We start from the raw sequence: 72089 nt of genomic DNA, 5'->3' as shown, positions 1-72089 counted from the left end.
TTTCAGGACATGTAAGGCAGTGAATGTATAAGGCAGGGTCAATTCTTCTTCACCACATGTAAAGTGGCTGAGTTAGGCTACTGAATGTTAACAATGTGCAGATTGAAAAACTGGGGAAAAGGACTGGAAGTACTAATCAGGAAGGAATGTTGTATCTTTTCTCACCCATTTGACTCCTAAAATAGTTGAAGAGTGTGAAACATATTGATCTGAGAAATTTGTTCTGGTTAACTGACCACTGATATGATTTCAGTAGAAACCTCTTTATTTTATAGTTGCTTTTACTAAGTTAAGTATTGATCATGCAGCTTCCATAGTTCCTAATACAGAGCAAGACCTCAGGAAATATTAAGTATTTTATTTTAAGTAATAGTAATAGGTTAGTACTATCATCGGATTTGTCAGCATAAAATTGATCCTAATTATTGAGAAAAATATTGCTATCATCTTTTAACTAATTTCCTATTTATTAAACCTGATAAAATAAAACTCTTGGTTGGAAAATACAGTGCATTTTCAACAGATAATATTATAATACATGAAGATATTATTCCTATATTGTAACATTTGAGATTTCTCTAATGTATTTGAGTATAATATAATATTTATGCTTTCCAGAAAAATGAAAAGGTAAAATAAAACCTAGTTTTTTGTTGACAGATATGAGTCACTAAATTGTATCAGAACAACTCTCCCAGTGGAGACTACTGGAAAAAATTTCTTTGAAGCAGAAATTATGAGCCACTAAGAACTTGAAAGGGGATAAGATGGTGGTAGGGAAAAGAAAAGGACGGAGAGGTGATATTCACATTTAACTTGGCTTTTAGTTTTGAGGTATTTGCTTATTAGAAAACAAATAGGCTGAAAAGCTGAACTGAACTTTGACCATTTTCAGTGTGGTGGGGGGAAAAAAGAATCCCTGAAGTTGAAAACCCACCAAGGTTTTTAGTTAAGACCCCTAAAGGGCCATACATGAGGTGTGAGAAAAAACCTGAAATAGACAAGTCCTCACTTTGAAATGAATTCAAAGCCAAGCTCAACTCCAGTTGGAATTAAAGTGATCTTCCTGTTAGAAGCAAAAGTTGGAAATCACATCTCTAGACACCTAAGTAATCTCTATAATTTTTGATACAAAATATCCTGTAGTCCAAAAAAAAAAAAAATTTAAAGCATACCAAAAGACCAGATTTAATGACCAGGGACTAAGAGAAAGAATAGACAAAAAAACAAAAACAAAACAAAACAAAAAAACCACAAAACCAAAACCAAAACAAAACAAAAAAAACAATTACTAGAAATCTATTTGGATTGGAGTTGCTAAATATAAATATTAAAATAATCATAATTAAAATATTAAAAGCTAATATCAAGATAAGAAGTTTACCCAATAACTTTTACCATAAGAAAGGAAACAAACAGATATTCTAGGACCAAATCATTAAGTAACTAAAAGTAGAAGTCCCACAGATGTTCTTAATAGTAGATCAGATAAGCTGAAGGAAAGAGTAAAGCAGGAGAAGATAGGTCAGTAAGAAACACAGATACTAAAGCCCAGGGAGAAAAGTATGCTCATTTCCAGGAAAGAATGGAAGACACCATTTTTAAAAAAGACTTTATTTATTCGAGAGAGGGGGAGAGTGAATGAATAAGCAAGAAAGCAAGAGCATGAGTGGGGAAAGGGGCAGAGAGAGAGAGAGAGAGGAGAGGCATATTCCTTACTGAGCAGGGAGCCCAGTGATGTGGGGATCCCAGAACCCTGAGATCATGACTTGAGCCAAAGGCAGACACTTAACCAACTGAGCCACCAGATGCCCCCCCCACCGTTTATTATATATGTATATATACATATAAAAATATACTTTTATATATTACATTATGACTATAATTCAATCTTATGCATATATAGATGTCACTTTTTTATCCATTCATCTATCGATGGACCCTTGAGCTCTTTCCACAATTTGGCTGTTGTAAATGATGCTGCAATAAACATAGGGGTCCATATATCCTTTTGAGTTAGTGTTTTGGTATTCTTTGGTAAATACCCAGTAGTGCAATTAGTAGACCATATAGTAGTTGTATTTTTCACTTTGTTAATAAGATTTATTTTTTCTTAGCATGGGCACATGAGTGGGGAGAGGAGCAGAGGGAAGGGGAGAGAATCTCAAGCAGACTCCCCACTGAGTGTGGAGCCCAACATGGGGCTCGATCTCACCATCCTGAGATCACGACCCAAGCTGAAACCAAGGGTCAAACAGTCAACTGAGACACTCAAGCATCCCTCTATTTTTAATGTTTTGAGGAATCTTTATCCCATTTTCCACATTTTCCATAGTGGCTGCACCAACTTGCATTCCCACCAACAGGGCAGGAGGGTTCCTTTTTCTCCTCATCCTTGCCAAGACTTGTTTCTTGTGTTTTTGATTTTAGCCTTTTTGACAGATGTGAGGTGTTATCTTTTTTTTTTTTTTTTTTTTAATTTTTTAATTTATTTATGATAGTCACAGAGAGAGAGAGAGAGAGGCAGAGACACAGGCAGAGGGAGAAGCAGGCTCCATGCACCGGGAGCCTGATGTGGGATTCGATCCCGGGTCTCCAGGATCACGCCCTGGGCCAAAGGCAGGCGCCAAACCGCTGCGCCACCCAGGGATCCCAGATGTGAGGTGTTATCTTACTGTGGTTTTGATTTGCATTTTCCTGATGATGATGATGACATAAAGTATCTTTTTCATGTGTCTGTTGACCATCTGTATGTCTTCTTTGGAAGAATGTCTGTTCATGTGTTCTCCCCATTTTTAATTGGATTATTTGCGGGCTTTTTGGTGTTGAGTTGTAGAAGTTCTTCATATATCGTGGATACTAATCCCTTATCACATATATCATTTGCAAGTATCTTCTCCCATTCAGTAGTTATCCTTTAGTTTTGTTGGTCATTTCCTTTGCTGTGCAGAATCTTTTTTATTTCGATATAGTCCCAGTTGTTTATTTTTGCTTTTGTTTCCCTTGCCTCAGGAGACATATCTAGAAAACTATTGTAACTGCTGATGTCGGAGAGATTACGGCCTGTGCTCTCTTCTAGGATTTTTATGGTTTCAGATGTGGCCATTAAAAATTTATTGATCCCAGGGTATGTGTGAGATGTTTTATTAGATTTTGGAATCAAAGCTTTAAAAACCATGGTTTTGATGTTGAAGAGCTTCCAATCTAGAGGTAGCAAAGAATACATACAGCTAACTGTAACGTAGTGGGTGAATACAGTAGTAGAGGTGAGGAAATTTTGCTCTGGACACACCAAAAGCAGAAGGAAGTACCACTAAGTCTACTTTTAGAGACTTCAGTATTGAAATGTTTTCTCCAGCTGTTTTCCCACCTCACAACAGTATTTGAAAAACCTCCAAACATACTCTTCATTCCTCTTATACTATACCCTCCTCCCTCATTGTGACTACACTGCCTTACTTGCAATAAAAAATGGAAAAAGAATTACATTCTTAAATCTGTAAAATAAAGAATAGTAGAAAGTTCCACAGAGACAATTGTGTCACTAAAGTCTGAGAATTGTTCTTGATATGATGCAGACGAAAAAGGAAGAGAGACATGATATATATTACAATTCCACTAAAGCATTTGACACAACATTTATCAAAACTGGAATGAATTAAGATAAATTTTTGGTTGATCAGCCAACTTTAGATATTTTAAGCCTCATCTTTTCTAAAAATAATAGTAATAATAAAAACATGACAGTGGCAGATGAAGAAGAAATTTGCAAAATTCCACTGGGCTTGGCATTTAAGTTCTATTTTGTTTTGCATCGATTTTGGAAATTAAAGTTGCTAGATAAAATCCAATAGGCTCTATTGACAAATTGCTAGAATTAACAAGAGAGTTCAGTAATACTATTACAAATGCTTTTAATGTATAAAGTTAATTGCATTCTTCTACACCAGAAGCTAAAGTTAATGTAATTTAAATATATAACATTTAATGTATATGTTTTGTTATATATTAATATAATATGTAATTTTTTATTCTTACATATCTTATGACTTGGTGCAATTATAAATGGGAACGATTCCTCAATTTCTCTTTCTGCTGCTTCATCATTGGTATATAGAAATGCAACAGATTTCTGTATGCTGATTTTGTATCCTGTGACTCTACTGAATTTGTGCATCAGTTCTAGCAAATACCATATGATTTCACTCATATATGGAATTTAAGAAACAAAACAGATGCACATAGGAGAGAAGGAGAAAAAAGGGAGGAAAACCATTAAAGAGTCTCTTAGCTATAGAGAATAAGCTGAGGGTTGATGGAGGGGAGGTGGACAGGGGATGGGCTTAATGGGTGATGAGTATTAAGGAGGGCACTTTTGATGAGCACTGAGTGTTATATATAAGTGATGAATCACTAAATTCTACTCCTGAAGCTAATATTACACTGTATGTCAACTAATTAGAATTTAAATAAAAATCTGAAACTTCTCTGGGTGTGTATATATGTAATTTTTTAAACTGTAGGATCCTAGAAATCTGAAGTTTTTTCAGGCAAAAATATAAAATTTAATGAAAAGACTAAATTTAGTAAGCAAAAAATTTAGTTATACCATAAGCAGAAATTTAATTCTCTCTCAAGTTAATCTGTAAATTCAATGCAGTTTAAATTGTAATTCTAAGCTGAATATGGGGACAGTCCCGGTGGCTCAGTGGTTTAGCACTACCTTCAGCCTGGGGTGTGATCCTGGAGACTGGGGATCGAGTCCCACGTCGGGCTCCCTGCATGGAGCCTGTTTCTCCCTCTGCCTGTGTCTCTGCCCCTCTCTCTCTCTCTCTCTCTCTCTCTCTCTCTCTGTGCCTCTCATGAATAAATAAATAAAATCTTTTAAAAATAATAAAATAAACTGTATATGGAAGAGCAAGCAAGAAATATAAAAAATATTACTAGAAAAAAGAGGAAGGTAATAACATTGGATAGCAATATTTATTATAAAGCTATAGTAATTCAGACAGTAAGATATTTGCACAAGGATTGACAAATAGACTAGAGAAACCAGAAGTACATACATACCTGGAAACTCACTGTAAGGCAAAGATGGCATTGCAGGTCAGTGGGAAAAAATGAACTATTTGCCAAGGTTCTGGAACAATTAGTTATATATGGGAAAAAATAAAATTACCTCTCTGTCACACCATATGCAAATATAAATTCCAGCTGCGTTAAAGACCTAAAATGTGAAAAGGAAACACCAAATTATGAAAAAAATATATATTTGTATCCACAGGGTACAATTTCTTAAACTCAAAAAACCCAAACCATAAATTAACAGATTAATAAATTTGAATCCATTAATATTTAAACACTTTTGTGCACTTAAAAATTACATTAAAAAATGAAAAAATGAACCACAGACTGAAGGAAGATACTTTACATATCACAGATAGAAGTCTCCTAGAAATAATAGGAAAGAAGGAAAGAAAATAAAGCCAATAAAAAATTATCACAAGATATAAACTTGCACAAGAGGAAATAATAACCAAAGAAAATATGAAAATATTCTTGCTTTCATTAGAATCAAAGAAATATAATTAATTGCACAGTAAGAAACTCTTCCCCATTTATCAGATTCATCCATATTAAAATGCATGACAATACGAGATATGGATAAAGATGAGGAGCAACAGAATCTTATATTCTGCTTGTGGGAATTGAAAAATTCACTTTGAAGAGAAATTGGGCAGTAGCTTGTAAAGATGGAAACACCCTCAACTAAGCAACTCCACTCTTAGCGTATACCCTGGAGAAACTCTCCCCATGCAAAAGAAGAAATGCACGGTCATGTACAAAGCAGTGTTTTTAATAGCAGATCATGGAAATAAATGTCAGTTAACAAAAGAATAGGTAAGTGAATTTTGATAATATCATACAAAAGCTTATAGAGCAGTAAAAAATGAAGGAGCTAACTCTATTTCTACCAATATGGATGGTAGAAATGAATGCATTTCAGGAATCGTGACCCTCAATCTCAGCAAATAATATCGAAGAGGAAGAAAAAGCAAGCTATCGAGTACATCATGATGTCAACTATTCAGATCCAAAAACATACAAAACAAAAGTGTATATTGCTTAAGGATACACAGAAATGTATATATAAGCATGGACTAATAAACAACAAATAATGTGTGAAGAGTTGAGCTTTAAGATGGAATTGGCTTGTAACAATACTGTTTTATTTAAGGCTGGACAGCTAGTAGATGGGTATGGGCAAGATTACGATATAAAAGACCATTATTTGCAGATGCATTTAGGCAACTGTGTGTGTATGAAAAGAGAAACTAAAATGTAAATTTGGAAGAAGTCGGTAACATCTAGAGGGTAAATAAATGGAAGAATTTTGAATTTAATAGAACGCTTTTCAGTTACTAAACACCGTGACTTGGGTTTCCAGAGAGGACATATGGCAAAGAGTTAGACCTTTCTCTCCTGTAGAATGATTGTGTGATGTTCACTGATGTTCTTGGGGGAAGATGATGTGTTATCTCAATCATAAGGTCTTTGAGTAGCTAAAGTGACTCACTTGTTTAGCTGTTTCCTTAGTGTTTGGCAGTTAGTAGGTTTTCAATGAAAATGTGCTAAATTAATAAGCTCGTCTTTTTTCATACAGTATATTCTTGAATTCATTCTCAGTTCTACTCACTATAACAAGTCATATTTCATACCCAGTCGGAGAGGAATGGGGATGGGATTTTGACTTTTCTTCTCAAGGATTCATTTGAGAAGTCTTTTCAGGATCTGCCTTTAGCATCTCAATCTGACTTACTGCCAACTAATACTCCAAATGTTCTAAATTAGTGTTGTCAAGTGTTATGGAGCATCAGAATCATCTGGAGGATTTGTTAAAACACACACTGCTGGGCCCACCCTCAGAGTTCACCATTCAGTCAGATTGAAAATTGAGAAATTTGCCTTTCTAGCAAATTTCTGGGTGATGCTGATACTGCCGGTCCTAGAACCATTCCTTGAGATCCATTGTTGTAGATAATCTAGTGCTTATATAAACTTTTCATAACAGTCTGAAAGGTTTAAAAAAAAAAAACCCTATGCATTTTTCTAATCCTGAAAGTAATTCTAATTATCTTTCATACCAAAGATGCTTTCATGAGTATTTCTCCTTAGATCATGAGATGGAGAGTGTCAGAGGTCTTAACAATGATTGGTTCAGAGAGTAAAGAGGAGAGAAACTCTCTGATGTATTCAGGTATGGCTGCAATCCTTGCCCACGGAGGAGGGACAGGTAAGGAGCAGGGCTGTCCAGTTATGCATTAATCCTCAGCACTGTATATGACACTGTTGACTTAACCATGTCATCTTGAAACTCTTTCAGTCTTCAGACCCTCTGGTTTCTGAACATCCTACTTCCCAGGCTTCACATCTGTTTCTGTGTCTTTCATGAACTTCTCTGTCTGACTGTCCCTTCAAAAATGAGATCTTCCTTGCTTCCACTCCAGTTTCTTACAATGTCCCGGCAAGGTGATTTTCTTTACTACTCTCAAGTCGGGAATGAAGGGGAAAGGAGAAAAAATGAGTGGGAAATATCAGAAAGGGAGACAGAACATGAAAGACTCCCATTTCCTCTTTATGCGGAAATAACTTTAATTCTCTCCCTTTGAGCTTGCCCCTCCTGTATGCCCATATTTCCAAACACCTGCAGATTTCATATAGTATTTCAAATTAAACAGAATGAAAATTAAATACATTACTTTTCCATTCTCCCTATCACATTAATCTATTCCCTCTCCCTCTCACCCAAAATCCATTTGGTTTTTCTTACATCTCTTATCTCTCTTACATTGGGAGACAGTATCTATGGGATTTATATGTCAGCTGGGCATTGGATTGAAACTTACTTGATGTCTGGCAAATTGTCTGGAGTTGTGTTTTTTTTTTTTGTTGTTTTTTGTTTTTTTTTTTTTTTTGTTTTGTTTTGTTTTGTTTTAGCCTTACCATTTATTTCCTTTGTAAAAAATTCTTGCCTGCTCTCCTGTCCAATATTGGACAGAGCCCAGACTCCTCAGCATAAAGTGAGCAGTCCTTCATGACTAGCTGGAGGATAAAATTGACCCCTCCCTCCATTCCTGACAAGTTCCCTCTCGGCTGTTCACTCTTCTCTCCAGACTTCCCTCCTTAGAAAGTTGATGTCTCCCAGCCTTGGCATAAAGTAGCAATTCCTACAGGGCGGAGCCATGACTGCCATACAGGCTTGGTGTATTAGTATGGAGTGTGGGCTGTTGAGTTAAGTACTGAATTATCTGAGTTATCTGAGATATCTGAATTCAGCCTCACTTTTTCCTTTCAATATCTCTGTGGCCCTTGGGTAAATCATTTAATTTACCCATGTTTCCGCTTCCTTGTATCTAAAGTGAGCAAGTTCATGGAACCCATGGAATTGGGTAACCATGAACATCAAGTGGGTAAATGCGTATACTGCATCTACCATAATGTGTTCTCTAGAGCAAGCAATCAGTGCATGGCCTTTCTTTTCTCTCCCATCTTTCTCATTCTAGGTTCTCTTGGTCTGTAGAGGCTGTGTAAGCGCTGCCAGGGACATCCATTTCTTTCATATGTAGGGTACATCATGTTGGATTATAAATACTTTATTTGGTTTTGACTCTGTTTAGTATTTCCTTAATGGCATCCATTGCCTTTCCTCCTGGCACTGTAGCTGCTCAGAAAGTTATCTGTCTCCATGTAGTTTTGGTGAGAGAGGAATTCTAGATTCTGGCATCCTACCAAGGGAGCCGGATCCTTTGTCTTCCCACCCTCTGACAATATCAGAACCAGAGGATAACCCAAACTCAGGTGCTCTGAGTTCTCTGTGGGGACTTTTATGGGAGAGATGCGAGAACTGGGAGCCCTTGGTCATTTATTCCAGCAGCCATGTGCTGATTGGCTACTTCCAGCTCCTGAACAGTGGTGTTTCCCTTTCTGGACGTGCAGAATCCCCTTGCTTGCTGACTTTTTCAACGGGGCCCTCCTTATTTCCATCAGTGCTATGACTCCCTAGAGAGTCTTCCAATAAAACCACAGTCAGTTTCTGCTGATTACACCCCAGAGGACTAGTATGTTCTACTTTTCTTTGATTTGTTCTTTTTTTTTTTTTTTTTTTTTTTTTACATTGGTGTTAAACATGAGGCCCCAAATCCTTTTTGTGATTAGAGGAAAGGCCATCATTTAGGAAAGGCTCATGTAAGCCCTCGTGAAAATGCCAGTGTTTTCAGGTTTAGAATTGTGTACACAATTTGTAGGCAGTGCATGACCTCGATTCTCTCTCTCTAGCTCATGTTGATTAAAAATTGTTTTTTTTAAAGCAGATTTTCATTGCAAATGAAGACGGAAGCATCGTTAACTATATTTATCACTAACAGCCCTTACTTGCCAGCGATTATCAATTAGTGAAAACAGATTTTAAGGATTAAAACAATAACATACAGTATTTATCCTCCAAACCATACTTCTCATTAAAAAGTCTTTCCAATTGGCCTATAAAGGGCAATGTTGTCTTTTCTCTATGTGGAAAGAGAAGGCTTTCAATTTTGCACCATATTTGTGTCTCTCTTCATAATTACCCATGTGTAAAATGTTTCATTTCATGCTCATGCTTTTTTGTAGTACTCAACAACTGAAAAGATCATTTATACTCCTGATCTACAGATCTAATACTTGGTTATCAAGTCTTGCTATCTCATTCCTATGATAGGTACCAATATAGACATCACCTTCCTGAGACTTGGTTTTTAAAAGGCGCCTTAGCATGGGCTTTGGAAAAATATTTCTCTTGTAATGTTATCTTGTGTGTTAAATCAAACTCTATTCTCTCTAGTAAGAGTCTGCATTACCACTTGAAAAAACAAGGAAGATACAACCACTTTGATAACAGTCTATGGCTGATTTTACTTATTCAAAGGAATGCCAATACGAAGACATTTTAATTATAATTACGTTGCTCAAACTTAAGCTGTCCAGTTGCACTCAGAGCCCTGGTCTCCAAAAATGCCAACATGAATTTATGTCTATTAATTTATTCTGTTAATATACATTGTTCTTCTTATGTGTACCAAGCTCTTTATTCCTGAGACAGTGGTTAAGACCAATAGTCTCTGGGATATGCCCTACTTTAGGGTACAGAATGGGGAAAAGACTTAACTCATTCAGGAGCTTTTTTTTGTTTCTTGCTGCAGACAACAGGGGTGTGGATAAACAGTAAGCCCAGTCCTCAGCCTCCTGCTTTCAATGTGTGCCTGGGATCTGATCTCAGGTGTGTCTCCTCCTCCTCACCCCCAATATGTATATGCAACAAGTTTAATGCTGTTAACATTGACCAGAAATTCAAAATGACAGAACCGGAGGTACTGCAATCTGGAACTCTTAACTTTTGTAAACTGGTGAGAATAGTGGAATGCACAGAGTCTCTACTTAACGACTTCTCCATCTTCTCTTGTAGACTCCTCTGCTCAGCCATTCAGGAATAGGATATGTATTAGACAACTAACATCTGGTCTGAATATCTATTAGGACCATATGCTTTCTTCTGCTATATTATCATACTAGAATAGATTAGGGGAAATCCAAACCAAATGGGGATTTGGGGGAAATTTTCAAGGGTCACTTAATAAAGTAATTTTGGTTTTCTCTTAGCAAGGAACACGGCATACTGTAGAGACCATGTAGAGACCTAAGCGCAGTCTCATGGCAGAAATAACCTGAATAAATAATCATCCTAATCATAAACCTTTTCCTCACAATTTTCAAGTGGGAAATAGAAACTGTTAATTGTCACAGTTACAAATGGATGTATCCTGCTGGGATTTTACTGGAAAGATTATGTTCAATGGAATAGCCTTGTCTTCTAAATGAAAACCAGTAGCTTTGGATCTGGCTTTGTTTTCCCCCCAAACTCCTTGCTGATAATATTCATGGTGCTTTTGGGACTGCCTTTGTTCCTGTGCAGTAAGGATTTCTTGATTTATGGTTGTGAGATCTTCATGGCCACATGACAAAGAGCTAAGGTTTGACTGCATAAAAGAAATACTAACTGATGTTCTCCAAGAATGTGTTCTGAGAGTAAAGTTCAGTTCATTTGGTTTTGATTTTACAATTAGAACATAAGATATTCGGCTTTGGGAATGTGTTTCACTTCAAAATTCTATCAATGAAATAGATTTTATCTTTGATTTTAAGACTTGTTGTCTCTTTTAAGAAATTAGATCCACACAAAATTAACAATTAATGTGGGGAACGTGGGTTATGGTAACTAGAAGCATAAAGTTAAATTGATACTTTGTTCTTGACATTTATAACAAGTTAGGGATCATTTGAAATTTTATCATTGAGAGGATTTAAAGTGGATTAGTAATATATTTTATTAAAATAACTATAAATAAGGTCTAAATAGACTGTATATGCTAGGTAGGGGTAGTGTCTAAGGACATGGTTTATATTTTATCTTTTTTGTTTTTTTGGAGTTCTCACATAAATATTAAAACTCTTGACATAGTGCAAACATTAGCACAGAGGCAGGTGGGAGACTGATTCCATTTTTACCTTAAGCTTACTGGTTAAAACGGGGTTATCTATAGCCACAAGTGCTGTTCTCAGCTACCCATCTATTTGACTTTGCATCATCAGTGCACAACTACCTTTGAACACATTTCATTTTGAGAGGCTTACACTTATTTAACAAAAGCTCTCTCCTTTTCTCGGTATGAGCTGGACCTTGATGATCAATAGTCGGTAATTAATTCCTTTAACCAGTCCTCTAGCCATTCTGTACAATTTTAAATTAAATCCAAGGTACTGGCAATGTTCTCCTCTTTTCTTATTCTCTTTTCTTCCTCATGCCTCCTCGTCCTACCTTCTCATTTCCACTGAATAATATTATTCTCCTTGATATGCATTTTTTAAATTTGGGTTTAGGGATTACTAGATGGCAACTTACCTAGGGGTACGTTGCTGTTAATGTCTAGTATGCCATTACAATTGATAGTAGCATTGTAGTCCTAAGTAAGGAATGAGTAATTTCCAACTGAGAGAATTAAGTGTATTTCATCAACAGAAACAAATCTCTAATGAAAGCATCTTGATGGATAGATGTTTGTTTTAAATCAGAGGAGGTCTCAATAAAGATACAGGGATAAGAGAATAGGGAAACTGAGTCATCTAGAGGAACAGATCTCCAACTCAGGATCTGATATCTAGAACAACTTTTTAATGTATGTAAAAAATTTAAAACATGGATACTTTGTCACTCACAATGAAGATAATGATGTTAAATTTTCAAAGTCCATTTTTTCCTTTTTGTCTGAATGAATGTGTGAAATACATCAATATGCTAATTAATATATCTATAAATTTTCATTGATAATATATTTTTCTTATCAGGTAGCAAAAAAAATACACAATGGCTGTCTCAATCAGTGGTAGCAAGACAAAGATGAAAAGTAAAGTTTGAGTCAATCATGAAAGTGTGTTTGATCAATACGGATTCAAATGTTCCAAGAAGTTTTATAGCTAACAAAACTTATCTCTGATGATTGTAAAACTGGTTATTTTAAAGAAATATGTTTGTTATTTTTAAAATTATGGAGGCAACCCATTATGGGCCTTAAAATCAATTAAATTGGTCATAACCAACTTTTTTATTTTTAATGAAACATAACACAACAATACATAACAATGTAGAGATGAAATAGAGTTGCAGTCTCTATGGGTAATTGGTGTTTTTACAAAAATTGTTTCAAGATATGTTTTCCTCACATACACACAAATATATGTTTATGTTGAGTCACAAAGTGAAATAACATCTTATTGTGAGCCATAGTGAACATGTCTAAATGCCACTGACTGAAACAGTTAATGAACCTGGCCTTTTTCCCTCAAAACTAAAAGCTATAGAAGTGTTGAAAGGGACTTTAGACATCGATTGTGGGTTAAAAACTTTCACTGAGTGACAAAACAGCTTCAAGTAGTTTTATGAGAAGCTAAACAGCAATCAAGAAGAATATGCTTCAGTCATAATGGTACAATGAATGTCATTTATCTAAATATGGAAAATGACAACAGACGTTCTTGTCCATTAATATAATCTACTCTAAGCCAAGAGTTGAATCTGTTTTCTATTTGTCAGCTAAAATCAAACAAGCCATAGTAGATAATATATTCTGCACTTGAAAATTAACAGAGCTAACCTTTTCATCATACTGAGAATATTAAAAACCTACATAACCTTTCACTTCCCGCATGTTCTGAATTCTATTTGTTTTTGTGAAATCTATCAAGAGGCGTATCATGTCAGAAAAAGGAATAAGAAAAAGTATCTATCAGATGTTTTGTTTCAAAGTAGATACAAATGTCAAAATTGTAAACAATTTTAGTTTTTAGTTTTTTTATTTCTGAAAATTTACATACATATGTGTATGTGCATATGTATATATTGATTTTAGATCTGCTTGATGTCAAACTATATCTTGCAGTCAGAATCATATGTACAGAAATTCAAAAATCATTCTTTGTGGTTAAGGATTAGAGATATAGAGTCTGTCCTATAATCTTAAATTACATTTAATTTTAACCTCAGTGAGGTTGATTAAATGGTCTAGTGGATGGCACACGATCCTCAAAATTTTTGTTATACCCTTGTGATTGGTAATAAATAAATCGAATAGGAACTATAACATGTGTTGCTTCTGTATCTACTACACTGAACACAGTCTTTCTTGCACCATAGTGTTTTAATTGTTTAAATAAAGACTGCACAGAAATCTTACTACATGTAAAATATGAGTCAGATTTCACTTTGGGAAAACACTGGAAGTGAAATAGAAAACATTCAGGTTATTTTTATAAAATAAAAAATAGTGTACTTTTGCTTAAAATATGATGTCTGCAAGTAAATATATAGCTTTAGCTTTATTATTAGTTTTGAGTTAGTTACATGCTAAATTCTGTTCCTGAAATTCATAAAAGTGAGTTTTAGACTAATATATAACTGATATCTTCAGGAGCATGTAGTCACTACATAGAAGAGTCTTTCTTAACCTTGTCTTTGAATCAAAGAAACAGAGACTCTTTAAAAACACATATTGGTTTGACTGTTAGAGAGGGACAGCATTTTGTAAACTCTGCCTAGGGGTTAGCTGTCTCAAGAATGGGGGGAGAGCCACGTACAGAAAAGATGAAACCATATACCCCTAGATGAAATCCCCATTGGATTTAATGAAAATAAAATTAAGCATAAATACAGAGAAATGGGGAGAACATTAGAATTTTTAGAGGAATTTATAAATTCTTGTGAGGTTTTGTATATTCTCAAATTTCCATCCTTTTATTTTTATTAAGGAAATCAATGCATTCTGTGGTTGAAAGTGCAGGCTCTTGAGTTACAATGGTGGAGATTCAGCTTTAGCTTTTCCAGTTAAAAGCAGCAGGACCTGGGTGTTTTTTACCTTTCTTATTCCGTTTTTCTCGTCTGCACTATGAGGATAATGTAAGATTTACCACACAGGGATGTTTTGAGAATTTAAAGAGATAAGCTGTGTAAAGTACTTAGCATAGTGCCTGGCTCATACAATGTGTTTAATAAATGTCAATTAATACTGTTACATGTTTTTTTTTTTTTTGGTATATGCTTTCTGATTAAATAATAAATGTTGCTGAAAAATGCAGATATATACAAAGAATGAAAATAACCATATGCCCATCACTCATAATTCATATATTCTGAAATAACAATGCTTCGTTTCCTTCTAGTAATATATTTAGTGTGTGTATGTATATTAAACCAGAATATATATGTGTATGTGTAATTTATTTTCATGTATGAGTGGGAATGAGTGGTATATGTAATTTGTATGTGCAATTTTTTTGCATTGTCTTGTTTTGATCCAGGATTTGAAGAGAATTCAGCATGCTACTAGGCAATTAAAGATGTCTTATAATTTAGATTAAAAAATGAGACCAGTTCAGGTGTGTGTGTGTGTGTGTGTGTGTGTGTGTGTAAATTGCTCCTCACTGTTGAATTTTTGGTAGGATTCTGAAACCCAAGCAGTGTTCCTGCTAACTATGCGAAAGAGAATAACAGCATATCCTGAAATTATCTCATTCAGATAAAAACAGTATCTTATGTGACCACACACACACACACACACACACACACACACACACACACACAAATCCTAGTCTCATCCCATGATGCGTGAACACTGGTTGCTGTTTTGGACCTATGTACTTATAATGCTTTCAGTATCACTCTTCTATTATTTTGTATTTGTCTCTAGTCTGCATTTAAAACTTTGTTTAACGTAACTGTTCCCTTCCCATTTTAATAGGATCTATATATGTTTAGTATTTTCAAAGATTACTCTAAAACACTGATTTGCCCAAGTTCTGTCCCTCCCTCCCTCCCTCCCTACACCCCTCTCTTCTCTTTAACATTATCCACCCTGCAGCTGCCATTTGCATGTCCTCTTCATCTCGCTATACTTGTATTAGATTTAATTTTTCTGCAAAAACCAGAATTAATTCCCATATCTTCTGTGAAGTTACCCTGCTCCTTGATGATGGTCTCCTTCACTAAATGCTAGTATAAACTACTGAATATACCATTCACTTGGCAATCAGACTTACTTGTTAATGAGATCTTCATTTAGAATTGGGAAATATTTGGGACTCCTTACTTAACTCTAGGAGGCCAGATAGAAACTGGAAAGGCATATATGTTTTCTATTCTTAAAATTTTTGAAATACTTCTTTCTTTATTAAATCCATTTGCTCTGTAGCAGATTATTTTGACTATTTTCCTAGTTGATACAAGATTAATAAAATGTCAACAATTGTCATATTGATTGACTTGTGCTGACAAAAAGATGTGAAGACCCAACTAATGCCACGCACGACGGCCCAATTTTCCAGCTAAGCCATTGTTTTTAACTACTTATTGGTAGACTAATGCAAAATATCAAGAGTTCACAAGATAGATGATCTCTAAGTTAAAGATAAAATTATAGCAATGGACTAATTTCTTGAACCTTTTTTATAATGTTATTTGTACCCTCATGACAGGACACGATCATAAAAGACTGAAGTGACATGAAAGAGAGGAAAGAGAATAGAAACAATAGAATCTCCTGTGAATCTGCCAAGTTTAGTCTTTGTGTGTAGATAACTCCAGGATACCAAGGGCCAAAGCTTTTGAAAAGGAGGTCCCTCACACTTTTCTTACATTTCCTGTCTCTGATACTACATTATGTATAACAATGATAAGAGCAGAGACTCCTTCATGTTAGATGTTTAAAAGTTGATAATAATATTGATATAAAACTATATGGCCCAATTTGACAACATTTTGCCACAGTTTTTTTTTTATTTTTAAAGACTGATCGATTGATTGATTATAGACAGCATGTGGGACGGTGAGCGACAGGGGAAGAGGCAGAGGGAGGGAATCTCAAGCTGACTCACCATTGAGCACAGAGCCCAACCTGGGACTCAATCTCTTGACTCTAAGATCATGACCTGAGCCAAAATCAAAAGTCTGACACTCAACCAACTGAGCCACCTAGGCTCCTCAATTTTGGACAGTTTTAGGAACACATTTCTAGTAGAAAAATGAGTGTAACAACAATGTGGGCACACAGCAATGCTCTAGTGATAATAAACCTGATAAAATATTTCCATTTTGATTTAAAGTTGCATTTATACGCTTAAGGCAGTGTTTTACAAGTTGGGGCAGTTTTGACCCTCCATGGGTATTTAGCAATGTCTGGAGACATTTTTGTTTTCACAACTGGAAAGTACTACTGGTATCTAGTGGGTAGGGGCTAGGGATGCTGTAAACATTCTACATGCATACAATGACCTCCGCAACAAGGAATCATCTAGCCGAGGTGTATGTAACGCTGACACTGAGATACTCTGGCTTTGAGTGTCTAATGGATGTGTAATTTTCTTGGTGGGTCCTTTGGCATCAGAGAATCGGTCTCTTATTACTTTTGGGAACAAAGCTTACTGAATGTCCTTCAGGATAAGACACCAGGATAAAAATTGCTCCAGGAGCTAGATATATATTGTATTCCTACAGAAGGTTATGAAACACTCTCACCAACCTGTTGGATGCGCGATAGGAGAGCTGCCACTCTCTCCATAAATATTCATCACTATGGAAACCTCCCCACATCCGTGCACTCCTCTAACCTTAAATGGCAAGTACGTATTTTATAAGGATGGTGAGGAAAAGAAGCAGATAAAGTCTTCTATTGGCATACTATTGAATGTTTGATTAAAAATTCTAGACCAGTGTTTTTCAATCCAGGCTATTAAGATTTCCTGAGGAAACATAAATTCTGATGCTCAAGCCCTCCCACTGCCAAACAACTAAGTGAGAAATTGTGATGCTGGAACCCAGGAGTGACTGTTTTTTTTAAAAAGCTCTCCAGCTAACCCTAAGTTAGAATGAAGGCTGAGAACCATTGTTCCAGCCTTGATCGGTAATGTTTGGCTTGCAAAGAGAGAAAAGGGTGACCCTGAATCTTTACCAATTAATGAGTTACATTCTCCAAATGCGAGAGAGATGTTCTAGCTGTCACTTCATTAGCATCTAGGTGAACATGAAGTTTTAGGATTATTATTTGAAGAATGGTTTAACAGCTGGCAAAGCGCTGGGGGTGGGGAACTGCTCCAATTCCTGTGCATCTTCTTATGTGAAAAGGAGCAAAAGCAGAATGGTTTCTTACTGTACTTCAAGGGCAATACCAGGTTTTGACTAGAATGGAGTTATAAGACACATAATGCAATGAGAAGTAAAATTTGAATTCATCCCTAAAAATTTCTACAAGAAGGGGAAATGGTGTAAACAAGCCATCTGTGTTGTGATGTGAAACACATTCCCTAGCCGTGGCCCTCGCAGGGTGTCTTTATTATCTTCAAAAAAAGGAGGGGAACTTGCTGTGGGATCAAAGGCAGCAGGAATTCTGATCAACTTGTTTTCTAAATACACACACAATCATTCCTGCAAGGAGATGAAATATTCGAAAGTCAGGCAATGGATGAATTAGTATAAATCTAAGAATTAAATAAAATACAGTATTGGCAAAGCAGAGCTTTGATGCTGCTCTACATAAACACAAAAATGAACCGTTAAATTTAGAAATGAACAGATTCAAATGCAGTTTGTCCTTTTTCTATCTATAGTATGAATCCTTCTGATCATGTACTGTACATTTGATGGAAGCATGTGGCTGTGGCAAATGTCCCCCAGGAACAGATCCAAATCAGAAGTTCAATTTGCTTCAAGCTCTTTAAAATGTTCCAGGGGTGCAAAGTGGACTGAGTTCCCCAAATTCCTGTATTATCTTTTAAAACATTGAGATATATGAAAGGTGGGGTGGGGGATATGTGAAACTTTAAAAAGAACAAGTTTGTTTTATCAAAAACATTTTATCTTGATTTTCAATGAGACACATTGCTAATAGAAATGTAACAATTATTGACTCCATCTCCTAGACCTGCAATCATTCCTCCTCCTTATTTTTTTCTTTTTTGGTATCTAAGGTATAGGGTATCCTTGTGCTTTGGAGGTAGATTAGCCAGGGTATGGATCCCAGATCCAGCTCCCATGAGACCTAGATTTCAGGAAGCTAATTAACCCCTTAGATCCTCTGTTCTTCTTCACTGAAATGGAGATATTGACATCTGCCTCAATAGTTGTGAGGATTGCCTTGATGGCAATGAAATTGTATCATACTCAGAATACTACTCAGCAATAAGAAAGGTACATGTAAAACATGGATGAATCTCAAAAGTCTTATCCCAAATAAAAGAAGCCAGATTCAAAAGGCTGTATATTATATGCTTTCATTTATATTATACTCTGGAAAAAGCAAAGCTGTTGGGACAGAAAACAGATCAGTGGATCCAAAGTTTCAGGGTAGGGATGGAGACTTCCTGTAAAAAGAAAAGAGAGAGCTTTTTGGAGTGATGAAAATGTCCTGTAATCTTAATTGTGGTGGTGGTCACATGGCTGTATACATTTGCCAATTCAGAACAGTATAACTAAAATTGGTGAATTTTACTAGGTAAATTAAATATCAATAAACTTAACGGCCCCCTGAAAATAATGCATAGAAAGGTTAAAAACAAAATGAAGGTTAAAACATTGGAGATGCCTATAAGGATATTTTGTCACTCCTCTTTGTTTCACAGCCAGATATTTTACAGAGTCTAACTCTGAATGCAATTCTTTATTTCCTCTTTTACTTCCTGTCAACTGATGTTTGCTCTTTTGTAAAACACTGATGACCTATCTATTCTCAAATCCAGTGTTTTCTTCCATCTCTTCGGTATTTTTGAAATTGTTTTTATGGTGCCTCTTTCTCCATACCTTTTGGTTTGTAGACTTTGAGGATACAGTGTCTTCAACAGACTCTTTTTTCTTTTTCTGCCCATAAATATGTTAATCCCCCAAAGTTGTGCATCCAGTCCATTTCCTTATCTTTGTTTCCTTTCACACCTGCTTTCCTACAATTTCAACCATAAATGACTTCCAAAATTGTCCTTCTAGGTATTTCAGTCTCCAAAGAGCAGAATTGGATTCAAATTTATTTACTCGTTGGGTAGCTCTGATTCTAAAAATAATAGTTTGCTCACCCCAAACATCCCAGAGTTATTTATTGTTAACTCAGTACTTCCTCAGTGATTTTTTTCTGTTACGTTTTTCATTTACATGGTATCTCATACTATGAGTGTGTGTAAACATCTTGTTTCTAGAATTTCCATTCTATTCCCATGACTCATCATTTCCTGAGGATTTAAATAAATACCTCCGCATTTCTTACTATGGTGATGTTATATTTTTATTTCTGATCACTCAAGTTCTCCTCATTACTTGCCTTTTTCATTTCTTCTTCTTGGTTAATTTTGTCTGTGTATTTTTCCAGGTGAAAATCAGAATTATTTTGTGAGGTTTCCCATAAAGGGATTATGATTGATTGCGTTACTTATATAAATTAATTTGAGGAAAAGTAGCATCTTCACAATATCTCATTTTTTCCTCTCCAGTAACTTTTTATTTCTGTACTTATTTAAGTCTATTTCTTTCAATCAAAGATGTAGTTATCTTCACATAAACTCTGTTGGTTATTCAGCTAAATACTCTAATACTTTATATTTTCCTGCTAGTCCAGATAGAGTAACTCCTCAGTATTTTTGGACCTGAGTTTTGCTGCTATACAGGAGAGAAATTTCCTTTATTTTCTCAATAACATTTTAGTTTATTCTTTTAGCTGTTCTAATTGTACAGTTATATCATTTTTAAATACCAATGATTTCATCTATTTTCAAGGAATTTGCCTCACTCTCTTTTCTACTTTTTTATTTAATCAGAAATTCTAAAACTAGGTTAAATAAAGTGGTGCCAAAACTCAACTTTGTCTTAGATTGATTTTTTAAAATTATAATGCCTCTAGTACTTGCCCATTAACCAGTTAAGTGTTAGTTGGAGGTCTTAAAAACTCTTGTTTGTGAATTATCTATCAGTTTTTAGTTTGCATGATTTTTTTTTTTCTAATGAGGTTTGGCTTGTTTTCTGAATACATATTTCTGTAACTTTAGAAATACTTGTTCCCATTTACCCCCTTTCACACAGTGAAATAAAGATTTATGATGTGTGTGAGGGAGGAGGGGAGAGGAAATATGTAGTCTCATTGATATACTATTTATTACTTAAGCCCCAGAGCTCATATGATTACATAAGGATGTAAATGTCATCAGAATCTAAAAATAGTCACTAACAACCTGAACACTTTTAAATCTAGTCCCTTTCTCATGAACATCTCTCATTATATCTATTATAATGATTTTAGACAGTAAGCATCAGACAATGCAAATCAATTGTACAGTGAAATAGCAAATGTTGTAACATATATATGATTTCATAAAATTAAGAAAAAATGTTGAACAATTGCTAGAATCATACACAAATGCTTTGATACAATTATGCAATCCATTAAATCTCAGAGATTTAAACCAGTACAGTGTGTGAAGAAGGAAACATCAAAAAGGTTGATGGCATTAAGTGCATTTAAGAGAGAATGCTTTGACTCTCAGTGGATGAAAAGACCCTTGGAAAATGCATGGAGCCCTCTAAAATTTTTTTTTTTGCCAGAGGACCTATTATAATAATTATGAAAATGTGACCATATAATTTTATTGGAGAAATACTAAAGCAAAAATCTTACTTTTTGAATAATTTTTATTTTATTGTAGAAATTAGCTCATAGTTTCAATTAGCTATATTTTGTTAGATACAAGCAAAGACATTTCACAAATTTATTTTTGTTTTTAGATAAATTCCTGATAAGCTTTTGATTTTTAAAAACTACTTACTATGAAAGTATGGTTTCTGTTTTAACTGAATTGACTTCTAAAGATCAGTGTCTATTATCCTGGGATAATGAAGAACTCCTGGAAACTAATTAATTTTCTAGTATTGAAACACCTGTACATTACTGGAATGAATCTTTCTTGCTTTTTGTATATTATTCTCTTAACAAGCTTTGGGATACTAGTGCCTAGAAATTCATTTTTTAAATTATTTTAATTCTTCTGTATTACTTTTGGAATTGGAAAAAAAACATTAAGACAAAATGTTTAAAAGGTTTGCTAGTATAGGATAATTAGTATAGAATATACCAGTATTATGTTCTAATGTATATTATATATTGTAGTATAGTATATATAGAATAATTTGTTTCTTTAGTTACAAATAAAATTGATCTGTATTTTCTGCATGTGTGCTTTCCTTGTCTGGTTTCAGAATCAGGATCATACTGGCTTTGTCAATTGAGACACTTGCAACTTCTTGCAATTTTTAAACAGTACAGAAATTATCCTTTGTATAAAAAATTTAAATAATTTCCCTATAAAAATCCCTAGAATTGTTACATTGTATTTAATAGTAATTTTTGATAATGGTAAATTTCTATAATTATTATTTAGATGTCTGCTTTCTTTAAATCAGTTTTGAAAATTTCTATTACTAAAAATTTTTAAGTTTTATAGATACACATCTATACTGAATTTCCAAATATATATATCAATGGTAAACTCTCTTATGACAAATTTTATGTAATTGTGCCTTCTCTAATTTTTTAATGATTAGATATACCAACATTTTATTTCTTTGTGCTCAGATTAGTGAATGTATTAGGTGTACAATTTATATTTGTGCTACTTTATTCAAAAATATTACATAGTATTCTTTATGAATGTATTTTTTAATATTTGCCTTTAGAAAGTATTGGAGAGGATTTTTTAAAGTAAACATTTCAAAAATACTTAACTATTGAGAACAAATAAACAATATATAAAGTACAAGGGAAATTGAGATTGAAAAGGAGAAAAACAAAAAGCCAATAGAAGTAGAGACAAGTATTTGAGGGAGAAAATGAGAGACAAGCTAACTAAGGGCAATCCAACACAACTGTAAAAATAATCCACAAAGAAGAAAAGCAAAGCCATGGCATAGAACAAATACTAAAAACTATCAATGAAGAAAATTTCCTGAGGTAAAACAAACCTACTTATTAAAAGGACAACTTGAAAAAAAATTGACCCAATATCATCAACAAGAAGGAATATTCGAATATAACTATTGTATCTTAATAACAAAGGAGTGTGGTGGCTGTGGATATCTGGATAATAAGACAAGGGAAAGAAAAAAATATAAGGGGAAGAAAGTTAGATTGACCTCAGATTTTGTGACAAAACATTCTATGCTGCTAAAAAAAAAAAAAAAAAAAAAAAAAAAAAGGCAAACCAAAGCTGTAATATCCCAAATCACCTTCAATAAAATTCAGAGTTATGAACACATAAGAATTCAGAGGATGTTGTTCCCAATGGCTTCTCCTGAAGACTACAGACACAAATATTTTATATCTACTAAGAAATGATTTGAGATGCTTCTGCATAAGAACTGCTGGTAGCGTATTAAAGTAGGAGAATTAAGGGATCCTCCCCAGCATGGCCGATAGCTGGGGGAAGGTACTTGGTAGTTTGGAGGAAGCTAAAGAGCAGTTCAATTTAGAAAATTATTCCATCAGTCAGCACTAGAACAAGTCATCCTGACCTTTGCTAACCTACAGAACATAAAAGATGTTTATAAAGAAAAGATTGTGTCCCCAAAAAAGCAACCTGGCAAATCTCATCACCTCTCCAGATTCATGGGCAGAAGAACAGACATGTAGAATGATTCTTGTCAAATTGCAAGATGGAGAGAGCACAGGAAGCTGCTCTATTTGGGGATGGTTTGTTCAAGGTTTTTATATCCTCAGCTGGATATTGTGAGCAATTAAGTGTTTTTGTTTTTTAAATAAATAAATACACATGTTTAATATAACTCCCTTGGTCACTTTCCCCCCCTCAAAATTCTGTTTTCTTCCATTTAGTGTTACAGAGGACTCTGAAACTAACCTTACTTTATTTATGTTGTAGATAAACATTTTTGTTTGTTTGTTTTGCTTTGCTTTTGTTTTCTTCCTGGATGCTTGTATCTTTTTAAATTCAGGTTTTTAAAACAATAAAAATAACAATAACAAAATGCAACATCGTCATGATCTATCTTGCCATCTAAGTAAGTGGTCTGTCTTGTGAGGAAGTCTTCCAAGGAGAATGGAGAGGACTGGATACCTTTTATTTATTAAAACATATATTCTTGCTTCCATTTGTTCTTTCCTCTGTAAATTGGCTTGTACCAATTATCATTTCTGTCATCCCATTTCATCACTCAGTCCTTGCCTTTATATTCCCTGGAGTCTACACCAGGGCTGCTGAGAATTCTGGCTGGGAGAGAAAAGGAAGACTTCCTTTGCTCTGTCATCCGGAATGGTTATAAATTCCTGGGGTTCCAAACACAACTGCCTCGCAGGTCTCTGCTCATTTCTCTCCTGCATTCCCCTTGATGTGCATTCCCGTTGATGACCTGGCCTCCCAATACCCACAGACAATACCAGCCAATCAAATTTCTAACTTACAAAGGGCAACTTGACTTACATCTGCTCCCATCTTTGCTTCTTCCCATGTTTGCAACCGAGGAGATCTCCATCTTCCTTTCATCCCTTCTTGCTCTACACACTTTCTGCCTCCTGTCAGCACAGTGCCTTCACTTACTGTCCGTGTGTTGGCAATCATGGCAATCAAAGATACCTGGCTTCTGCCCAGGTATCTTTTTAGAGCTTCGGCGTCATATCTCCAGCTACCTGTTGGACATTTTCACTCAAATATTTCACAGAAAATTCAAATTCAGCACATCACAAATTCAACTCGGCATCTCTCCCCACTCATCAGATCTATGTATGTTTCCTCTCAGAGTAGACGCATCATCACTGTCAAGTTACCCAAGCCAGGAAAACCCAGGTTGTCCATGACTCATCCATCTTCCTCATCAAGTTTGTTATATAATCCCCAAATATTCTTGCTTGCACCTCCTAATTGTCAGTAAATTCCATCCACTTCTATTTTAGTGTTTTCTTTAAGCACCATTTCAGGCTATTATTTTTTTTAATTATGACAATTTCCTCTTCTTTGGTCTCTTTGTTTCCATCTTATCTGCTTCTAAATAGTTCTTCACACTGTATAGCAAATGATTTCAAAGCCATGAAATGTCATGCTACTCTCCTAAACAAGTATTAATGGTTTTATATTGACCTCAAGATAAAGTCTTCCCTCCTTAATGTGCCTCATGAGGCTCCTTGTGTTCTGGTCCCTATTTCCCTCTACCATGCTGCCCCTTGCCATGCCTGGTCACTTTGACCAGCTTCTGTCCCTGTCTGCTCACACTCCACGTAGCCTGTGGTACAGCCAGACTGAACTACTGGGGTTCCTTGTTCTCCTCCATCCAATCATTATCCTCTGGGATATCTATAGTCTTTTGTATTTACCAAATCACCCCCTGCTAACACATTAGGTTTCAGTTTACAGGCCATGTTACCTAGGACCTCATCCCTGACCAAGTCATCAGATCTCCCCCTTTTGGATTTCCTGTTCTCTGGGTTTCTGAGGCAGCCTATAATTCCACCTTTATAAAGTTTACTATATGATATTATAAATGCCTGTTTATTGGGCCATATCTCCCCTTAAACTAAACCTTTATGGATGCAGGTATTATGTGTGTCTTTTATTTTTTATTGAATCTCCCAGAGACCACCAATGCCTGGATATACTAGGCACATAGTAAATATTTGTTGAATCAATGAGCCTCACTATGAACTATTTTCCTATTTTCCAAACATCTACTCATCCTCTGAGTTTTTAGAATGATGTGTTCTTTGTTCTATTCTCAATACTTCTTTGTACAACAAATTGTTTTCTCTTTGTGAATCTACAAATAGGGTGTGTCCCTGCCAGATGTGCCTTAATGTGTAACTTGCCCTTCTCGCTGTCCACTTAGATGACCAGCTCTGTATCTAGGGAGAAGGCTGCTGTACATTGACCCTAGTGTATCTTTGGGGTTTCTGTAGGGATTTCTTTAATGATTCTGAATAATTGAGGTGAGACTCTCTCCTACTCTCCCAGTCTGGTTCTCCTGAGTCCTTGAACCAGGAGAGTACATAAAAAAAATCACAATTCTAAAAGTGTGTGATCTCCAAGACTCCTCCCCCTGATATAAAGAAATGTCCTGTGGCTACAACTCTCATCAGATGGCCTGCCTCTATGCTGTCCCCACTCTGATTTCCCATCACACCAGAAGTTCTGGTCTCTTAAAGAATATAGGAAAAAATAGTGGAAAGCTGTGAGAATGATATCCTGGACTAATAGCCCAATTTTCACATGTTTGAGAGCAAAACATCTGTGGAATTAAAAAAAAAAAAATTAGTAAGAGCATAGCTCTCTGAATAACAGCCAAAGTATGCTGGTGATGGTATTCATTGGGAATAGGAGGTTCCTTGCCCTTTTTCCAGGTAAACTGTTGATGAAGCAAAACTGAGTATGTTATAAAACAAAATACGGATCCTTTCCCCTCCTTAATCCAGCTGCTTTAATGTCATATTTAGTTGAAATCTGTGACTGATTCTGGCACTCAGTTGCCTACCAATCTTGATTTTGGTACTAAAGGAATTCCTTTTTTTCATTCCCTTCTTAATTATTTAATTTTGAAGTTGGTGGCTTCCAGACAGAAACTCTTTAAAAGACTATTTTTTTTCTCTGCGATGTTAAAACAGTCAATCTCCTTAGAACACTGGAAGGCAATAGATGTATTTGATAACCCGAATAAAATAATCAAGAATACTAACTGGCTGAAGTATGAGGAATATGGGATGGCTAATAGAGGAGGAAAGTCATAAATACTACAGCTATTGCTATGAGAAGCTGTTGAAGAACTACTATAGCTTTCACCTGCCTGTCCATCCTTGCTCTGTTGTATGTATGTTTTAACCATTTTCTCTTCTCATCACTCTTCCTATCTCTCACTATTGAGTTTCAAGAGTGTTACCGATAGATAACTCTACAATTTACCCCACAGGTACCAGAACATCCATTCAGAATTGTGACCAAACTAGGGAAAAAAATGGACATTGTCCAAAGTCTTGTGTTTGAGCTTTAGGCACCATCTGATGGAATTTTGATTTGTCTTCCCTCGAAGAGGAGGTAGTATGTTTTTCAATTGTAAGAAGGGGTAAGTTGCATGATGTTTTTAAGGAGGATTTTAAGGAGGATGTATGTGAATATTGGAGAGCCAAAGGGGTGGAGCTTAGTGGAATTTAAACAAATTTGGCAACCCAGGAATTAAATACATTTCCTTTTTGAGAAAATTCCCAGAATCAGTAGGAGGAAGAGGTCCACATTCCATTTTGGAAACCAAAGTAAAGCAATTGTTTTTCTTGCTTTTTGTAAGCAAGGGCATGAATTTGACCTAAACTTGTCTAATCCACTAGCTACTGTGTGGCAGGGAGATTAAGGGACCTGTAGTGTGACAGAGGGGTCTACTTCTAGGGCCCTTGACTAGTGAGTCATTCTGTGGCTGCACTTCTACTGTGTCATCTGAACCTGTTAGCTCCTGTGGTATACATTGTGAATGATCTCTCACAGGTGTGGATTCTCACTGCACAGTCTCCCTTGGCTCTCCAGTTTCCTGAGCCCAGTTCTCCAACTCTCTTATTCATTCAGAAAGCTCCCTGACATCCTGCTAGTGAACTTTTTTCTTCTTCATGAGTAAGCCAGAGTTAATGTCTCCTCTTTGCAGATAAGCCTCCAGATCGGTACAAATACAAAGCACAGAGCTTAGAGAGGAACCGAAAGGGCTCAGGTTCCAGCAGGCCAGCTGATAAAACTATGGACATCAGCTCTGTGTTCATAGCCAGAATACCTGACAAGAAGGTGTGCTACCTCAGGACCTATCCATCCATTTAGATTATTGAAAAAGTTTCTCAGGATGCCTGGGTGCCTCAGTGGTTGGGCATCTGCCTTTGGCTCAGGTCATGATCCGGGGGTCCTGGGATTAAGTCCCTCATCGGGCTCCCTGTGGGGAGCCTGCTTCTCCCTCTGCCTGTGTCTCTGCCTCTTTCTGTGTGTCTCTCACGAATAAATAAATTAAAACAAACAAAAAAGAAAGAAAGAAAAAGTTCTCTCCTCATGATTTTTTCCCAAAGACTTCCCTTTCTTTAACTCTTTGTGAAAATTAACACTAGTTTTACCTTTGTGAGGAAGTTGTGTATATAAACTTGAACTGTGTGAGAAGACCCACTTTGATAAAAGAACTTATGAGCTGGTTATAATTGTGACCCTCACAAAGAGTGGGCTTGACTTATTGGTTCTGTAAAAGCAAAAACTGGTTAAAAAAAAATACTATACAACCAAGAAATTCATCCTCCATAAATATAAGACCTGAAACAATGCAGGAATGTAGTGTTTTATTTTAGATAATCTGAATTTTCATCAAAAGCAAAGCATACTCTGTTGTAGAACTATGGAACAAACTTCCAAAAGAAAGGGAGAGTGAGGTAAATTTCCTATTCATAGTTTTATTTGCTCTAGAGATAAAAATTGGGGAAAATCTACAAGCTGAATTTTTATAGGCAATACAGAAAGCTCCTCATGCATTTTTAATAGACATAATTAGCCACTTTGAAAACTTTCTTTCATTTCCCAAATCATTAAAAGGACAGATTTTCAAAACAACATCTAAGTATTTTTTTAATCTCTTGTCCTAGAGTATTTGGTTCAACATTCCCTAATTTCTAGTGAAATTTTATCTGGTTCCTCTCTTTACAAACACCATCTAGTCATATTTTTGTATTCAGGGAAGTTAAAAAAAATTGATATTTTGTAAACAAAAGTCATCCTGAATATTTTATAGTTTTATCTTCATCTTAATTATTTATAATGCAATATGCAGAATAAGATGTATATGAATGAAGTTTGACTAAATATTCACCATTTGGGAATATCTGGGTTCATTTGCTAGCGCTTTTCAAAAAATGTAAGCACAAAAAAAACTGTCCATTACAATTAAATGATCGCAGTACTGAAAGGCTCTCACCAAAGCCTGCACTGTGATGAATAACCTTGAGGGCTTCTCCATACATAATATTAATACATATTAAGTATCAGGGCATGCCTAGTTAGGGAAACGGGTGCTATAGAAACTTGGTGGCAGGTAACCATGTTATCAATCATTTGTAAAAGTGAATAGCCCAAGATCTGGTCAAAATAGTAACTTATGCTTCAGAAATGCACTGCACACCACCAAAGGCAGACGTAGCTGAGGTCTCAGAGGTAGGAACTGAAGCAGGGTTATAAACCTGTGACCCACAGACTGGGTTTGGCTTGTAGGTATGTTTTACAAGGACTGCCTCAGGATTAAAAATAAGTTAGATGGTGAAACGACTCTGTATCATATGTATGATACCATAAGGATGGATACATGTCATTATACATATGTCCAAACTCAGAATGTACAACAATAAGAGTGAACCCTAACATAAAGTGTGGGCTTGGGTGGTTATGGTGTATTAATGTAGGGTCAGCACTTGTGACAGTATCACCTCTGGTCGGAGATGTACATAATAGGAGAGGTTGTGCACCTATGAGGGCAAGAGGTATATGGAAAATCTCTGTACTTTCCTCTTAATGTTTCTGCGAACCTAAAACGGCTCTAAAAAAACCCCCCAATATCTTCGAAAATTGCAAAAAAATATGAAATGATTGCTAACATCTTAAAATCAGTTATTTGGCATTAGAAGTTGAATTGCGGGGTTGCCTGGGTGGCTCGGTGGTTGAGCTGCTGCCTTCGGCTCAGGCTGTGGTCCCAGAGTCCCAGGATGGAGTCCCACATCGGGCTCCCTGCATGGAGCCTGCTTCTCCCTCTGCCTGTGTCTCTCATGAATAAATAAATCAAATCTTAAAAAAAAAAAAAAAAAAAAGTAGTTGAATTGTGTCTTCCCAAAATGCAGAGGTTGAGGTCCTGATCCTCGTACCTAAGAATGTGATGTTATTATGGAAATAAGTGCAGATGTTGTTGCAAATATAAGTAGTTAAGTTGAGATCATCCTGGAATAGAGTGGACCCCTAATCCAGTAGGACTGGGGTCATTAAAACAGAGAAATTTGGGCACAGGCCTGCAGACATGGAGAATACCACATGAAGATGAAGGCAGAGATTGGGTCAATACTTTCTACAAGTCATGAGATGCCACATTTGCCAGGAAAGTGCTAGAAGCTAGGAGAGAGGCATCGTTCAGATTCTTTCTCGTGGTCCTAGGAAGGAACCATTACTGTTGACACCTTGATCTCAAACTTGCAGCATCTAGAACTTTGAGATGGTAAATAGTTCTGGTTTAAGTCACTTAGCCATGCAGCCCTGGGAAACTCACACAACTTGCACATAAAAACTCTGGGTTTTCAGCATCTCTGAAAAATAGCCATGTGTGACAACAGTCAGCTGATCAGCTGGAACAGAGGAGCAGCTGTACCCTTTCCATGAGAAGTTCTGCAGTTCACCAAAGCCCCCGTGTGTCCATTTTAATAATTTAAGTCGCCAGCTTGATGCCTGATATCCTATCAAAGGCAAATGGGCCAGGACGTTTGGAAGAACCTAAATAAGCATATTGTGACAATACAATGTCTTGTGATCTTTGAGAGCAAAGTAGAAGGTATCTGAGTGTAAAGAAAAGAAGAAAACAAAAAAGGAAAAAGGCTACCCAGGAAGTTTTCTACTAACCTCAAAATCTAAGTAATTCTTATGAGGATAAAAGGAAAAGCATAAAATCAGAAAGAAACATGGAAGAGTTACATGCAACTGTTCTAATAATGCCATGCAGGATCCTCAGCCCTCCTAAACTGAGATTTTTTTCAGAACAAGAGGAAGACAGACAGGGTATCTTAACTGCCCAAGGGAGTTGTTCGTGCTGAGAGAAATCTCTGGAAAGAGCACCACAGATAAGATAGAAAGACAGGCCCCAAGAGAGATGTACATCTGGTGAGGGGGAATGCTTCCCCACTTACGCTTCACTTTGAACAAGTTCAAGCCATGACGTCAAGACAAATTATATCCCCAGACTCTTACAAATGTTCATCACAGAAGCACTGCTGATAACCCTTGAGTAACAGGAATGAGATGGATCCAAAGACGGTAATATTGCTGTGTTCAAAGGAAGAACTGTGGGAAATCTTTAGAAAATGTAGGCTATGTGCCTGATAGCAGTCCCTAAAAAATTAAATAATTATGACTCAAATGTGTTTTGGAATTTAAGTCAGGTAACAACAGAGGCACCAGGGGGTCAGCCCCCTCCTACGGCCCTGTGCTTCTCTCGCTTTTGCAAACCACACTGGGCTCTTGTTTGTTGCTGACTATACCGAGCATGCTTCTGTTTGATAAGCCTTGGCACCGCCTGCTTGTTCATTCTGGAACACTCCTCCTAGAGGTGTCTGCAAGCCTTGTCCCCTGTTCTTTCAGGGTCTTCCCTGGTGACCGTGTGTGATGCTGCAGCTCCCCACTCACCCTCTCTGTGTCCTACCCTGGCTTTATTTGTCTTCATAGTGCTTATCACTATTTTTTTTTATTTCATTAATACTACATCGTGCCAGTCACTGTTATAGAGGCTTTTAAAATATTGACTCATCTAATCATTTAATAACACTAAGAAGGAAATACTAGCATTATCCCCATTTTACCCTTGCCCTTGGAATAAAATGTGGCACCTCGTAGATGCTGAATAAATCATTTTGTTAGAGGACTACGATGTAAACGGAAGAGGTTGGAAATGCAAGAGTAGTTCTTGTAGGATAAGACCCTCCTCATGTTGAGGATAGAGATTAAAGGCTATTAATCTTTGAATCCGCGGCCTCCCACAGAATGCCTGGCATGTGGAGGGAGGGAACGGAGGGAAGAGAAGAGCTGGAAGGGAAGCTGGAAATGTGAGGTAGTTGGCAGAACATGAGATGGACCGGCCCAGCATTTCCAAATCCTGAGGGAAAGGTTCAGCAGGAATAGGAGAGCTGTTCATTGTCAAAGGAAGACAAAGATGCTGTTATTAAATTTTGCAGTCAACGACTTCGTTTCTGAGCCACACATAAAATCCTCTCGTCAAAATAGGAAAGAAAGGAATTGTATTGTGTCCAGTATTGCTCATGTTAGGGCCATTTGGGTAAGTGTTTTAAAGGCCCACCAAAGAGCTTTAAGAACCTTCTAGCTCAGAACTGTCTTTCAAGGCAGAGTCCTGATAGTCAAAGCGGAATCAAGTAGAAGAACCAACATCCGCAACAGAGGACAAGAGTCTCAGCCCTGGTATCTAGTCCCACGTGACTGGTGTCAAAAGGTAAACTGCTTTCAGAAGAGGGTGGGGTCCCAGTAGGCTGGCAAATACGTTTCCAGAGAGCTTTGTTTTTCATTAGCATAAACGCACGTCTTCATGAGTAAATCAACTTCAGTCAATCAACAAAAGACGGGATTACTAGAATAAATGAGTGTAGGGAAAATATTAATAACCAAATAGCATTAGATGCCACCATAATCCTACCTAATGCTGTTAGAGTTTGAAAGAAAAACATTCAGATTCCTAATCTATTGGGGAATATTAACATAATGTGGCTTTGAAAATTTTAAAAAGACCTCATAATTAATTTAATCACCATTTTGCATAGCATTCCCACTTGTAATCTGCATTTTTGCTTTAAAACTCTTCCTATATAGCTGTCATTGTGATCTAATGAAATGCCTCTTACTTAGGAAGAGAGGAGATTTTCAAACGTTGAGGCTCCACAGAAATGAAGAATGAAACATGTGTCTATCACCGCAATTTCCCCACGCTAGACTAATTGCAGAGGCCTGTGGGTATGGAGTGCTGCTGCTGAGTAGTCAGCCTTTACTGCCAGTGCTTTCAGGGTAATTTGCATAGCATGGCTCATAGTGTTTTATGATTTTTCTTTTAAAAATAATCCTACTTGTTAGTCAGTAAATCTGTTTAACTCTTTCGGTGCTGCCTAGCGTCTGGGGCACATCTGCAGGGTGAGACAACAGATCTCTCACTTGGTGAGCGCCGAGGGAGTTGGGGAAGGGCGGCCCAGCTGGCGCAGTTCAGGCCTTCCATCCTCTGGGAAGATGGTTGTTGTTGGTAGGTCTGCCTAGGAAGAGGGCCCTGAGGTAGGGGCGAGTGCTTGGGAGCCTTCCTGGGGAGCGCTCATGAGATTGACACCTCTGGGAGAGGCGGTGGAGGGTTGGACGACTGTGTGGCTTTTGTGGAAACCTAGACCCACTCTCAGGGGGCATTCTGAAGATGTCATGGTGGCTCAGAGTTGACCCAAGTAGTGGCAGGAGGGCTGGGCTTTTCTACCTCCAAACTGACCAGCTACTGAGTGTGGGAAGTGCCAGCAAGGAGCGGGCATGCAGACAGCCGAGGACTGTCTACTGAGGACACTCCCAACAGCTGGGGAAACGAGTCCTTCCTTCCTGAAGGGAAACTGCCTCAGGCGGCATGTCACAGGGTTGGCCAAACTCCCTCATGTCACAGGGTTGGCCATAATCACCATCTTTATCCCAATGACAGAGGCTCAATTGTGCCCCACCTGAGCACCAGGGTATCTCCTGCTGACTTTTATGAGCAAATCTTTCTGTGGAATGTTATTCAAGAATCTGTTCCCCGTTGCCTAATAACTCGGTAGATCACGAATCACTGAAATAAACCACGTACGTAGTTGCAAATAACTGTTTATATAACTTAAAGAGGCCTTTGGAAATTTTAGTCGTTTGACTTAGCCTCCAGAGAGATCAGATGATTCTATCCCTGCAAGTGTGTATAGAAATGCATTGATTTTTCTACTTCAACCAAACTTAGGCCCTGAAGGTGACTGTTCGCGTGGTGTTTTGGATTGGAGATGACGTTTTTCAAGGGACTTATTCATTCATGGTCAGATTTTCCTTTTTGTAATGTTTTCCTTCCTTGGGCTCCACTAAAAAGAAGTTGGTATAGTGTGAGACCTATTTTGCTCTCTAATTTTAGAGTTCGAACTTTCTACGTCAGTAAAATTACTGCCTTAGGAAATTTCTGAAGAAAATAGGGAAGAGTCATGGTGACACCTCAGTCAGAGAGGCGCTGCGTCCCCACGTGCTGTGGTGCACGAAGGGAGTCTGCTGGCCGCGTGCAGCCTTCGCACTGGAGTCAAGGGGAAACACCTCAAGATACCACAGTCGAAGGCGTAGAACGTGGCTCAGATTTAAACACAAACAAAGGGTAATCTGGCCTGGCACAGTCTGGCCACTGCGGCAGTGTATCTGAAGGTTATGTTTTATGTTTATTAGCTCCATCCAGATGGCGTTTTATGTCCTTAATAACTTTGTCCCTGACTAAGCCATGAACCTACCATTTGACAAACACAGTAGGAAATGTCTATCAGCAGAAAAGTCATTTTATAATCAGAAACATCACTTGGACCATTTGGAATACATTTTGAAAGAGTCTGATTTCTTTTATACGTCGCCTCCAGTTATTTGTTGACAAACACCTACAGCTTTTCCAACCCGAACTTAAACTCACCGAATGCCTGGAACGTCTTTAAAAGAGCTACATATTTATGCTAATATTCGAGATGAGTAATGGCTTACGTTTTAAGAGATCGGACCGCTTTGATGCACATTTATTCATCTTTATGTGTCCATGAAAATTAGTGTATGGTACATATTAATATTCCAGTGCTAGAGTCGGAGACTGAAAAGCAGCTTGTCGAGGTCACTCGGTGCATTTCCTGTAGTCTGGGTTTCTCCTGCCCTGCACTCAGAACTCTATGTCTGGATCAGCCTACACATTACATTTACACTTCTCTTTGGGAAAGTTGTATGCATCTTTTTTGTGATTGTTCTTCATGTCACTGACTAAATTCAGCTTCCAAGTTTCAACCTCCTTGTGGGTAGCTACTATGTACCACTTATCTGTGCCTCTTTCAGAGCAGCACCAGTTTTAGACATTCAATACACATTTGTGGATTTTATTGAAATGATTCACTGCTTTTCTCCTTTAACTCTGGTCTTTAACTCCTTAGTAAAAAGCAGAGGGATGATTTTGAGTGTCAAAAAAATTTTTTCGGCATTACTCTTCTGCAGCTCTCTCAGTGGAAACAAAAACTCTTATCTGGAATTTCCTTAGAAGTGAATTTAGCTTAGAAAAGTAGGAAAATTGTGTTTCTAATGTTGATTATTAATTTAAAAATGTGTAGTAATCAATGCCATTGAGGGTTTTTTAACTTTATTTAAATTCAGTTAATTAACATATAATGTATTATTGGTTTCACAGATAGAGTTCAGTGATTCATGAGTCTTGTATAGTATCCAGTGCTCATTACATCACATGCCCTCCTTAATGTCCTCTCACATTTACCCCATTCCCCCCAGCCCAGCAATCATTGAGGTTTTTTTTTTTTTTTGAGTTTTTAATGTTAAATTCCTTCCTTCCTTTCCTTCCTTTCCTTCCTTCCTGTTTTGATTCAATAAACACTTACTGAAGTGTCTATTATGGACCAAGAACCATGCTAGATCCTATGCAGTCACACAGTCACGTCAGAAAATTGTGTTAAAATTTTTCTGAAAGCATTTTCTAAAAACCACTTATTACATATTATCCACATCTGTGGTATGCCAGGCACTAGGATACCCATTTTCCATTATGCGTGCCTCATCCCTTTTACTTAACCTTGGGAAGTGTCTGTTCTATATTCTCATAGCCACCCCCCCCCACACACAAAAAAATCTAAAACCTAATGAAGTGCTCTCATTACAATTCATGAGAGCAAATTATATTAACATACTTTTTAAATTGTACTAAAATAATAAAACACTATGTTTAAGATTACTCCATAGTTGTCTGTATCTTAGAAAACTTAGATCCTAAGGCACACGCTCAAAAATTATTTTAAGGGGCAAATTATCCTCCTGAGAACAGAGTAAAGAACTTTTCACACATTTAATTAGCCCACACTAGCCAGGATGCTTTTTAAAGGACTGAGGTTCAACTCTAGGGAATAATGGCTACAAGAGAGGTTCGAAACACAGCAGTGAGTAGGGAGGAAGTTTAAAATCTCCCTCATTAGAGATGGCTGGGGAAGGAATAGAAATGTGACTTCCTTGCAATGTGTACGTCATCTTGACTGCCAAGATTAGTTCCTTCCCGTTACGCTCCTTTGTAGCCTCGTCTATGATTTACCATTGAATGATGGTTAAAAACTTGAGCATAGCTGCTATTTAACAAAATTTAAGAAACTAAACAGGGCAGCCCGGGTGGCTCAGTGGTTTAGCGCCGCCTTCAGCCCAGAGCATGATCCTGGAAACCCAGGATCGAGTCCCAGGTCAAGCTTCTTGCATGGAGCCTGCTTCTCTCTCTCTGCCTTTCCCTCTGCCTTTCTATGTGTTTCTTGAATAAATATATAAATCTTAAAAAAAAAAAAAGAAAAAAGAAACTAAACAAGTTGAAAGTCTTTGGTGGAAAGCGACTATGCCCCTGAACCCCTTTCCAACATGCAGGTTTTTCCCCATGCCATCAGTTGTCTGACATCAACTGGGTGTCCTGCAGTCCACTCAATTCTGATCTTCTCTACCTGGAGAGAGCCTCAGATTCCAGAGGTCAAGGGCTCAATCCCACAAGACTTCTCTCTACTTCAGGTGCCGATCGCAACTCTAGGCTGTCACCTGTGCTTCTGACCGACCAGGCATAGATTGGAGGTTTGGAGGTTTTAACAGTCCCTCCCGGATTTCAATTAATTTGCTAAAGCAGCTCACAGAACTCAGAGAAACATTTTACTTACTAGATTCTTACTTTTTATAAAAAGATATCTCAGAGCAGCCAGATGGAAGAGATTTATAGGGCAAGGTATGGTGAAAGGGTGAGGAGCTTCCATGTTCTGAGTGGGCCACTCTCCCCCATCTCCACATGGTCACCAACTTGGCAACTCTCCCAACCTTGTCCCTTTGGGTTTTTATGGAGACATCATTACACAGGCCTGATTGATTAAATTGGTCATTGATGACTGATTCATCCTCCATTCCTTGTCTCTTCAGAGATGTGAGATTGAAAATGCCAATCATCTAATCTCATGCCTGCCTCCATCCTTAGGGACAGTGCAAAAGTCACCTCATTAACATAATAAAAGGCGCCTTTATTCCTTTATTGCTCACCTGACTGAGGAAATCCAAAGGTCTTGGGAACTCTACTCTGGAAATGGGGACAAAGACCAAATATATATTTCTTCTTGCAAATCACAATATCACGGTGATACAAAATAAATACCAACTGTTTTTCTTTCAGTGAACAATATGGTTTTCTCACCAAGATGGCGGAACCAAAAGAACACTTTGATCTGTTTATTAAAAACCAGAAGCTAACATGGTAGAGGACAAATTTGATTTCACATACAGCTCTGGCCTTGGACAAATTATTCAACCTCTGCACCTCAGCCTCCACACATGTGTCATGGAGATGATGGTATCTGTATGTCTTATGGTGTGGAGAATATTAAAGGATTCAAGATCAAGATCTGTTAGTTACCAGCTCGGTGTATAGCACAGAGTGAGAATACGACCACTGTTTGTACTTGCCTCTTCCTTGGGAAGGGTAGGTTTAGATTTACCGCATCAGGCTAACTCAAGAGTCACATTTGGAGAACGATGTACAGAAAACAACATGGACTAGAAGGGACCCACATATGAATTGCTGAACTGCATTTATAAAGAAACAAGATGATTTATAATAAGAAACTTCAAAGAGAATTGTAATAGTCCCAAGCTTTCAAGAACCACAGAGGGTTCATGGGCCTATTAAAAATCCATGCCCTTGTATCATTTGCCGGTTTTCAAGCAAACAATTTTGCAATTTTGTTGTGCTTAGGTGGCATATTCAAAACAAAACAAAAAAAAATGATGGAATGTGGACAGAGCGAGCCCAAACTAGTGATAGGAAATACTTGTTAGCATGGATGCTAGAAACTCTGAGGAGAGGAAAAAAAATGGTGGGCAGGTAAAGGCCCTCCACGTGATCTGGAGTTGCTCTTGCCGGAGGAAACTAGAAAGATTTGACCTCTCAAAGCTGCCCCCTGCCTCCTGTCCATACCATGAACAACCACGAAATGGGAGCTTATCTACTATTCGACTTCTTCCAAGAAGGTGTTAAAACTGCAAACTGCATTGGATTCAGCTTAGACTCTTGCTTCTTTGTTTTCTGAATGACAGTTTGGGAGACAGATGCAGTTCTTACAAAGAGGGCTGTCTTTATAAACAAAAACAAAAATAGAAGGATACATTCTTTTGCCCCAAAGAAACTGCTCTGAGGCCTGACTCAAGAAAGAAAGAAATGGATGAAAGAATGTGTTAGCATAGTAACAGATTTGAACTCTAAATAGCTAATTTGGTCCAATACGCATTACATAGCATAATTATAAAGAAAGTGGTAGCATAAAAAAAAAAAACATAAATTGTTTTGAAGGCATTTGAGGCAGTGGGACAGAAAGATTTCTTGTTCCCATCCAAATAGATTAAAATAGGAAAGCGATGGTGATAGTTCGTCTGTGTTCTGCAAAGCACATGCCATGTCCGTGGTTCTTCAAGATACAGTTCTGATGAACTTTGAAAATACTCTTGTGTAGTAGGAGGTGGAGAAGCCCTTTGCTTCTTACCTCTAAGTGCTTCTGTTGGCAGAGCTAAGAAAGAAAGGTTTAAATTTTAACCTTTTTCAAAAAGTGAGGTATAGTTAACATATAACACTATTAGTTTCAGGTGTACAGCATAATTTGCTATTTGAATATATTATGAAATGATCACCACATAAGTGTCATCATTTATCACCTTACATAGTTTAAAAAATTTCCTTTTATTGTAATGATGACTTTTAAGATCTGTTCTCTTAGCAACTTTCAAACATGCAATACAGTCTTATTAACAATAGTCACCATGCTGGCTGGTATAACCTCCAAATTTTAATCTCTTGATGAAATAAAGTCCATCCATTCTACATTGTGGTTTTAAATATGGAATGATCTCCCGTGTCATTGCCTTGTTACTAAGAAATGCTGTGTTAGTCAGTTTCTTTACGTTTTATTATAATATAGCTACTAGGACACCTATTTTTTCCCAGCAACCAATTCTTGTTAGGTTTCTTCTCTCCAACTACCCCTGGATCCCAACAATTTTGGTTCACAGATAAAATGAAGACCAATGTGGTTTTTTCCTATACAGTTTCAGTACATTATATATTTTTAAAAATAATTGATCATACCTTTGTAATTGTATACTTTTCCTAATTGTTAAAGGAAGATATATAATTATTCTCAGCATGTCCAGTGAACTAGAGCTTGTTTGGGATTTATTTTAAATACAAAGATCATAAAGAAAAAAAGAGCATTTCCAAGTGAACTAAAGTTAGTGTATATGGTACCCGGCTAAATATATGTTTTTTTTTAAATAATAGAGAAAACAGATATTGAAACTGCAATCATCTTCCACAATAAATACTGTTTCTCTTGAAGGCTGCCATCCAATAAAGTTATAACAGTGCCTGAAGACGTTCTATTTGTCATCACACAAATATACTGGAAAAAAATCTTATAGTTTCTTGAAAATATTGCCTTGGTTCATACTAAAATACAAAGTATAATTCTGCACGGGATATTCCATAACTGCTAGTGAAAAGAGCCCCCCGCATGTAGACGCATACATTTTGAAGCTTTCAAGTTAAATATTTAAATTGGAAAGTCATTGTTATTAACTTATCAAGTTTTCTGACACTGCTTAAGTGCCTTTAATTTTAAGGAAGAATCTGTGAACATGAATCCAATTGGTTTAAGCAGTAGATGTAGTGTTTTTATCTTATAATTATATAGATACATTACCAACTGTTATAACGACATTATGAAATGTATACATGGCATAACATAAAACATGTTTAATGCATATGGCATGATATAGAGTATAGAATAAAATATATAACAATGTAACTGAAAATATTTGATAGCTCATATGATTAATTATAAATTGCTATCTAAATAATATTATATAATACATTACACTTGGAATATTTACAAAGTGTATTGATGACACTAGCCCATGACAACAGCACACCATAGTAGTAATTACATGTAAAGTTATCGTGTGTTGTTTAATTCTCAAGTGGAAAATACCATTTAAAAAGCATCTTTTGTTATGGGGAAAAAGGAATGTACATCAACTGATTTCGGGAGTCCTTAACATCCTGGAGTGTCAGGAGCTCTTGGCTTTGTGCTAAACATCTATGATATCCAAAAGGCAAATAACTAAATGATGGTAACTTTTTGGTGTTTTATGCAAAGAACAAATGGCCTAAAATCACTAAACCTCCCAGGATCACTTCTCAACTACCTTTTGCTATGGATTAGAATGTATGAGATCTAAAGCCAGGTTTTCTTTCTGTTAATAATTCTCTTCACGTTCGGAAATGAAAGAGGGAAGTGCCAACAGTACTGGTGTTCTAGGTCTCCACCATCAAATGCTAAAACGTTTTTCTTCTATTTTGATGCTGCTATTTCTTGGGATTGTGAAGTACGTTTGTGTCTGACCCATACCAGGATATGCCACACCACCTGCTCAGAGAGAACCTGAAATGAATTAGCTAAACAACTTCACTTAGTCCAGACCCGTTTGCTCTGAGAATACCTGACAGGAGTTGAAAACCGTACACCTTAATTAGTTGCTCCAGCAGAGTAGACCCAAAAGACTGTTTGTGAGATGAAGTAACCAGAAAGTTCATCTGCATCTCAGCCCTGCAGAGCTTGCGATGTGGCTTGTCACAGAGTTTCTTTTAGCTTATGTGATTGCTCGCTCCGCATGCTGCCATTTACAGTACACGGTATACAGTAAATCTATTTTTTGTCAAGATGGGCTGGGTTTTCACAGCTCTGCACATGACATCCAGTCACTCTTCTTGGCTCTTAATGCTTCACATGGTGTAGTCTTGATTTTTGGCTGATTGCCTCCAATATGTTCAATTTTGGATGATTTTTAGTGTAGGTTTATGAAATGATGCCCTAGAAATGTGAAAAATGTATAGGTTTCCTTAAAGGGCTTGCAGGAATCAGTCTGCTTCCCCAGGCATCATTTTGAAACTATAATATTTTCTCAAGCATCTGTGACGTGCCCTCAATGGGCATTGGAGAACATTCAGAAGGCAGATAAAAGAGGATTGAGAGAACACCAGTGGCTGTTTCTGGGAAGTAGGATTAGGAATTGTGGTGGATAAACACTCTTCAATATGCAGTTCATCTATTTACATTTTTTTAACCTGGCACGTGTCTCATTTTTACAATGAAAAAGTTTAACAGAAAGTAATATTTCCAATGCTATTGTCCTTGTTAAAATTACCTTCTGTCTGTCACTCACATGTTCATAGCACTGTTCAGTTCTAGAAATATGACTTCCAGTGTTCACATTGTGTCTCTTTCTGAGCTTTTACTTGCCAATTTCATTTCTAAACCTTGTTGCTGTTTTCACACGGACATTATGTTTTTAATTTCCATCTTCCATGCCCATGACCTCCTTCAACTACGGGACTGTTTCTTTTTGATATGTCAAAGTTTGCTATCTGTATATTATTAATGCAATTTTGGGTTAACTGAATTGACCAGGATCATCTCAACCGAATGCTTTATAGATCTTACTGGACAGAGGGTTGCTTCAGTTGGCTATGAATCAGCATTATCCATTGCAACCATGTCACTAAAATAAAGTAATAAAGTCACCAAAATAAACTACAATAGACATATGTTGAAGATGAAATAGGAGTGTGAACTCCAACTGATTTATATAACAAGTTTGGTGATTTTATTCTAGTTGTTCTTAATATTTGAAACCATCACATATAAAAATTATCTGAAAGAAACCAGAAAATAGTTCAATATTTCATACCGGATCTCCTTTCTCCTTCACCTTTCTCTTTTTGTTTCCTTTGTATCTGAGTTTGTGAGGAAATTGTGCATAAAAATTTAGTTCCTCCTTTCTTTCTCTTGAAGCAGATGACCCTTAACACTTGATAATAGTGTAGATCCAACTAATAGGAGCCTGCTGATACATTGCAGAAGTTATATGTTATGTACTCTGCATTGACTTGCTTTAATGGACCTAATTAAAATAAATCCCCTAATTAAAAAATAGATGACAAATCATATTGCAATTTTAGGGGGCTTTTATGCCTCCCCAGTTGATAGGAGAAAGTGAAACATAGAGTGAGGATGGAAATGGAAGGATCCAACCTTACCGTTAACTTCCCTGGGGCAATCTACTAATCTCTCCTCTGAGTGACTAAGGGGTTGGACTAGATAATCTTAATGTTCTTTCTAATTGTCAAGTCCATAAGAGAATTATCTAGGGGCTCTTTGGCTTTCATGACACAGTACCTGACACTGGGCTTGAGGGGCGTTATGCTTGCCGCCAATTAGCGGAGTTCTCTGAGCGTAAGAAAGATTTAGAACAACACATGTTACAGAAATCCTTCTCGGATTCTCTGGATAATTAATCTAGACTTCTAATTTGTAGAACTAGTCTTGTAATCATAGCAATAAACATTTTATCTGTGTTTATCAAATATGGGCCAGGCATCAGGGTAAGTGTTCTACATATATTTTTACCTAAGAGGTGGACATTGTGTTTAAATCTATATTATAGCTGAGCGAACAGAAGCTTCACATTTACTCATTCAACAGATCTCTACTGAATAACTATTCTGTTATAGGATCTGTGCTGGCCACTGAAGTCATGGCAATGAATCAAACAGGCTGAGATAGATCATAGATCTGCACTGCTCAGTCCCTCCTGGGCCAAGTCATGATGCAGATAATCAGTGCCCGGGCAGCCAGTCAGTCTTGGGCCATTTGCAGTGCATCTCTGCACGCGTGAAGGCTAGTGGATGCTAGTGGACTTGTGAATAATGTAACACAGAATGAAGTTATACACGAAATATGAAAGCTAGATGCAAACATATGGGGGTGATTTCAGGGTGATGTGGCAGGGAATACAGAACTGCTAATGAGGATCTTTGTACAATGGGGCAGCACCTTCATCTCGTTTAGCTTAGTTATCACAAGCACTAGGATGTGTCTCATGATGGAGCAAGAGATTGCTGAGGTTCACACTCCTCCAACTTGAGGTTCTCTCCTGTCCTTGTTCCTTGTAAGCTCCCTGCAGTAAAGTGTAATCTACATGAAATCTACAAGACTCAGCCTGCATTCTTCTCAATTCTCAAATCCAGTCTTTTGTGGAACTAACCTAGTCCTCTATCTCAGAGAGTTTACAGCCTTTGGGGGGAGATAGATTGCTAGAAAAAAGACAACAAAATCAAAATCCTAGATATAAGCTAAAACTACAGTCATAGAAAGCAGGAGAGGGTTGATGGCAAATGGGCGCAAAAAAAAAAAAAAACCCAAAAAAACAAAAACCGAGGGTGATGGAAATGTTCTATATCCTGATTGTGGTGGTGGTCATGAGAAACCAAACACATTATTTGTCCAAGGTGTAAAAAGGTACACTTAATTTGTCAAATCACTATGTTGTATATCCGAAACTAATATAACATTGTATGGCAACCATACTTCAATAGTAAAAAATTTCTTGAATAAAAAAATGAAATAAATACAATTAAAATTGTTGGATTTTATTGTACATAAATTATATTGTAATGAAGCTGTAAAAAGTTGTGACAAACTTTGTGATTTTAAGACTATTTTAAATCAAAAAATATTTAAGATTTTTAATTTGTTAAAATTTATATATACTGTATGGCTATATATACATACAGACATATATATAATCTTAAACAACTATATATAACAGACGAAAATATGTGTATGTACATATAATGCATGTACATATTTTAAGACATTTCTAATTTCTTAAATTATATATAATTGTATGTATATATGTACATACATATGTATGTATGTGTACATATGTATATCACATTTTGAAAAAGTGAAATATAAAACTAGAATTTCAGAGGTCTTAAAAAATCCTCCCTCATATTTAATGTGAGCAATAAACCTGAAATGGATTATTCTTGAGAATAATCAAAAGTTACTAACATTTTTCTGCAGAGTACTAACATCATTTAAAACAGGCTTACTAGATTGATTCTAAAAATGACAAGGGTCAGCTGTCATAGAATATCACTTATAAAATATTTCCCCATAGTTAAGAAAAAAAACACATAGATAAATAAGGCCATAATTATAAATTGTGATAAATGCTTTGAAAGGGAAAGGCCAGAGTGCTATGAAAGAGTCAGGCAAAGGTATCAGATAATTTATTTTTTTAAAAATGAGAAGTATTTTCAGTGTTAATGTCTATTTACTTAGTAAAAATAACTTCTGAAAAGGAAAAATAATCCCAAAGTTAAAAAGCCACAATTTAGAAATAATCAAATTAGTTCTCCTGCAGAAACTTCAGAAGGCTAGGATGTTCTTAACTTGCTTATAATTATATTCCCATAAATACACTGCTCGGAATTTTTTTTTTCTTGATCAGCTTCCTTTTTATTTCATCTCTTTAACTGCGTTATCTCCAGACCAACAACAAATGGATCACTAAGGCTAATACTGATCATCATGAGTGGTTTTCACTAGTGTTTCTCTTTTTATAAAAGCAATCACAGAAGATATTAAATTTATTTTAAAAGAGCTTCCATATTTAACATAATGTGCTAATAACTATCACACATTTGCCTGAAAAGATGGTAATGATATGGAGACTCTGGCTTCATTAGACAGTGACTATTACTAAGGAGGAGACAAGTGCCAATGTCTCATAAAAGGGTTACATACTGTGAAACAGAACAAGGTAATACTGTGTGATTTTTATATAGAAAAACATTATAGGGTAAAAACATTGACATGTTCAGTTAAAAATAATCCTTCAAAAGGCCAAAGTTAACAGTTAAAACCATTTTTTATCTAGAAATTGGCAAAAGATTTATCTAAAATGTTTATATTTTTGCCACTCCATAAATCAAAATTAGTTTTCCATTAAAAAAATTGGATCAGAGATGATAATCTTCTTGCCAATTTTTAGCTAAATGCAAATGGAAACATCTGAGATTTTCAACTGAAAACTGAAGTTTATAGATATATAGTAAAACTACTGCCTGCGAGCCTTACATTGTAAGATCTAAATAGCATATGAGGTTATGAATTAACAATTATCTCAGCTATGCAAAACCTAAAGCTAGCTTTGTTATTATTGTGTCCACTTTATTATTTTATTTTGACCCTTTTAATGTTGATGGAATAATAATGTAACTTCTACCTATATGTCAAGTCTCAATTCAGGGCCAGGTGCTTATGATGTGCCCTCACAGCACCATATATCTCTGCTGCATGGTATTTGAATTTTAACCTGCAGTTCTAGCTGTATCTGATTAATACCTGTCTTATTCACAAGTCTGTAAGCTGTGTAAGAGATCACGTGCAGCTTTTATTCGCCATTTCATCCCTAGGTTGTAATACCCAGTTCCCCACTAATACCCAGTACCTTGCTGATGCTTAAACTTTAATTAAGTGAATGAAATCTGACTGCTGCAGGGTTATTGCCATGATTTTTCAAAATATAGCCATTAATTTACTAAGGACTATCAATATTATGTTTTCTTTTCTGTATTTTCCAACTTTGATCCACCTTAAATGTCTCAAACCAGAGATTGCACCTTGTGTCTCAGGCTGGTGGTGGTGTTTCTCCCTTCTCTGATTTCCATCCTCGTGCTCCTCCCTGGAATGCTAGCCTGGGAAAGGACCGGCCCAGCATATGGGCTCTTCCTCCCCTGTCACATCGCACAGTGCTATTTCTACCCTGACTCTATTATCTGAACCCTTTCTCCTACCTCTAGTGAAAGTATCAAAATCTCTGGGGGAGGAAACGGTTTTTCTTCCCCAGAATAATTTTGAGATTTTGGAATCCTAACGAAATGCTGGGAAAGCAGGATATAAAAATGTTTTTGTTTCTTGAGAAACTCGGTACTCTGAAAATGATATTGCTTCTGATCACCCTGGGCAAGATTTACTATGTCCACGCAAGCTACACATGACTTTCAGAATATGATGGTCTCTGGATTTTAAAGAACTGGTCTCAGAATTCAACTGACCTCCTTTTAGTTGAAATGCTTAGGTCAATGGATGCAGTATGTATTTACATGATAGAATGTAGCCAGGCTGAGCATATATAAAATAGATCACCAGGTACTGGTGTCTTCATGGTCAAACTGTATTTTATGAGGTGGAAAGTCAATGAACACAGAAGAGATTACTGGCAGCAGTGTGACAACGGTGAGATTCTGCTCTCCTTACCCTGGCTGGGGACCGAGGCAGACTGCTAACATGGAAACCAGAATAGGGCTTTACATTGGGCCGTAAAAGACAAAGCCAGCAATAAGAAAGCATTCATTCTTGATGATCAATTTCATTTGCCCCATGTAGGCCTATTGTGGTAAAAGGGATGATTTTTACCAAAAGACAAACTTTGAACAAATGAGCTCATTTCCATCATGTTGACAAGTCTTAAGTCATGAGATATGCTAAAGTATGTATCCCAAAGCGCCATTATAGAATCATTAAGCTGATTTCCCCCATCAAAATATATACTTTTTTTCCATTTAAATTTTAAGGGAGAAGACAGGTGGTTGAAGACTAATACATTTTAAAAGAACTGATGGTATCTGGCCAGCTCCCCCTTGTCACACAACTCTTTGAATGATTAGGGGTACTGACTGCCAAATGTGTTTAAAAACTCATTTGAAATGAAGAAAAGACTCAGAAATAAACAAAAAGGGGAGGGGGAAAGAGGATATTTTAATTTCATATTTTTTTTCTTGCTTTATTTTTAAGATGAAAAGTAAAGGCGTTCTTTTATTAAAAAATGGTAAAAGTTGTATTGAGGTAGGCTGAAAACTCACATTTCAACTCCAAAGTCTGAAGGAATCCTTAGCTGACACTATTGATCCACAGATTTTAAGTCAGCAGGAGAATGAATGATAGGATGTTAACATTTATAGTATTAGAAAACTGCTTTCCAACAGATTAAGATGTCCACCTAGATGTCTGCAAAAGCAGTAGTTCTGTAATTAAAGTATGCAAATAAAGTATGATAGCACAGAAGTATCAAGAAAGCAATGCTTTTGTGTGTTTAGATGTATAAGTTGTATGCATCAGCTAGGCATCTGCATTAGAATACAGAATATAAACTGGCCAGTGTAAAGATACATTCACACACACACACATACACACACACACACACACACACACACACACACACACCTGTCGACCACCACAGGTGTGGTGCGTGTTAAAACTCATAGCTAAAAAGTCACCCATGCCTTTTCCAGAATCTTCACTGTCAATTCAATAGCTGTCTCTCCAGCCCAGAAGAAAAGGGAATATTTTTCAAGACAAGTTATAAAATATTTAAAAATGGACAGAATCCTGAGTTTTCAGCAAGATAGAACAAATGCTGATATTATGTAAAGGGTTTTTAGGATATGCTTGAGTATTTGCTGTTGCTGTAAGGGTAGGGAGACACACACCCATGGATTAGGGTCAAGAATATTATTAGTGTCCCAGTGCAGAGGACCAAAATCTGTCATGGTTCAGTTGAACTGTGGCACTCCTTACAAAATAAAGGACATGCTCTGCAATTACCAATCTGCCTGGGCATGTACATAAAGAGAGCTGACAAATGATAAAGGAAATTGGAAAGGTTGAGAGGATGAAGTCAATAATAGATTTATCTCCAGACATTTAGCACTTGAAGTGCATCTGTTATACAATATGTAGACATATTTTACAGCAAATTTGGAGATACTGTGAGCCCACTGGGAAGGGACAATATCTAATTTTATATTCTATATAATTCTGAGCATAACTTTGGTGCTTAATCACTAGGAGGAGGAGGTACCCCCTGTGCTTACAAAAGGAGAAATGCATGAAAAGGAGCAGAGCCCAGGGCTTTGTATGCAGTAGCAACGTGGAGGAACAGTGCAAGGAGAGCAAAGGCACATACAAATTTAGCAAACTATGTCTTACAAGCAACATGAGAAGATTGCATTCTGAAAGTTCTTTTGATCATTAAAAGTCAACATTTCTATTTTTTTCTCAAACTCAAGGGAAGTTATTGCAAGGTTTTACTCTAATAGTACAAAAGTTCAGTAAGAAATTGAAAACAAATTTTAACTAGATCTCATTGGAAAGCATTTAGGAAACAATTTCATGCCAGCTTGAGCATTATTTCCCCCCAAAGAATTCATCTTGTTCCTTCGAAGAATTTATTTTACTTCACGAATGCTGTAAATACAATTAACCGTAGATATTGTAAAGTATTAGCTTTTATATCGCTAGTATTTACAATAATATGGCCTCGTTTATCATACGCATGCCAAAGAAAAGTTATGCCTCTTTATTTATATAAATGTGATATGCATGTGTACTTGAAAATTTCCTATTTTACTATCCATGCTTTTTTCTCCACCTATCTGTTTTCTCTCCTCCACCACACTGTACGGAAAAACACACATGTCTTAAGGCTTAATTTTGCTTAATTTTGTGTAAATTTGTTTTTAGCTAAAAACGTGGAAAGACTAAAAGGGAAACAATACTTTAGAATATGTTTCCATCATAGCTTATTGCCCTAGGAAAAGGAAAATATATGCTTTAGCCCTATTGATACTTCTTCTATTTGTACATCCTGCTAAACTAATCAGTCAGTTCAGCTAAAAAATTCTTATCCAAAGGTGTTGCTTATGGCCCTGTAACTGAACAGGCAGTTGGCTGACTTGTGCCCTACCATTTCTACACACACATGATTTTGTAGCCAGTGTGTGAATTTCTTTCTCAAGTCTCTGTTTTTTGTTGCCAATTAAAACAAATCATTTCACTTAGTTGTTGGAGAAAATAATTTGACCAGTCCAAAGAGGACCTGATACACAGTCCCTTCCTGTAGAAGGGTTTTACCCTATTACTGAGAAACCAATTGCTTTAGGTTTAGGTAAGCCCCAGTGCTGTGTTCTGTCTTGAGAGAATGCACAGCTATCCTTTTTTTTTTTTTTTTTTTAAAGGCACTTCACATCAGAATACCCTGTCTTAGATGGTGAGTAAACCCAAGATGGAGTGTGGAAAGACATAGCTTGCTATTTATTTTTCACTTACCGTACTGCCCGTAGCTACATGTATTAAAACTTCCTGGTAAGAAAAATGCCAAACTTACCACAATCTGGTACATATATTATAAAAGATTTGCCCATCTTATTATTATTTATGTTTAGTGCATTCTTACAATTATATCGATTCATTCATTTTCTTCCCCACACCTCCTTGTTCTGAAAAATCAAATATGTGAACGTTCTCCATGGCATAAGCAACAAGGGAAAAGCTTAAAAATACTTTCAATATGTAAGATTTACACTCAGAAAAAAAACTTAAATTTTTGGATTTTAGTATTTAAAGTAGTTATCATGATCTGTGTCTTGATGAAAATAGTTTCCTTTAAAAAAGAAAGAAAGAAAGGAAAAGGAAGGAAAGAGGAACGAACGAAGGCCAGATCCTGGCATTATCTCAACAAAGCTGAAGCTGACATTGAGGAAATAATACAGAAAACAGGAAGAGTTGATAGCTTTTTGTTTGTTTGTTTGTTTGTTTGTTTTGAAGGCACAGTATAGCATCCTCTTTGGAACTTTATGCTGATAAACTCCAGCTACTTAACTGGACAGTTGTCTGAAAAAAAAGATGTATGACATCGTTTTAATGGAAGAGTTTTCTAGTGGATTCAAGGGCATTCTCCCTTGCTTTGAGAAGGGACTCAGGCAACAGTTTTACCAGAGTTTAATTGCATTTTATGTTAACTTTCAATAGTCACGTGGATCAAAGTAACTTTAGGACTCACAATGCAAACTCATTATACTCTGATTAGTTCCTTCCAATCAAGGAAAATCATAGTTCATAAAAATCCCCAGTAAACCACTCTTTGAAAATAGTGTGGAAAAGAATAATATACAGTCAAATATACTATTAGGAAATTGCAGTAACCAAAGGAATCCTCTTTTATGTCTTTTAACACATACAGGTAGATCTGTGATCTTGCTTTTAAAGAGATGTACATGATTTAAGAGAAGAGTGAACTAAGGAAGATATAATATTCAATTGTATACTGGATACTAGCTATATTTTGCAGCTGTATACTATTATTTTTAAATAAAACATGAGAGAAAAGAGCCAAATACTACTTTCTGAAAGAAAAAGAGGAACAGAATGCAAGTTCAATAAGCTGAGATTTTAGTGTGTTTGACATAAAATAAAAATGCACAACTGTGATTTGGAGAATGGTTAGGCAAAAGATTATTATGTGCTCCTGTATATTCAGAAAACTGTGTCCAGATCCGTTTTATGTTATGGATCCCCGAAGTCCTGTGTGTCTTCTCATGTGAGCATGAAGAATTCTGAACTAGACACTGTGGATGCATCCAGATAGAATGCATTTAGAATTATTTTATAAACAAAATTTAAGTCAGAAAAAGGAATGTGAATTTTGATTTTGGAATTTTGCAAATAGAAAAGAAAAAATGAGTCAAAATAGGCATTTCCAGCCTTTTTCATTGATCAGTTTATGGTTTCAAATAAAAATATTCTTTCAGATTTTCAAAATGGGAAAAATATGTATATAGGAGTCTATATATTTTCTGCATGTTTCCAATATTAGCAATTACAAAATTGTTTTAAACATTGCTTCTTCTAAGAATGGCTTCTTTTTTTCATGAATAAATATGGACTTATAGGAATTTTCTCAGATGTTTATAAAATGCTATGGCAGATTATATTACAGCATTTTATTCTTCTGTATACAATATGAAGGTCACTTATGTTCTGTAATAAGCGAAAACTCTATTTTACTAATGTTTTCCGTATCATATTTCCAACCTGATCTCCAGCCTTATCCATGTAGTCTGGAAGTCATTGGGTGACCAAATTATTGTCTAGGGGGAAATGAGAACAATTCTAAGAAAAAACTGCAGTTGAGAAAAATGAAAATTAAGAGAATGATTTAATTTTAACATTGAAAGAAATCAGGTGTTTGATTTCCTTTCTCTTCCTTTAATGTATATTTGACTCTGTGAACCTCTCATATTGTTTTCCAAGGTAATTAGCAAGAAAGTTTATGCTTTTGCTGTTTTATATTTTAAAGTCTTCTGCTGTGCCTTTTTCTGTGTTCACGTTCTTTTCTCTTCTTCCATTCTGTGAATTTTCTTGACTCTATAGTTGCTGCCTTTGATCCGATCCTCTTCCCTCACTTAGGAGCTTTCTTTGATTCTTCAGACTCTGGATGAATCAAAGAGGACCTCCATGGATACCTGGTCCTCCCAAGCCCAGACATGCTAAGTGATATGACTGAGTTTCTCAGCAGATAATATTCTATTTTTTCCCATATTCCATTGTTTTGCTTGCAAAAAGAAAAAAATCAAAATAGCGAATTTTTTGAAAAGCGTAATAAAATTACACATGCTAAGAATTAAATTTCTTAAGGAAGGTTTGTTATTGATGGTGCAGTTAAGTTACTGCAATTTGGATCTTTCAAAGGTTCATTGGACAAGAATAAACTAGGAATCTGTATAATTGTTAGCATATCTTTTTTCAACTCCAGCAATCTTTTGGTTGGGGGTATAGGAAATCAGATAGCATCCTTTGGAATAATGAGGAGAGTACACGTTGCGAAATTCTTTGAGATTTTTTATTTTATTGCTTCAAAACTGGTCAGAAATCGAGAAATCTCCTTTTTATTTTTATTTTTATTTTTATTTATTTTTTGTCATTCCTTTTCTAATCAGAAACGAAGGACGACAAAAACATAAAGGTAGATTCTGAGGGGGCATCGACCTTAGTAAATCATTCATATTCATGTGCATAAATACCACTTTTGTGCATAAAATGGTATCGAACCATGTACATCACACAATGTAGAATTTTCACAGCAAAAAAGGAGGCTTGTGTGATTTGGAAAGCTACTGTAGAAAAAAAATGTGGCCTCTGGTGTCTAAGGCAGTTGCCACCAGAGGGCGATTACTATAGCAAATTTCATTGTACACAATTGCTTTTTTTTTTTTTTTTTCTTTTCTTTTTTTTTTTTTTTGGTCCTGGTTGTCCAGTTAACAGAAAGTGTAACAATCTCACAGTGGAACATTAAACTTTATACAGGATAACTTCGACTGAAAATTCATTTTCAACTTCAAAAAGAAGTAAATATTATTGGTGTTAGTAAGGAAGGAACGGCAAAGGGAAATGAAATTTCTTGGTAGATTTGCTAGGAGATTTTTAGATGACAAATTGAAAGAAAAAAATAGTGCCTTGGAAGATTGGAACCCCCAAATACTTCCCCCAAAGAGATATTTATTTACTCTGTTTTACTCATTTGTTTTCCTTAGGAGTGACAGAGCAAGTTGATGCCTATTGCCAGTGGTTTTAGAAGTCATTAATTTTTAAAGGATTTTTTTTCTTCTCCTTGCCAAGAGGCATTTTAGTGAGATATTTTAGATTTGGTCCTAAATATCCCTTATAGTTTTGTATACATTTTATCTTGGTCTGAACATCAGACTACATAAGTGGTAGAGGGACGCCTTTAATAGCATAAAATGTCACATAATGCAAGCTTTAATACCTGGAATACAGTAAATCAGTAGCTTTGAGTTATATTACCCATCGTAAACTTCTTTAACCTGTGGCTCATTTTCAAAATAATAAACGTAACTATTCCATAAAAATATCTCAACACAGAAGAGCCAGAAAAGTGAAGGACATGAACAGATGGTACATCAATCTTCTGCATTTATACAATTTGTTTTTTAATGCAAATAGTGTGGGTTGCATGCTCCTGCCTTGGATATTTGTTCCAAAGATGAGCACATTTTCTTATCTTTCTGGATCAATGTGACATTTGCAGTTATCATAAAGTGGGAGCCCATTTAATGATGTTAATGCTTCCTTAATGTAAAAATAAAATCACCTTCTTTATAAAAGCAAACAGACTAAAAGTCCCAAAGAGACCATTGAAATCTGTGACATTTGCAGTTACTGGTAACTAGATGGCTTGATTATACACAGGTTAAAAAAAAAAATCTTAAAAGCATTGTTTGTGATCATTAATCAGAACATTAAATGAATTCTAGATTCCCCCATGAGCAAGAAGGTAAATAAGAACTTATTTGTATAAAGAAACCAGCAAGTTAAAGACTTTTAAAAAAGAGTTACCACAATTAAATGTTAAGCTAATAAGCATCTCTAAATTTTAAGATCGCTTGCAGGATCTTTGTGGATCTTTCAACATAAATGATAGCGTATCTGAGATATAATATTTTTCTGAAACAGAAAACAGCAAACAGACTTAAAAATAGTACAGCAGTCTAGATAGTGATAGTAAAGCAGTTTAGGTGTGGCACCGATTTTTTTTTAACTTAATTCATAGAATGATTCCAGTGTGTACCCACCCACCCCCATATATTTCCACTTTCACAGAGAAAAGTCATTTATAGAAGAAAAGAGTGATGTTTCTAAGGCTCATTTCGTTCCATCAGTAGAGCCTACTTGGCTACTTCTTGGGGAGCCTGCTCTGGGAATTCATTTCTTTTTCGTGTGTATTGTGTCTGCTTTCGATGTTTCATACACATGCCCAGAGGCCGTCTGGCAGCATATACACTTTTTAAAGCCAATTTGAAAAAACAAATCATTTTCCTTCCTGATAAGACAGCTGGCTGTTGCATACAGCCTTTTCCACTAGAAATGAGCTATGGTCACTAACTAATTCCAGAAGGTCCAAAGAGTTGGCATTTGATGAGAGCAAATTTTGATCACTATCAGAATTGGCATCCACTCCTATAATGAGCCAGCTTTTGAGACGCAGGGCACAGGAGTGTCATGTAAGTAACCTCAGCAGCTCTGTGTAGCTCCCCAAAGAGCCAGTGGAGGTAGAACAAGGACGGCACCACCTCAGGAATGTTCTCTGAAACAAGTGGAAATATATCTTAGGTGTTTTTCATAGATCTTATTTCATGTAGAATCTCAAGTGACTCCCTTCACTGGTAGGCGGGGCCATGTCAGCAAAGGTTATCTGTATACTTGCTGTAGATCTCACACCCAGTTTAATAAATAGAGCTGATGGAATTTAAATATGGGTAACAGGGCCTTTATTGCAGCAATTAAATATTTTTTAGGCTCAGACCTATGTGCCCAAGGTGAAGATAAAACCATATCGACTTGAAATAATTGAATCAAATTTTAAAAAGAAAATAAACATGCGGGCTGGGGCTTCAGCCTCTGAGGCAGGTTGCTCATCTAGTCACTCATTCAATCAACCATTCACCAACAAAAATTTATTGCACTTGTTGTGCAAAGCCAGACACACATAATAACAGTGTGTGCAGTCACAAGATGGGCACACACTCTGTCTTCACAGAGTCCAGAGTCCACTGGGGAGAATGTATTAGATCAGCAGTTATAATAATAAAGATAATCATAGAGGATACACAGGGTGTTTATGGGAGCACACAGTATGGAGATGTAATCTAGCTTAGAAGTCAGGAATGAGAGAAAAGAAAAGATCGTTTCTAGAAGAAGGACTGGTAATTGTGCAGGCTCAGTAATGAGATAGATTGGAGGAAATGAAAATTCTGGAAGGCTCAAATGGGTATAATGGAATGGATAAAATGATAAGCAGTGAAGATGGAGAGACAAGTAGGGTCCAAGCAGTAGTGGGTCTTGAGAAGAAAGGCCACTGAAGGGTTTTACAACATGACAGAGCAGAAGGGATGGAGAACTGAGCACCAGGATTGGCTGAAAGGATCAGGAAAGACCATGTAATGCTTGGCATGTTGACAGAAGAAGCTTAGATGGTAAATCTTTGCTTTTGGTAGCTAAAGAGTGTCCCTGAGCCTCACACATTCCTGCAGCACTGGTTAAAGCCATAGTCACCTTAAACCCTTTCTCTGTTCCAGCACAGAGACTGGCAGATAGTAGCTGCTCAATAAAATGTTATGGAGCAGAATCCAGAGGATATACTAGTACTTGTGACTGCTGTGCCAAATTACCACAGCTTCCAACAACAGAAATTTGTTGGTGGCTTCAAACAACAGAAATTTATCCTGTTACAGTTCTGGAGGCCAGACCTCCAAGATAAGCCCGAAATGGAGGTATTGGCAGGATTGGCCTCCCTCTGGAAGCCCTTATGGAGAATTTGCTCCTTGCTTCTTTGAGCTTTTGAGGTCTGCTGGCATTTCTTGATTTGCAGTTGCATCACTCTACTCTCCATCTGTCTTCACTTTGCCATCTCCCCTGTGTGTCCATCTTTCTCTTATAAGGACACTTGTAAGAGCCTTTAGGGCCCACCCTCATTATCCAGGATAACCTTCCCATCTCAAGTATCTTAATTTAATCATAACAACAAAGACTTTGACATGTAAGGTAACGTTTAAACGTTCCAGGGGCTAGAATCTGACATCCTTGGAGAGCCAGTTTTCAGCCTACTACAGTATTTACTCCCAGTCCTTAACATCTTCAGTGTTGAAGGAAAGGGTAAAATAGCCTTACATGTAACCATTCTAAGATTTAAGTGTTAAACTCCACTGTGAAAGTAACCATTCATCCTTACTGTAAATATGACTCTTGAACCCTGGCAGTTCTGTGCTGTAACACATAGTATAGGTATCAGAAGGGTCCTTGGGATTATGTATCACAAAGATGCTTTGAGTAATTTAGGGCTCATTTGTAGCAAAGTGAGCTGTAAGAAATGCAAGAGCAAAGCCAATGCCATTCTTTGCCTCCCAAAGGGATTCGATCCAAAGTAATTTTCTTTGTGGTCTCTGGAGGGCCCTATCTTAAAGCATCTCCTTTCACAGCTTTACTAGGATGGGTTAAAAATTCCAAAGTAGGGTCTTTGTTTGAACCCTACAACCCTACACTCAATGCTGGGAATGGTTCTTTGACTAAAAACAACAAACAAAAACCAACCAAGATAAATACCTTCTGTGTCAGGCTCTGTCCTAGGTTCCAGCTCACCATTACTGGATCTCATGGAGGAAGTTCTCCCTGGGAATCAATAAATTAAGTTTTAGGTGTTCTCTGGTCCTGCAACATACCAGTCCTAGCCCAGAACATGGTGGCAGAGAAACTCAGAAATGTTTTGGATGCTTTACATGTGCTGTGATACTTAATTCTCACAATTCTGTGAGATAATATTATCATCACCACTTAAATAATAAATCATGGTTCAAAAGTTCAATGCAAGTGTAAAATCCTATAGTTAATTTAGAGTGGATCTGTGATTAGAACTCAAATTAATCTGATCCCAATGCTCATGATTATTTCATCATAACAACCTTATTGCTCAGAATCAGAATTGGAGGTTAGATGTCCTTAGATCCAATTTCGGGTTTGCCACTATGCCACGCACCACAGTATCAATTCCCAAAAGAGGCCATTTCAGGATAAATAGAAGAATGCATCACTTTACCACTATATTTAAGAAGTTCATTTCCTTAAGATTCAGTAGAGTCCAAAACGCCAAATAAGTTTAGCTAAACCAGTAGATCACAGGGCCATAAACATCAAGAAAATATCTTCATGGAATATTGCACACCTTTGGAGGCTGCCGTTGTGGAGAATGGCCACAGCCTTACATTAATATCCTTAAGGACATGCACATGGACAACCATCTTTCTGATTTCTTTTGTTTCAGATGAGACATGAGAGTTGTGTGCCATTCTTTCCTTTTCTAAGTTTAATGATATGGCTCACTAATATTAGCAGAGCTCTGAAAACATCTTTTTCTGATTTACATGGCTTTTACATGAGTCAGAAGCACAACTACAAATAGTAAAATTTTCTTATTAAGTCAATGGTAGAGTAAATGTTCTGGACATGCCAAGGACATGGCTACTGCCTTCTCTTCAACAATCCTTGGCATCCTGAGGATGTCACACAATTTCTTCCCACAGCGAAGGACAGATTCATGCTGTTACTTTTTTTTTTTTTTTAAGCAATCTTGGTTGAAAGCACCAACAGTGATACAACTTGGTTCATTTTGTCATTTTTTACTCCCTTGAATTACTACATAAATATTAATAGCTAAACACATTGCAAACAGGTGGAGCTCATTCTGTCTCTGGAGCGCTGCCACCGTTATGTGATATCTCAGATGGGTGACGAGATTTTCCATGTGGGGAGGGCGGTCTGTCATTCCATGCCAACCCCATTGGACACACCCTTGGCTTGGAGTTCTTTATTTCCTGTGATATCTCTATGACAGCCTTCTTGGTCTTTTAACAGTTCATTCAGTAGAGTGGGAAGGAGTAACACACTCCACTTAAGAACCACATTCACTTCACTGTATATCTGGTTACTTTTTTTCATACAGTGGCTGCTACTGATAAGATCATGGAAGAAAGCCCCCAATATTTAAAGGTACATATCAGCTATGCATGAAATATTTGTTTACCACACGTCCAAAAATTTATGTATGCTTGATGACCTTTTCAAACTAAGGGAGTTAAACAGATTTATTATGGTAGATGATATTATGTCAAAACCCCCCTTTTGTCCCCTGATTTGTAAATACAAAGCTTAACCTATACATCCATTCAAAGTAAAAAGGTACTATCATACAATTATTAATATGTAAATGCCATGATTGTTTTCAAAGGCCTTCGGTATGTAGGCATAATATTCGTCTACCTTTTCATGCTGAATTATTTTCTTTATGTATGTTTACCTCCAATGCACAGACCTATTTCAAAATGAAATTCAGAAACCCGGCTGGACATAATTCTAGGCATGATGACTAGGTTATTCCTCCTGTGTCAGTAAAATAATCCATTTAAAATATACACGTTTTCAGAGGAAGCAAGCACATTTAGACTTGTTCTGGAACATGTTGAATGTATGTGATTGTGTGTGATGTGTTCTGACTAGAAAATGCACAAGGCTCGGTCTACTTGAATTCCTCAACCATTTACAACAGATCCACAAATAAATCTTGTTATAAAGTTTTGAAAATTTGATTCATAAGTCCATATGGCCCATCTTTAAAATCTAATGCATTAGAGGAGTTTCTGATTAACCCCAGCAGTTAGGTAAAATTTAAATTTTATAATTTCATGGAGTAGGTTTGATTTAGTCTAAAACATGAAGCAAAGCTATATTTCTATTGTCATCTCATTGGTTATTTATCACACATTTAATGAAAAGCAAAATATTAAGGTAAAAACATACCTTTATTTTACCAATGAGGTAACTGCAGTAAATGTCCTTGACATTAATACTTTTAGTATCCATTTAAAAATCTACATTAAAATAGATTAGTAGTCCTGTCCAATTTGAAACAGTTGGTCAATTTTTAGGATCTTTATCTTTTTCCACTTTTAGCTTAGATTCAGCTCCTTCCCCATTTTCTCTGTTGTGCACTGCCTGGGGTACAGGGGCCTTCTTTGAGGCGGGTTCCACATGTGCTTTTGGGGAGAGAGACCATAACTTCCATCCATTTATACAGGAATCTGTAACAATCTACTGTACAAATCCATACACTTGCATAATTCAGACCATGGTAGGAAGTATTTAGAGAAATGAAAACCAATAGATTATGAGAGGATGGGGACATGGCTTCCGTTTTCATGTATATACATGAGACCCACAAAGAGAGGCAGAGACATAGGCAGAGGGAGAAGCAGGCTCCCCCTGGGGAGCTTAATGCAGGACTCAGTCCCAGGACCCTGGGATCATGACCCGAGCCAAAGGGAGACTCTCAACCACTGAGCCACCCAGGGACCCATGGCTTTCATTTTCTTTCAGCTTTATATCTGTGGACAGTTTTGTTACAGGGAAGATGAGCCCAGCATGAGGTAGGACTTCTGGTCCTCACCACAGCCTTTTGTTCAGAGGTGTGTCTGCCTCAGAGATCTGCAAATACTCCATCAGATATTCACGTCTATTTTAGTATTTTCTTGTTCTCAGAGATACTGTTAAACCTATCCACTCCTAAAAAAAGAGTTGAGCAAACTCAAAGAACCATCATCTCTTATTTCCTGGTTGCCTTGTGTCCTCATGAGAATCGCTCTCAGTAGGTATAACAGAGTACTGGACCATGAATCAGAGAGCCTGGATGCCAGCCAGAATAAGTCACCTTCAGGACCTCATTTTCCTCAGATGTATTACACAGAAGACATTGGAATGAGTCAGTGGACCTGGATTCAAATTCCAGGCCTGTCATTTACTATTGTGTAACCTGGGGCAAGGTACTTATTTTCTTGCTGCCTCATTGTCCCCATTTCTTGGAAAATACGTACATCATGGAATTATTTTAATAGTTAAATGAGGTAATACAGATAAGGGGCTAGCAGAAGACCTGACACATGATAAGCATTGCAGTTATCCATAAATGCTGATTTAGTGATACTTCTTAAGAATTAAAGTTTTGTTTTCCTGACTTATAGTTATCCCATCATTTTCTTTTTCTCATAAGCTCAAAAAAGGTAAAGAGGTAAAGAATATCGCTCACTTTTAGTAAGTGATATTATGCCCTTTTCTTCTACACCTTGATTTTGCTTCTGTTATGTGCAAACCCCCAAAGGACACTTGCTAAATAACGATGGAGCTTGGGCATGGATGTGTAAGGAGAACACTGAGTAAGGGAGACCATGTTATAGGCCAAATGACTGGTTGATGGGTCTGGGGATGTTCAACTAGAACAGACAGTGGCTCAAAGCAAACACGAGGTAGTCACAGAATATTTATAAGAAGGCTATATGGAAGTCTCAGCACATAGCCTCGTGATGCTTAGAGGTGAGCAGATGTTACATGAGGGCGGGATTTGTCTCTCTGTAAGTAACATCACTTTTAATGTCAGAGCTCACCCCAAAATGAAAACATCAAATTACTCAGTGGTGAGAGATTTCAGACATAAGCCTTACCAAAAAAATTTGCTATTGAAGAAAATTTTTTCCTATATTTGAACCAAAATCTATCTATATTTTCCTTTCTGCTTTAAACATTTCACATTTGTTTTAAATCAGCCATTCTATTGATTGTTCTTTGCGATGCTGTTAATGACTTTCCAGTTCCTGAATCTAATAAGCAAACTTTCAATTCTTAAGTATGTTACACCTGGTTTTCAGTGATTGCTCAATAACTGTTATTGTCATAACCCTATCTTATTCCGTAAGCCTGAGATTTTGGCATCATTGACCTTGATTTTTCTCAAAACGTTATCTGGTTTCTACAAATTCATTTGTGAACTCTACATTTCAAATATTCAATCATTTTTAGGGCTGTTCTTGGGTTCTTTTGGGAGGATGATTTTCTTTCCTTGACCCTAAAATATAGGAGGGCACAGCTCTTGACTCTTTTCTCTTTTCCTTGGGTAAGCCCATCTCAGCAAGGGTGCATAGAGAGAATGAAACTTTAATGCCCTAATTGTCCATTCTATGTAATGCTTAACTTTTCTCCTATGTATTTGCAGTAGTGCCAGCTATGTACCATCCTTGGGAGAATTTAGAAAGTGGTCACACATACAATTTTCTTTTATGATTTAATTCCTCCATGGAATTCAGATTGAGAAGGGTAACTCCAAAATATCCCTGGCCCAGACCACTGAAGACACGTTCCCAGCATCTTACTAGCCATTACCTGGACAAACCAGAGGTTTGAAACCTGGCTCTTTCTCCTGAAAGCTTTGTCTTCATCCTCATGCAGAAGGACTTAAAATTGTCCAATCACTTGCTCCAGAAGTACGAGAGGAATCCTGGGCTCTTTTCTTCCTGAAACTTGAAAAGATTAGGCACTAAATATATATCTCAGATCAGTTGCCTTCTGTTCTTTCCCACTGGCTTTGATAGCTCTGTATTAAATTCTATTTGGATTATTATCAGAGGGAGCTATCCCTATACCTGCATGACGTATCACCTAACCATGAACATCATTTTTATACTTCAAAACTGTCAAAATGATCTCTTCTGAACATAAATAAAATCTATGTTCATTTGGTTCAATATTGGCTCATCCACTGGCATGGCACATAAAGTTTTCTATCAGCCAGCCCAGGTTAACTTTTCCAACCACCAGTACAGTCTGTCTTCTCCTCCTGTTAGACGACTTGAAGGTCTTTGAATGCACATTTTTCCCCCTTAGCTTTTATGTTTGCTATTACCCTTTCCTAAATGCCATTCACTTCTTTATCTATCTGGTGAACTTTACTCTTCCTTCAATATTTAATTTAAATTCACCATTCTCATTAAAATATTTTGATCCCCCAATTGACTAGTATTGAGTAGAGTGCCTGGAACATAAAAAATACTTAATAAGTATTAAATTTGAAGCCTATTATTTTTTAAACTGGGGTATAATTGGAAATATAACATATTAGTTTCAAGTGTACAACAAATACACACTTGACTCAAACAATTCAGGAGTTCGGGGCACTGACAAAATCTGGGTATAACTTTTGACTCCCCATAAACTTAACTACTATTAGCCTACTATTAATCAGAAGCCTTACCAGTAACAAACAGTCGATTAGCATATATTTTGTATGTTATATGTATTTTATACTGTATTCTTACAATAAAGTAAGAATTACCTTGAAATTAAAAAAAAATAAGGAAAAATACATTGACAGCAACGTATTTATCAAAAAAAAAAAAAAATTCTTTGTTTAAGTGAACATGCCCAGTTCAAATCCATGTTGTTCAAAGGTCATCTGTATTGTGAAATGATCACCACCATAAGTCTTGTTAAATATTTTATTAATAATACATGTTATCTTATGATTATGCTATTGGAGATGGGATGCAGGCTCTGGATATCAGGTTGTAGCAACATAATTCTAGGTTTCTTCTAAGATTACATGGTTCTGTGGTTTATTTTAAACTGTTTAAAAGATCTAATATTAATCCCATTTCTATTTTCTTTCTGTTAATATGACAAAAACACATTAAGACCTCAACAATATTTCTCAATTGACTAGGCTTGAATTCCTGGAATTAATATCGCAATCCTAACTCTAAGACTATAATGTCATATTGACATTTCAAAAAATACATCTTTTAGCTCACTGGCACTTCAATGGAATTCTTTATCCATGAAGGTTCCTCATTTATTTTGTGCCCAGTATAAGGCATATTTTATAGCATTTAAACATTAAATCACATTTTATTACTTCTCTCCCCTAGCCCTCAGATCTATTTTAGGTTTGAACAATTCTAAGTCAATGTTCTTGCCTTACCTTATGGAGGAAGAATCCTGGAAAAGAAAATCTCTAATTTTTTAATCAAAATGTGTCCTTAAATCTCTCTCTACCCCACCAGAGTGCTCTGTGTTTTTACTTTCCTCTTTCCCTCTCCCTCTCTGCTGACATTAGCATAAAAATGTGCTACCCTAACTAAGCAGTCTGTTAACTGATAAGCTATCAAAAAATCATCTGTTATTTTTATAGCTCAAAGGCAGATGCCATTTCAAGAACTAGAGTTGAATGAGTAGGGTTTGTTAGTGCTTTTTAGATTCATCATTGTAAACTTGAGGTATTTTAAAATGGAATGATTGGAGGCTTGAAATATTATCCCATGAGCAATCAAGCTTTAGAATTTTGCTAGCCTTAAATTTTTGTCTGCATAAAATCATTTCATATCACATTGTATCATAAAGAATCTTGGTTGTTGCCTAATGTTTGTATGGAAAATCTTGCCTACATTAAATCAGACCATTGCAATTATCCAGGAAAACTCAGATCAGAACATCCCCTCCTATTCCAGCAGGGGCCCCCTTCACCATGAGATGCTTTTTCAAAGGGTCTCAGAAAACAGCAAACATGTGCTTGGTAAACAACTGTTTTCTCAGGTTGCTTTTCTGAAGTGCTATGGGCATAATAAGGTGGCACTCTAGTTAGAAGCAGGTCTGCTCCAGGTCCCAGGCCTCACGACTCCTGGGATTGCTCTTGGAAGCTGGGATTAGAAGTCCATTTGAATAAAAGAATTATTTAAACACCAGGGAACTTGGCCTGCCAAGATTTGTCACTATTATAAACTGCTTTTGTGTCACAGGAGCTAGTAACCCATTTAAACATAGCCCATTTACAGAAAAAAAAAGTCACGATTTACAAAAAAGGAAACCACAAATGGTAGAAAGGAAGAGGGACTATTTAATAATACGGATATCAGAGCAGTCATAATCAGTATATAATTTTTTTACAAATAACCGCTAACATCTTATAGAGACTAAACTGAATACATGGGTGTGGGTGTGTGTAATGGTTAGATGATTATTTTTAATTAAATGATATTTTAAATTACACAAGTATTAAATGAATGCGTGATTGTTGTAAAACTTCAAACAATACAGAAATACATTCAGTAAAAAGATCTTTTCTCCCTCTCCACTTTTACTCAAAAACCAAATATGATTAATAATTTAATATGGTCCTTTAAGGTCTTCTATCTTGTGTTCATAGTGTTCTCTCTCTCTGCCTACCTACCCAGCTATCCCTGTGGAGTTTTAGATATTGGACAGTTTTATTTCCTTTATTTTGTTTTCAGGGAGGCATCATCTCATATACACCTAAGACTCTGGAGTGAGACAGCCTATATTCAAAATCTTGAACCTTCCGTGAGTCACTAGACTCTGCTGTGCCTCACCTTCCTCACATTTCAAATATGGATAATAACAGCACTTACCTCAAAGAATTTTTGTGAGAAATGTGTGTGTGTTCCATGGTTCTGTTTCTCATTGTATATGAAATGCTTTGCATTATTCCTAGCATATAATAAACATTGCATTAGTGTTACTATTTTTTTTACTCCAATGTCATCTTTTCACATAATAATATATCTTGTATCTTTCCAGATCACTCCATAAGGATCTACTATCATATTCATTTCAAATGCTGCATAGTATTCTAGACTCCAGAAGTAATTTATTTGACTATTCTCCCTTGGAGAGACTTTTAGCTCTTTTCCTTTTTTTTTTTTTTTCAATTAGCATAATGTAACATCTATGTGTGTGTATGTGTGTCTATCTGTCTGCATTTACGTGTCTGCCTATAGCATAGATTCTTAGAAATGGAATCGCTAGATCAAATGGTATCATTATTTTTTTTTAGAAACTTCCAAATTGCTCTCCAAAATGCTTTAGAAATTTGCATTTGCACCAACAATGAATACAAGTGTCTACACAACCTCCCCTACATCCTGCACTGTAACCAAACCATTTCTTACAACTTCTCAAAAGTTATCATTTTCTTTAAAATTGCATTTCTCTCAGGGACACAATTGGGCATTACCAGCTAAAGAGAATATTACAAGTTTTGAATTTCATATAATCTAATAGGCAAAAGAAATAGCAAAATTTTTTCAGCTTTGCATGTCTCTGATTAATGGTGAGGTTGGGCATCTATTCATGGTCATTTTTTTAAACTGATTTGTATGATCTAACATTGTAGATATTAATCATTTGAATAATATGTGAGATAATTTATCATATTCTTTTACCCACTTTTTAATTTAATGTGTTTTTTATTATGAAAGCTTTACATTTAATGTTTTTAAAAAGACAATATTATTTTTAATGGCTTCTGCATTTTGTGTTCTGCTTGAGATAACAGAAAATATATATATTGGCCTCTGCCCCTGGTTCCTGGCATAGAGCTCTTAAAACCCTTGTAAATTCCTAAGTGATAAGAGAACTAGGAGCATCTATTGTTCTAATATTTACTTTGACCCCATCCCTGACGAGGGTCTCCTAAAACCCTGTGAATTCCTAAGCGATAAGAATTCTAGGAGCATCTTTTGTTCTAATGATGTGACTCTAGGGGTGGGTTCCTGGATGGGGACTGTTCACCAGAAAGGCCAAGTCATGATTAGAAACTAGAGATTTTCAGCGTCACTTTCCCATCCTCCAGAAAGGAGGAGGGGCTGGAAATTGAGTTAATAATTGATCATGCAGTGAGGAAGTCTCCATAAAATCCCAATAAGATGAGGTTGAGAGATTTTCTAGATTGGCAAATCCACACTGGAAGGAAGATGCACCTTAACTCCATAGGGACAGAAGCTCCTGTATTGGGGACCCTCCCAGACCTTGCCCTATGCATCTCTTCATATGGCTCTTCATCATATCTCACAACAGTGAGATCATGACCTGAGCTTAAATCAAGAATCAGAGGTTCAACTGACTGAACCACCCAGGCACTGTATTCTATTTCTGACTTATTATTTTAGCTAATTTGAATTTGACTTTATCTATCGCCGAACATGGTATTTATTTTTATTTCCATCTATTGTATAGTATGTCTCTCATTACTGTTTTATAGTTTTCTTTATGAAATAATAGCAATAATAAATTATAAATGAACCCAAAGATAGCACTTACTTTTTGCCAGCCACTTTTCTACCAGCAGTACACGTATTCACTCATTTAATCCATTCAACGACTCCACAGTAGTTAGTATTATTGTCTGTACTTCTAACGCATGAGGGAAGGGAGGGGCATTTGAAAAGTTGCCGAGGGTCACACAGCTAGCAAACAGTGGAGACAGGATTCACACGCAGGCAGGCTGGCCCTAGCATCTTTGTCTTTAAGGACTATTTAGGTATTTTATGATTATATCTCTTGATTATATCTCATGATATTTTGTGTTGCAACTGAGACTATAATCTTTTTTTTCCTCTTAGAATTTCTAATTGCTTATTGATAACATATATAGAAAAGCTATTTTTTTGGCGAGGTCTTGGGTTATAAACATATCTATTAGAGGCAGTTTTATATATCAAATATGGTGCGGCTTTATGTCCAAAATTAAACAAAGTCTCAATCAGTGGATATTTCATTTTACTTCCAACTTGCCGGTGAAATGACCATATTATACCTGGTCACTGGTCTCTTTTGGAGTTCATCAAAAAAATGAGAATGAATAGAGTCTTCTTTCTTATTGTGTCTTCCAAAAAATAATGGAATTCTTCTCTCATTTATCAAACCTTTATTGAACACAAATGGAAGCTATGCTCATTGTAGCATATGGACAAGATGAATGTGAAATATGATTGCAAATTGATAGTTTGTCACTAATGAGGGTTTTTTAAAAGTCAGTATTGAAAATCGTTATGCTATTTACATGAATATTTGTTGATCCTGTATTTAAATTAAAGCTTTTTAAAACGTTATTATGAATAAAATCAGGTGGTTTGCAACTGCATGACATCAAGTGGGGAAAGGATCATCCATGATTTTTACTGTCCTATCTGTATCTATTATTCTATTTGTCTTATCCCTATGCCTGTCCCTGTTCCTAAGTTTTCATTTTACTTAGAATACTTTTCTGCCCAGTGCAAACCTCAAGCAAGCACTGTGACTTCCATTAAAAACAAACAAAAAAAGAGGGGTGATGTCATTGAGATGGCAAAACAGGAAGCCTTAGACCCTTCATCCTCACATGAAAATATCCATTGATCCATGAATATCCATTGATCCATGGATCAATTCCCTTCCTGAGAAATCCAGGAAACAAGAGGTTCCTATACCCCAGATGAGCATGCATCCAGGTACCTTGAAGCCAGCGGGACAATTTGCGGCACTCCCTCACCACAGTCACTCCTCCCTTAGCTCAATGTGGCACAATTGCAACAAAACTCCCAGCTCCTGGCTTCTCCATAGGGAGGGAAGAAGAAGACTAAAACCTAAGTGTAATGTGCAGCCTTTTCTGGGGACTTCCCAAGGAACCAATTTCTGCCTTGCCTAAATCTAAGCACTGACAGGAAAGGGCACCAAGCTGGAGTCTGCTGAGACTACAGGCAAAGATATGTGCTGGTATGCACTACTCACCATAGTTCCTCCTGGCTCATCATGGGACAAATCGGAGAAAGCCCCAACTTCCCACTTCTCCCTAAGGAGAGTTAGAATTGGAGCATAAATCCAACATTCCAGATTTTTGGGGGGCTGCCTGAGAGACTGGTTTCTATTTTACCTGTTTCAGAGCACTGAGGGGACCTGGAATACTCGAGGTGCCCAGGGGTGACAGAAGAACTCTTGGCAGCTCCAGGGAACCTGTAGTAGTACAGACATCCAGGGGAAGCACAAGACTACACGCTCTTGAAAAGAGAAACTGGAAAAACCTTCTAGTTAGGAATTTAAATATACTAGCTAGGGAGGATATATCCACAAAAAAGGTTTGAGAGACTCCAAGAATCTCTAGCTGGACTGACTGGTGAAGGTCTTTGCTTACATAAAACCAGTCAGCATAGACTTGGAGAGACGGCTGTTTTCCCCAAATGTGTGATCACAATACAAAGTTATAAAGCAAATTTTTAAAATAGAGAAACATGGTCCAATAAACAGAGCAAAATAAATAACCAGAAGTAGGCTCTAAGGACATAGAGGTATATGAATTACCTGACAAAGAATTCAAATTAATCATTATAAAGATGCTCAACCAGCTCAGTAAAATGATGCATCAACAAAATGAGAATATTTACAAAGAGATAGGAAATATAAAAAAGAACCAAACAAAAATTTCAAGCTGAAGAATATTCAAATTGAATTGAAATTGAATGAAAACATTCACTAGCAGAAGAATGAATTTGGGAACAGTTCATTTGAAATTATCAAGTTGAAGGAGCAAAAAGTAATAAAGAAAAGGAGTAAAAAAAATCCTAAGATTCACAGGACAGTGTCATCAAATGAAATAATATATACAACATGGGAATCCTGGAAGGGGGGGAGAGAAAGAGCACAGGAAGCTTTTTGAAGAAATTATGCCCTCAGATTTGCCAACCTAGAAAAGGAAATAGACATCTAGATTCAAGAAGCCCAAAAGATTAAAATCAGAATAAATCCAAAGAAATCAGCACTGAGGACACGTTATAATCAAATTGTCAAAACCTAAAGGCAAGGAATTTTGAATGCAGGAAGAAAAAAAGGACACAGAGGGGGTACCCATAAGATTATAAGGTTTCTCACCAGAAGTCTTATAGGCCAGAAGGGAATAGAATTATATATTCAAACTAACTGAAATAAACAAACTAAAAAATACCATCTAAAAATTATATCTGGCAAAACCATCTTCAAAAATGAAGCAGAAATAAAGATTTTACCAGATAAACAAAAGCTGAGGGGATTCACTTTCACTAGACCTAACTTAAAAGAAATTCAGTAGAGAGTTCTCCAAGTTGAAATGAAACAACATCAGACAGCAACCCAAAGCACATGAAAGTGTGTAAAGCTTGCTGGTAAGGCTTAATATGCAGATGGACACACAATACTGTGATGATAGTGTAGAAATCACTTTTAGTTCTGGTATGGAAGTTAAAAGACAAAAGTATTTTAAAAACTATAAATATAAAATTGTGTTAGAGGATACGCAATATAAAAATGTATTTTACGAAAGCGTGAGGGAAAAGCGAAAGAGTAGAGTTTTTATATGTGATTTATGTTAAGTTATCAACTCAAAATAGATTTTTAGAACTATAGGCTGTTTTATGTAAAGAATTAGAAAAATAAGAACAAATTATCTCAAAGTTAGTAGAGGAAGGAAAATAAGGACGGATAAAGAAGAAATAACATAGAGAATAGAACAGCAATGAAAAATCAAGAAAAGTAAGAATCAGTTTTTAAAAAATATCAACAAAATTGACAAACATTTAACAAGGCTAAGAAAAAAGGCTCAAAATTAGAAATGAAAGAGGAAAAAATACAACTGATGCCACAGAAAATAAAAAGATTATAAGAAACTACTATGAGTAGTTACATGCCAATAATTTGGATAATCTAGAAGAAATGAATAAAGTCCTAGAAACATTCAACCCACCAAGACTGAATTATGAAATAGAAGATTTGAATAGAACTATAACTAGTAGGGAGGTTCGATCAGTAAGCAAGAGTCTCCTAATAACAACAACAACAACAAAAATCCCAAAGCCAGATGGCTTCACTGGAGAATTCTCCCAAATGTTACCAAAACTCTTCCAAAAGAGTGAAGAAGAGATAATACTTGCAAACTCATTTTATCAGGCAATCAATAATCTCATACCGAGGCCTAAGACACCGTAAGAAAAGAGAAACTACAGGTCATTTCCCTGATAAACACAGAAGCAAAAATCTTTAAGAAAATACCAGCAACAGAATCCAATAGCACATTAAAAGGATCATAAATCATCATCAGTGGGATTTATCACTTGGAGGCAAGGATAGTTCAACGTAAGAACATCAATCCCATTAACAGAACTGTACACTAAACACTATAAAACATTGATGAAATAAATTGAGAAAGTGCAAATAAATGGAAAGATATTTTGAATTCATGGATTGGAAAAATTGTTAAAATGTCCATATTTCCCAAAGGGACATATACTTTATTTTAAAAAAATAATTATTATTATTATTATTTTTTAGAGAGAGAGGGAAGAGGAAGGGCAATGCAAGGGAGAGAGAGAATCTTAAGCAGGTTCCACACCCAGCATGGAGCCTGACATGGGGCTCAGTCTCAGGACCCTGAGATCATGACCTGAGCTGAAATCGAGAATCAGATCTTACCAATTGAACCACCCAGGCATCCCAGGGATATATGTGGGTTTTTTTTCTTTTTTCTTTTCTTTTTAGTTTTTTTTTTTTAATTAAATTTGATATAGTTAACATATAGTGTATTATTAGTTTCAGAGATAGAATTTAGTGATTCATCAGTTGCATACAACACCCAGTGCTCCTTACATCAAGTGTTCTCCATAATGCCCATCACCCAATTATCCCATTCGTCCTTTTACCTCCCCTCCACCAACCCTTAGTTTGCTCCCTATAGTTAAGAGACATTTGTGGTTTGACTTCCTCTCTATTTTTATCTTATTTTATTTTCCTTCCTTTCCCCTATGTTCATGTGATTTGTTTCTTAAATTCCACATATGAGTGAAATCATATGGTATTTGTCTTTCTCTGACTGACTCATTTTGCTTACCATAATACCCTCTAGTTCTATCTACATGGTTGAAAATGGCAAGATTTTATTCTTTTCAATATCACATCTTCTTTATCCATTCATCTGTTGTTGGCTGGCTGGGCTCTTTCCATACTTTGGCTATTGTGGATATTGCTGCTATAAATATTGGGGTACAGGTGCCCCTTTTGTATCCTTTGGATAAATACATAGTAGTGCAGTTGCTAGGTCGTTAAGGTAGTTCTATACTTAACTTTTCGAGGAATCTCCGTACTGTTTTCCAGAGTTACTGCATCAGTCTGTGTTCCCACTAACAGTGCAAGAGGGTTCCTGTTCTCTGCATCCTCACCAACATCTGTTATTTCCTTAGTTGTTAATTTTAGCCATTTTGATCAGTGTGAGTTAGTATCCCATGTGGTTTTGAATTGTATTTTCCTGATAGTGATGTTGAACATGTTTTTATATGTTTGTTGGCCATTTGTATGTCTTCTTTAGAGAAATGTCTGTTCATGTCTCCTGTCCATTTCTTGATTGTTTTTTTTTGTTGTTTTTTGGGTGTTGAGTTCCCAGGGATATGTACTTTAAATGCAATCTGTGTCAGAACTCCAATGACATTTTTCACAGAAATAGAAGCAAAACAATCCTGAAATTCATATGGAACCACAAAAGATCCTGAATAGCCAAAGTAATCTTAAGAAAGAAGAAAAGAGATGGAGGAATCACATTTCCTGATTTCAATTATATTACAAAACCATAGTAATCAAAACAGTATGGTACTGGTATAAAATATACACATAAACCAAGAGAACAGAATAGAAAGCCTAGATATAAGCCAAGCATATACAATGGGGAAAGAATAGTCTCTTCAATAAATGATGTTAGGGGGATACCTGGGTGGCTCAGTGGTTGAGCATCTGGTGATCCTGGTCTGGGGATAGAGTCTCACATTGGACTCCTACAGGGAATTTGCTTCTCTTTCTGCTTATGTCTCTGCCTCTCCCTCTCTCATGAATAATTAAATAAAATCAAGAAAGAAAGAGAGAGAGAGAGAGAGAGAGAGAGAAAGAAAGAAAAATAAAAGAAAAAGAAAGAAATAGAAAAACTAGATATCCACATGCAAAAGAATGAAATTGGACCCATATACCATACACAAAAATTAATCAAAAATGAATTAATGATTTAAACATAGGCCTGAAAATATAAAACTCTTAGAAGAAAAATCTTGACGTTGGCCTACCTTAGCATTGATTTTTTGGATATGATACCAAAAGCTCAGGCAACAAAAGTACAGTAAACAAGTGAGATTACATCATACTAAAAGTCTTGTGTACAATAAACAATCAACAAAATAAAAATACAACCTGTGAATCAGAAAATATTTGCAAACCATACATCTGATAAGGAATTCCTATCTAAAATATATAAAGAACTCAGATGACTCATAGCAAAAACACAACTCCATTTAAAAAATGGACAAAGGACTTAGACATTTTTTCCAAGAAAGACATACAAATGACCAGGATGCCTGGGTGGCTCAGTGGGTTAAGTGTCTGACTCTCGCTCCCAGCTCAGGTCTTGATCTCACAGTCATGAGTTCAAGCCTCTCACTGGGCTCCCCACCCAGCGTGGAACCTACTTAAAAAAAAAAAAAAAAAAAAAAAAAAAAAGGATATACAAATGGTCAACAGATGTATGAGAAGATGGACAACATCACTAATTGTCAGAAAAATAAAAATCAAAACCACAAAGGTATATCATCTTGTTAGGATGGCCATTATAAATCAAAAACAAAAACCAAAAATGTGGGACGATAACATGGTATAGCCACTGTGGAAAGCAGTATGGAGATTCCCTCAGAAAAAAAATAAAATAAAATAAATAAAATAAAATAAAATAAAATAAAATAAAATAAAAAACCAAATAGAACTTCCTTATGATGTCACAATCATACTTCTGAGTATCCAAAAGAATTAAAAACAGATTCTTGAAGAAGTACTTGAGATCCTATGTTCATTACAGGCTCACTTGCAACATCCAAGAGGTAGAAGCGACATAAATGTCCACTGACAGATGAATGGATAAAGAAAACATTGTGTATATGTACAATATAATATAATCAACTTTTTAAAAGAAGAAAATTCTGTCACATGCTACCGCCTGGATGGAATTTAAGGACGTTATGCTAAGAGAAATAAATTAATCATAGAACGAATACTGTATGATACCACTGAGGAGAGGTGACTAAAGTAGAGAAACTCATAGAAGCAAAAAAGTAGAATGGTGGTTTCCAGGGGCTGGGGAAGAGACAAATGAGGAGTTACTGTCCAGTAAGTATAGAGTTTCAGTCATGCAAGATAAAAATGTTCTAGAAATCTGCTGTAGAAAAATGTGCATATAATTAATAATACTATATACTTAAACATTGAGTAAGAGGGTATATTTCATGTTGTGTGTTTTTTACCACAGTAAAAAAAAAAAAAATTAAATGCTCATGTTGATTTGCTGTTCCGTACATATAACAATAGTAGAGTTGTCTGGTTTCAGTGGTTTCTTGATAAGTGATTGCAAACTACTGCCACGGG

The sequence above is a fragment of the Canis lupus genome, chromosome 36 (genome assembly GCF_048164855.1).
Source record: "Canis lupus baileyi chromosome 36, mCanLup2.hap1, whole genome shotgun sequence".
In the NCBI taxonomy this organism is placed as follows: Eukaryota; Metazoa; Chordata; class Mammalia; order Carnivora; family Canidae; genus Canis; species Canis lupus.
Note: the sequence above shows the minus strand (reverse complement) of the source record.